We start from the raw sequence: 55450 nt of genomic DNA, 5'->3' as shown, positions 1-55450 counted from the left end.
GATTTTGGTAGACAGCCGCAAATATGTATCAATTTTGTTCCCTGGAATGAATTACTTTCATTTGCAGATTTCGGCTAATTAGCCCATGTTAGCTTCCTGAACTAGCTCAAAATGTCTTGTCCTGTTGACACCTGACCACTGTTACAGGAACCACATATTTTTTATGCACTTGATGCCTACATGCATGATGTATACGGACTTAGGTCCAGTGTGTGTGATTCACACATTAATCAGTGAACTAATTCTGCCTTTGAATCTGGTGAACGGCCCCTACTTGTGATATTCACAACCTTGTTGAGGTTTTCAGAATGATAGCCTGTTGCCTAGCAGCACTGTTGTCTAACCTTATTATTGATGTCACCACTTGAAATTCTTGAGGTGGATTTGAAGTTAACATTGTCATTTTATTGTATAGCGTTCTCTCTGTAACTTCTTTTACTATCCCTTCACATTTCATACATGGAGTAACCTGGTCGTTAGCTTGCTAAACTGTTAGCCTCTGATGTTGCCAAACATTACGTACACATTACGTCCCATGTCATAACCACAAGCTCACTAGTACCATTTGAAGGAAGCATAAAAGTCATGCAGGCTACCTAAGTTAAAAACATGTAAAAACCTTAACCCTAACGAGGAGGTAAGGACAAAACAGCGTGACTGGCATTTGCAGCAATTGATAACAGGTTTCGCTGGAGTACAAACGCCCCCCAAATCTAGTAGTGCAGGAAGGAGATGCATTCATTAGCCTGTGAACACAGCAGTCGTACTTGTAACCAAATTTAATGATAAACTGAATCTTGATATGTTTACAGTTAACATGATAGCAACAGTTTCATTCCTTTTCCTTTATACTTTTATTCTCGCACCATCTAAACTCTTCATAAACATCACACATACATACCACTATGTTTAGTTATGACTGGGCTTTTATAGTCCAATACAGGCACACAGTAATTCCTACATTTGTTAACAAAACCATGCAATCTCCAACTTTACGTTTCCACCAGCTAACGGTATTGATAGTTATTAATATTCAGCACCAGTCCATAAAAACCGGCTGCGCTGGCTGCTGTGACTAAGTCGCCTCGCAGGAGAACGACTTATTCACCCCGGACGACCCCCGATTATAAATTAACAAGATACCAATGAGTCATCTCATGCGTGCTCATGTGTGGAAGCAGAAGAAAGCCGCGAGACATTTTTCTCCCCGACATATCTGAACAAGCAAACATTTGACCCTCTTTAAAACGCCGCCTATGGATGGAAGTGGCGAGCTCAGTAACTCGGTAAAATAACACATAACACTGACATCTTGTAGTGTTTTTTAATAATTTATAACAGCTGTAGACACTGATTAGTGACTTCTTCATCACACCCTCAAATCCATAACACGACATTCATGTTCAGAAAGAATACTGCAGGTTTTATATTGACATGCCTTTGATTAGCAAAGGTACAACGGTTTGGTCGCAGTAATGTGCGGTTTATGGTGTACGGCGTAGATCTTAACCAGACCCTGACGCCATAGCTTGATTTGCAACTCCCCAGAAATGTAACTTTGACATTTCAAGAAGAAAGAGTTTCAAGGAAGTAAAAAATCCTTGTATCAAATAAATACATCTTATATTTTGTTCAGAGACAAGAACTTTGTGCTTATTTTAAGAATTTTTGTCAAGCAAAAAAAAAAGCTTAGCCCATTGGCAGAAGTTTTTTTCTTAATAAAAATGATTTGATTGAATGTAAGAATATTTTGCGTCTTTCTAGTAATGCTGTTTTTGCAGTGGTTGCTTCTCCTTCTCTGCAATTTTCAAATTGATTGTTTTGGATCAACAATGATGGAACTCATCGATGAAAGGTTAACTGAGGAGGTGCGGAGTTAGACCCATTTGTATGACTCCTCTGAAATTCTCAGTCGCCATTGTTGAAAGTGAAACAGGAAGTGGAAACAAAATTAACCCCACTGGGTGTTTTACCGAGCGAACCAGACTGACCAGCACACAAGTAGGAATGGCTGTAGGTTATGCCATCTATGTCCTTCAGAGACATAAACGTCTCGGTTTGAAGTAGCTTCTCTGCCTGAGAATCTGGGCAGATAGCAGTCACCAATTCAACTATAAACTATGCTATCGAGGAGTGGTCGAAGCTAATTTGCCATTTGTCCGAAAGTTGAGCAGGAACTAAACCTTTTAACAATAATCATTAATAATGATTCAAGGCACTCCAGCCAAGCAGTGGCTCAAAAAGAAGAAATGAAGGGTTATTGATTGACCCAGTCAAAGCCCGGATTTAAATCTCATTGAAATGTCGTGGGGCTGGATTTGAAATGGGCCGTACAGTCAAGAGGAGAATGAAGCATCTTCCAGCCGAAGGAATTATGTGGAAGCCCTAACCCCTGTCAAGCTAATGTCAGAAACCGGTGGACAATTAGGCCAAACGCTTTCAAATAAGTTATTTATGCCAGTGGAGGCAGTGGAGTACTTCCTTTTCCACTCAAGAATTATTTTTCTATCTATTAAAAAAAAAGCCTTGTGGTTTCATTTGCATAGATTACCTCAGTCTGTATGTACAGTTTCAAAGATGATCAAATATTTTCATTCAGGCCCTTGACGAGGGATAACCAGAGCAGAAAACACATTCTTCTTTTGTGTGTCCTTACAGAGCATCACACTGTACCTGCAGGAACCCCCTCTCTCTTCACCCACATTATGTCCACTCACGCCCTTTCTCGACAGTCCTCGTCAGCCGAGTTCCTCAGACCCGGGTGACACTCAGAGATAAGGATGTTTGACTCTCGAGCTGTCATACCTGGCGCTCCGACCACTTTGGCATCGCGTGTCCTCCGCCCCCACACCAAGACAGAGAGAGAGAAGAAAGGGCAGGTTTATTTGAGAATGTTTCCATTCAACACGTATTTCATCTGAAATTCAAAAAAGTTAGGCGTCGTGCCGTTGCCAGTGGAGAAATGCCAAAAGCGTGGATAGCGCTTCTTCTCGACGCCGAGTTGGATAAACATAATGCACACATGAGCCGTGCCGTGGCATCAGCCCAAATCGCTCAGATATACATGCAGTTAAAATTAGAACATGGTCAAAGCATCCCTGCGAATATAAAGGTACAAGAGCCCACACATATACAAAAGTCCATATCATTTAAAAAAAAAAAAATCTTCATCTAAAGTGTGAGATTTCTTCTTTATGTGTGCGGTCTATGCTATATTTATGCTATTTCATATGGGAGCTGATCCACTGAGTTTTAATATTTCATGAAATGTTAATCTACAACTGTGTTCTGCACAAAATGCGATGCCTCACAGTGTGCGAATCCCCTCAGACGGTCATTTAAAATGACCTCCCAGTAAATGTACTGTGTTGTCAAATTATATATTTGTGACAGTGTTGGATTGTGCTTTAATTTAGATACTGAGATATATATATTTATATATATATATTTAGATATTGAGTAAATGCTTCAAGTTAACTCGGACCAATAGGTTAATGACACGGCGACATATTGCCCGACTCATGATTTCCCTGCTGGGTTCGTTTTTCTGTCACATCAACCACATCAGGATCAAATAATCAGAGGTGACACTTTAGTGACTCGGTGTTACATCCACTCAGAATGCATCATCTTGTCAAACACCCACAGGTCTTGCTTTTCTAAAACGTAAACAAAAAACTGTTTGTGAAATTCACGGATTTATTGGTGGCAGTAAACGCCTGGAGGCAGGTTCCGGTGATAGTGGACTCCATAAAAAACTGGTGGTGTGAACAAATATTTGTTTAAGTTTGTAGAAAAAACGGAGAACTGAATTTTAATTACTTCTATTGGTGATGTGGAAAACAGGTTTGGGAGGCCGCCCCCTTCCTGTCAAGCTCCGCCTGCTGTGATTAATTGTCTCAGATGGGCGGGTCGAGAGGAAAATCTAGAAAGCGTTTCATTGGGTGGACTACTAGTACACGCCCTCAAGTGCAGGATAGGTCACCAACATTTTTTCATGTTTTCCAAGAACAACATTGAATAAAATGTCTTGTCATTGTTATTGTTCCACCAGATACTGCTCTATAGCTGGTGTAGAGTACATTTCATATATACATATATAAAAAAAACATCATTTCTGAGTAAGAAGTAAGAGACTCTTAGGTATTATTTTGGTTGTCGCGCTTGTTTGTCATATTTAACAAAATGTAGTATTTGGGTTAGAAATAGAGAAAGGCTGACAATAAAAGAAAGTGTTTTTTGAAGAGATTCTTTAAAGTTAAGAATCCTATTTAAGTTCTACCTTAGTAAAACATTTGTAGGCTTTGACAACTCATAACTCATGTCCTTTAAGAAATCCAACTCCATCTGAGTGTCATCATCATCTGGCTGCACAATAGCATCCCCTAATCTGTGGTAATGTATCAAATTCATTTCAATAATTCAGTATTCACACTGAGCAGAACGCAGGGCTGAACTGCACTGTGTCTCTCACGTCATGTCTCCATCAAACGCGTAACATGAAAAATGTTCCTCCGCTCTTGACATCACACCTTCGGCTGTTGCTCGTCTGCAGGATATTAGAGGGCCGCGAGAGTCCAGCCACCATGAAACGACTCGCCTTCGCAAACTTGCCAAAGTGAAAAGAGAAGATTCGCCTGGCCAACGCGGGAGCGGCTCAGAGGCTCCGGTGTGGAGTGAAAATGGGGGTTACTGCGGAGGTAGGCACGGGAGGGGGTGTCGTTACCATGGGCGACGGGCCGAGGTGACCCAGATGGCACAAAAGCAGCTGTGCCTATTGGGCCACTGTGATGTGACAGCTACACTTAGTCCGTCTGATATGATCAAGAAACAGCCACTGATGCTACATTACCCACAAGTATCTTGTCAAATTATGCTCACACCCCTGATTGAACATGAAGGCAGTGTCTGTTGCAGCCTCATCCATTCGTATCTGCCTGTGTGATTAACAATAAACGTTTCACTCAGCATTGGTAAAAAAAATCATATTTTGGAGCCTTATGATTCTGTAACATAAAAACCGTGTTGAAAAAGTGCATGAAGCATCAGTGTTTGCAGAAAATCAATCACAGCTTTTCCGGATACTCCTGATGTGTTTGTTTGAAGTCAGGGACTATTGGCAGTCAATAAGGTAAAGTTAAACAGTGGGAACGGCCTAACAATGTCCAAAGAAAAACATGACTGCTGTTTGTTTTATAAAGGCCGGCAAGTTTCATACCTCTAACAGTAGACTACCATGCTAGCATGTATGTAGAGTTCAGCTAATCACCAGAATGAAATTGGCTAAATTCTCCTCATTTAATGTATAAGGAAGAGACTGATCTTGTCTAACTCTTAGTCAGAAAGCAAATAAGACAATAATCTCCAAAGTGCCCAGACAGACTGTACCCTCAGATAGTTTCCGGCTTCTTTAAGTCAGACCAGTTCACGCTAAAATAGACATAGAGGAATGTTCTTCCCTAAAACACTGAGTGCTCTGAGAGTATTATCGTCATCATCTTGTCCCTGTGACAAACCCAGAAATGAAATGACATTTAATCATGTGACGTTCGGTGTCTTTAGTAACACGTGAATCAGAAGGACTTCCTGTTTTGATATCTGATCGTCCCTAAATAGATTCTCTGAGTCTTCAACGTGACATCAAATTGTCCCAAATCCACGTTTAACTGACGGCGAACCGGCACATGCTTTGAGATGGCCTTCCTCAATCTAATCACGCTTTGACAGGAATGTTTGGTAGCCTCTTCTTTGCTTTTAAAGATTCCCCCTGCCTCCCCAGAGAGAGCGAGAGTGGGCGATGCCGGCTGAAAATAGAACACGTTCAGAAAGGATGAATCAACGCTGCACCTTATGCTTAATTAAAGATTAACGAGAAATTGCTTGCCTGTGTGGAGGTTTCTCAAAGCCTCACTTTACTTCTCTGATTAGGGTTACGTAACACTTGTTAATACTGCATGGGCCATGCTAAAATAGTATCAGTCCTGTCATGACAAATACTAAGCTCGTGCGTTGCCAACACATTGATTAATTTTCTGCTCCCAGTTAAATCGCACTGATCTGTGCAAAAAGTATATGAATTAATGATGAACCCCCCACGGAAAGGTCGAGGTGGTGGACCTCAGTTTGTCATTTCTGTTTGAAGCTTTGACAAATGGTTTTTCTGACTGATGTAGATTGGTAATAATGTGCTGCTGACCCCAAGAGCTCACATAAAACAGATTTGCATATTTCCATATAAGCAACAGAGCACTCTAATGAGGTTGCTTCCAATTATCTGATGGTATACAGCAGGGCAAAGACAGTAGTAGAGCAAATTTTGGATCATAGCAGCTTTTGAAACGGTTACAGTTTTGTGCAAAGGTGCAGCAGGATAGTCCATTTAGCTGAGAGTTCATTGCAGCAGCTCTAAATGCCACTCAGTAGTTTCCATGGCCCCTACTTGCTCGCTTGTTAACATCATACATGCATGCATGAGACGACGAATGGTGTCCAGAGGTATTTCCTCCCAGGTCTGGACCAGGCCATTGCTGAGCTGCTGGACAGTCTGAGGTGCAGACTGCATAACGTCCGGAGTTGTTCTCAATTCCAAAACTGCCTGCATACTGCCTGGATACCTAATACCTAAGGGGAGTTAGGGTGCTGTTGTCTAGACTGTAGAGGTCTGGCTAAAACCATTCCTGTTTGGGGGTCATCTCATTGTTTCACCTGTTAATTGACCTGATCATTATCCTACAAGTTTAATTGACCTGATGCTGTACTCTTCTGATTGGTTTGGGGATGTTGGAAACCTCCAAAGGTCTGGAGCAGGGTTGGGACAGTGGGTTGGGAACAATCCATCCAGCCAGTTTAGGATTCTTCTATTTAACAGATGCTCTTCTTTGTTGGTTTATGTAGTATATTATGGTATCTCAATAAATATATCTGCTCATCAGTATGCTGAATCTACTCCCAAGGGGTAAACAGAAAGTTTCTCTTTGTACTCAAAGTGGTATTAATAACTAGCACAAAAAATGTTTGTTAACACACTGAGTTTATCAAGCAAAGACCTATTAATCTGTTAGTTTAGCATCATCTTTCAACAATTCAGATTTTCCTATTCAACACATTTTTGTTTAAGGTTTCATCATCTATAGCGCCCACCAGGTTTTTTTTTTTTTTTACCCTGGATCGTCTTTGGACAGGTTTTGTATTTATTCTCTGGTCCTTCCATGTGTCCCGCCTGTTTGGTTTCTTGTTTCACTGGCAGCTCTTTACCTAAACTTTACCCATTCTGTCAAAGTACTTATTCTATGATCCAAGGTACTGGCAAATAAAACAATAAAACCTTTTGGAAGCGTATCCAAAAAAGTGTGCCAGCTTCTCTTAACTTGGTCTGTAGGTAAAAGTCATACACATTAAACTATAGTGAAAAATGTATACAATCATCCATTCACTCACACACACACAGCCCAGTACAAATACAGTCTTGTACTTGTAGCAACTGAGCCGTGAACCTCACTTAGCAGCACAGTGATGATGGTTTTTGGAGAAGGGGAGCGTGTTTCCATCCGGTTCTGTACCCAACGCTGCAATTTAAGCTACAACTATGCATACTTTAAAGTTCAAGTGTAAAGTGGTTGTCCTGACACAGAACAGTGTGTGTAGTGGCTTTTATTTTATTTTTTTCGCTCAGCACTTTGTGACTCATGCCTTTTCCACTATATTATAAGTGGCTCACCTGTGTCATGTCCCATAGACAGGACAAAAAAGGTGGAGACCACACGTGGCATAACTTTTTAACACAACTTTATTTAGCAACTCAGAAAAAAGGAATCGGTAATGAGTGTGTGTGTGTGTGTCATGGATGTGTGTATGCAAGTGTTGTTATTGAATGTATGTGTGAGAAACCCTAGAATCAAACAAACATAAGCCCCTAAACAAAGAAAACCAGGCCACAAACAATTCCCGTATGATGTACTCTAAGCAGGACGGACTGCAGACAGAACTGCAGAGCATTTCTTCTTAGGCTCAATGGCCACACCCACACCCAGCCAGGTGCCAGCCATCCAGCCTGATGATCCTTGTCAGCAAGCAGCACCAGGACTTGGAGGAATTTCCTCTATCCGTCACACCTGCCTCTGCACACATATGAACTTCATTGACATGTCACTCATAATCCTCAGGGTTTAATATGAGGCCCACCCTTTGCAGCTATAACAGCTTCAACTCTTCTGAGAAAGATTTCCACAAGGTTTAGAAGCGTGTTTATTGGAATTTCTGACCATTCTTCCAGAAGTGCATTTGTGAGGTCAGACACTGATGTTGGACGAGAAGGCCGGGCTCACAGTCTTTATCTAATTCATACCCAGGGGGTTGAAATCAGAACTTTATGCATTTATGGATGGTCATGTTGGAACAGGAAGGGGTTCATCACCAAACGGTTCCCATAAAGTTGGGAGCATGGAATTGTCCGAAAGCATCCAGAGTTCCTTTCACTGGAACTAAGGGTCCAAGCCCAGCTCCTCAAAAAAAACCCCACACCATAGATGCCCACTTCATCAAACTTCAAAGTTGGCCCAGTGCAGTCAGACAAGTACCGTTCTCCTGGCAACCGCCAGATCCTGATTGGTCCATCAGAACGCCAGATGGAAATGCGTGATTCATCACTCCGGAGAACGTTTCCTCTTCCCTAGAGTCCAGTGGCAGTGCGCTTTGCACCACTGCATCCGACACTTTGCATTGCTCTGGGTGATGTTGGTGATGTGATGTGATGATGCAGATGCTCTGCCAAAGAAACCCTTTCCACAAAGCTCTCTATGCTCTGTTCTTGAGCTAATCTGAAGGCCTCATGAAGTTTGGAGGTCTGAAGCGATTGCACTTTGTGGCTGAGTTACTGTCATTCCCAGTCTCTTACACTTTGTTATAATACTACTAACAGTTGACTGTGGAAATTTCACAACTAGACTTGTTGTACAGGTGGCATCTTATTACAGTACCACACTGGGCTTCACTGAGCTCCTGAGAGTGACCCATTCATTCACATATATTTGTAGACACAGTCTGCATACCTAAGAGCTTGATTTTATACAACTGTGGCCATGGAAGTGATTACAACACCTGTATTCAGTTTAGTTATTTGGATGGGTGTGTGAATACTTGGCAGTATAGTGTATTTTGGTATGAGTCACCACCTTTGAAAGCATTCAAGCCTGGAAAATGTGTTGAAGGATGGTTGAAGCAGATGTTTCTAGATACTGCCGGTTTAGGGGGCGTCGTGTCCTGGAGGCCGGTGGGCTGCAGTAAAGGTTAGACGAGGATGAGTTAAGAGCGGAGGTGAGTGTGAGATGCGCAGATAGGAGAAACTGCAACGATTGGATCAGTGTGTGCAGGGGAAGAGAGGAAAATAGGCAGAGAAAGAAGTCAATGCTTGGGCTGCACTTACTATGGAAAAAGGCTGGAGACAGCTAGTGACATTATGGATCAGAGGCCAGGCAGAAAATGTGAAATCACCAGCAGCATCACGCTTCAGTAGCTGCACAACTGTAAAAATCCGTACTTGATACTTGAAAATCTGTAATACTGCCTCAGACATAATCAGGAATCCTATTGTACAAACCCAGTTTTGTTTTGATATTTGATTACGAAGAGACCCATAAATCATGGGACAACAATCCTGGGACCAGTATGCTAATCCCCAAAGCTCTTCTTACATTTGTACTTGTCAGACTTTTCATTCCTACAACGATAAAGGGGGGAGATTTGCAGTCAAAATTCATAGTAATTTTTGAAACAATGCATCCTTGATTGCGGCCTGTCATTTTTTTTCCCAGCAACCTCTGATTTTGCTCTTTGAACTAGCTACTGGCAGATTTCCTCGGCTCTAGCAAGCTAAGTAATTATGCTAACACAATTGGTCGGTTAATTTCTTGTTAGTATTTCCGTGTGGCATATTTAAAAACAAGGTTCTGGTACAACAGACAAAAATAAGTCTATAAAGAGCGCGAGAGAGGAGAACCAGCTGTAACCGACTGAATGTTGCCTAGTTAATAAGTACTTACATAAAAGATGTTATGAAATAACAACGGAGGGATTCTGTTTTAGTGAGGCACTGATAATGAATAATTCTGTCAGTGACTCATGAATCTTGATCCAAACACTGAGTAGTACAAAACGGTATTCACGTTTTTGTGCTCCTTTACTGACACATCACACTGAGTTGTTACTCAGTTGTGCCAGTTAATCTGGAAGAAAGTGGGCAGCACGATCAATAGAGAGAACCATGAATTAATCAATAGATGATTCATAGTATCTCCCATTCAGTCCCCTAGTTAGTGATCTCTACAAACTTACTAGCTTGTCAGTGTGCAGAACCTGCTTACAAGATTTTGTATTTGGTAACTTTCTGGTTTCCTAGAGCTATGTGACAAAAAATAGGGTTATTTGGTTAAAAAGCAAAATATACAGAAGTGGAAGGAAACCTCCATAGAGGTTTGAACTGGGTGATGTAAGATAGCTTTAAAACCAATGCACAATTTATGAATCAGTTTTATTTCACTTTAGAACCTGGGTGGAGAGTTTAGCTTGGGGTCGTGGTAACTTTCCCAATTCTGAACAGTGAGTTGTGCACACATGCTAACATTAGCCTACAGACCAGTGATGAAACATCTCGACACAAAGCGACAAAGTGGCCGATGTGAACTTCTTTTAATGTAAAACTCACCATTAGTGTGGAATTTATAGAGTTAGCCAGACATGCTAATGTTTGCGGCTTATCCACGAGTGTGAGCAAGTTTCAAAGACCTGATGAAATCGCTCCATAAACAAATGCAGTACTCTATGGTCTGGAATTCACGACCAAACCATGGCCACTTTCTGAGTTCCCACATTTGTCAGTTTGGAGAAATGCAGCTTTCATCGAACGGCAGCAACAGTAGCGGCGGCAATGAATAACAATGAACAGTTGTCCTTTTAGTAAAATGCACACCATGAAATCCATCTGTGTCACAATGTAATGGTGTAATGGTACGGTTTAATTGTAGAGCGTTATTATACTGTGGGTTTTTGTTATGGACGACAGTCAGGGAGTCATTACTTGATGGACAGAGTGATGGACCATTTAAAAAGCTCTATTATACACTACATGGACACACTGTGTGAAATCTACTCTTACTAAAGGTGGTGTGCGCCAAAAGTAAAGGTTTAGATCACTTCAACGTTTCTCAGACCAAGCATGTCTGAATTGATGGAAAGATTATCTACTTTATTCTATATTAAATTGGGCCTAGTGCTTTTTATAAGTATACATTATTATTATCATTTTGCATTCAATTTGAAGTAATTCAAATAATACACCCCAAAAATGCCAGAGTTTATGGAAATTGTTTACATGATTAAAAGGAAAGTAAAACGTATAGGGAGGAAAATGGCAGTATGCCCGAACTAAATTAAGTTACACTAACTCAGTTATTATTTACATCACAAGCTGCATCTGAAGAACAAATTAAGAGTAAGAATACGTCTCCATGGCAGAACAATCTCCATGGAAACTGATGATGTTTTCCCCTGAGACAGGGTTTGAAAACTGGAGAAATGATTCATCTTATTTGAACTATTTCTGCCACAAGCAATTTATAATCTCGCTGGCTTCTTGACTTTGAAAGGGGAAATCTTGTGGCACTACTTTGTGTCAAATAACTCTCAGAAAGCTTAAATTGAAGTCCATTGTTTTAATTTAGTAATAGACTGCTGCGCTGTAAAAGTCACAGCTCTTATGTGCGCTGCCACATTAATCTCAGAGACCAGTTCCCACGTCTGGACATTATCATTTCCAAAGGGCTGGACTGTTTATTACGCCCTCCCAGTGAAAGGCTTGTTAAGCAGTGTTTTCTTCATCAGTGTGCCTGCACGTTTTATGAGGCTCTTTTCATAGTTTGCAACAGAAGCTGTAACGCTCCGTCACGTGCCTGCTACGGTCTGCTATGTCTGACCACTGGAGCCCCGGCTGGCTTCAAAGCGCTCCTGTCACCTAATGATAATGAATGCAGTGTGTCTGCTCAGTGTGCTTGGAGGCTCACTGTCAAGCCGTTCCACTCAGACTCAGGTTACCGTGTGCCCCTGCACCGCTCTCTCTGAAAGAGCAACCGCCGCCAAACGAAGGCCGCTCTCCTGGTGCATTCGCCCACTGGCTGCTAAGTCTGAGGTCGTCAACCTTCAGCCATAACAATGGGTTTGTGACCCTGTGGTCCAAAAAAAAAAAACTTTAAATCCAAGGTAAACACTTTATTCGAATACTCCTGCTCAGTTTTTCCCTACAATCTTTTGTAGAGTCGTCCAAGAATATAGTGTAATATATGTCGGCGCTTCATAAAGGAGGCATAAAAGCATTGATGAGGAAATCAATACGTGGGCAGGGCATTTCCTACTGGGTTATTAATAAAACACTAAAGGAGTCCTTTCAAGCGTGGCTTTTTGTGGGCTGTCCTCACTGGGTCAAAGCAATCTATTTATGCTTCTTCCTAACCCCTGCTATCTCCCTGTCCACTCCTTTAGGTCTCCAGATAAAAGAGTGGCTCATTGTGAACAAAGCGAGGGGGTTTGACAGCGCTTTTGGCACCCGCAGCAGACCAGACCATTCTGTTTGCTTGGGTTCGATAAAACGGGTGCAATCTGTGGACAGGGAAAACCACGTTATGATCAAGCACCAGATTTCACGGCGAGCTAAAGACCGATTACCCAAATCTAATGATTTAAGACTCTGGATGCAGCTGAAATATCCATGTTGTCGCAGAGAAACCACGGAAACCCGCATCATTCTTAAGTGCTTCTTTTAATGTGTGTTTTAGTAAGTAATGGGGAGTGGGGGGGACTTCATAATCTTTCCTTAATGACAAAAACAGCCCCCATGTAAATGATATTTACATCCACAATGAGAGCATGTGCTGCCAGAGATGGTGCGATAACTTCTCAGACGGAGGCGTTGCTATGGGAACATGACTCATCACAAGTCTTCCTGCTTTACCTGTGGCAGCTGCACGGTACTCATGAAAGCTATTTCATGCTCCTTTTGTTTGCCAACCAGCAGTGCAGAGCCTCAATTTTCAATAACATATCATATCAGATGCCTGGGAAATCACAGTGGAGCACAGGTGCTAAAAAAGACTTCTGTTACAAGAAGATTTTCTTTCTTTCTTTTTTTCTTTTTTTTTTCACAAGGTATATTTACGAAGACATTTTGAGGATTTTAGGACACGACTTTGATCCCGAACAGAGTGAGACTGTGACAGGCGTATAATCACTCACTTGATTAATCACATTAAGGCCTTAACTCGGAAAGAGGTGGCGGAGAAGGAAATTAGACACAAACGGCTCCTGAAGAAAACGCATGTGATTGCTGTATCATGTTGCTGTATGTTGGTGTGAATGCAGCGGCGGAGTTATAAAAAGACTTGGAGCAAATTGGCACTCGGAAACAACATTAATTTATGCGTCGTGACATATTTATGATTTTATTCTGTGTGTTTTAACCGAGTGCATTTTAAAGTTTGAATGCAGCTTGAACCACACACGAGTATTAAGCTGTGGTCCGACTAAACGCGACCATCATGCCATCACACATAGTTTATTTACAATTGAGCAATTTCACGGCAGACGTTTAGGCTTGTCACAGTCAGGAAAGCTCTGGCGTATTAACAATGGCCCATTTCAATTAGACGTCCCAGTGAGCCATGACAGTAAACCAGGATGGACAAAAGCAAAGATGTCGTCTATCTGGAACCAGCTGCGATTAAAAGACATGTTTTCCTGACTGGGACAAGTCAACATGTCTTGGTCAGTGTGAAACAGAAAGTATTTTGAAAGTGTCGGATATCTTCTGTACAGTAGCTGGAATAGGGCATAAAATAAGGACAATAAGGGCAGAAAATGTCTGTGCAAAACTTAAAAATAAAAAAACTATCAGCGATAATTAGTATTAAGTAATGTAAACAGTCGTCTGCAAAGGACTGCACATTTTTGGTACATTACGGTAGCATTTTCACTAAATTAGCAGAGAAAAAAATTGCAAGTGTATATTAATATTCTAAAAATCCAGCCACACAATAATTAATATGAATGAAAATAAGAGAGATGACTTATCTTCTCACAAAAAAAAAAACAACACATTTAGATTTTTATTTCTGTCTCTTCTCAGGCGCAAAATGTAAAACGCGCATAAAGCGCCATCAGCTGTCGTACCAGAAACGAAGCACATGCATGGCAGATGTTTGAGTTCACTTTTGTTTCTGTGTGGTGCTTCAGGTATGTTGTCATACACCGAGAAGTGTGGAGGAGGCCCATCTGTCACAGCACTACTAACCCTGTAAACAAAATCCTCCGCTGTCATTCACGCCCACGTCTTTTCATCCTCACTGGCTACTTATCCCAGCAGGCAGCTCTGGCAAAGGTAAACTATATACACAAAAATGAAAGGCAAACTGTAAGCTTCTGTGGTGTGCAGGAAATGTCTGTTCCAGGAAACCGTATTTTATTACGATGCCCGGAAGGACGTTGCTCCAGGTGGGCTGAAAGATCAATTGTTTGCTGGAGAATTTTTATTTATTTTTTTTTTGTTAACCTTAGGATCAGATATTGATTGCTACATGATGGATCATTGCAGTATGAGTTTGAGCATAGCACTCTCTAAAAGCAATGACTTCTGACCTTGTTTCGAGCCCTATTTGTATCTTCATCCTTACACTGGCTCAGTGTGAGCTGACCTCTTGCCAGCATAAACACAAGTAATCAGCCGGGTAGTTACACCGAGTCTGTCTCATTATAGCATGCATTTTCTTTCTGCGACTGCAAAACGATGCAGTTTTTTTTTTTTTTTTTTTTTAGCTACAAGTACGAAGGGATTTAAAAAAAAACACTCAAACTATTAATATGCAAATAACTGTGAGACAAGCAGTGGAAATGTGACCTTCTTCTAAGGCAGTTATGAAAGTAACGGGTGTCAGAATTTCTAACAAAGGTTTAGAAGGTGATGAAGAATGTGAGCCTGAATTAAAGAGCGATGAATACAAGCAACTGACTCACTCGTTTGTTTAGGAAATATCCACTACAAACAGGAGTCCGACCCCTAACCCTAACTCTAACCATAACCCTAACCCTAACTCTAACCATAACCATAACCCTAACCCTAACCCCAAACAATCAGATCTGGTTATTTGAAATAAAAGAGCGAGATGAAGCAGCTGTTCTATGGCTATATCCAGCGTAAAAAAAAATATAAGGGGATCAGAGGTCAAGTAACCACACTGTATTGATCTCGTGTTCGCTGCAAACCTGCAGACTGACTAAGCTATTTATACGGAAACCTGGAGGCAACGGAGTAGAGAGACAAACTAACCGAAGCATGTGCTAAATTCGTACCACACTACATCTTTACAAGTGGCTCTTTAGACGGATATTCTGCTTTCTTTTCAGCTACAGGTCAGATTAATTTAACTTTATAATTTGATAATTAACTGAGGGCTGAACCTTGCTTGAGACACAACATCCTTTTACCGATTTGTGAAAGTCAGTCGACTTAACATTGCAGCTACAAGCAGGAAATGTGCTTTCGTTGTCAGGATATTCATATATATTTACTGTATTTATAGATAATTTTGCAGCTTCACGTACAAAATATCAATCAGAATTATGTTGTTATTTAAGCCATGTGCAGAAAGCCAGTTCAATCTGTGAATATTTCAGTGGTCGCATACCTCTTCGTAAAGATCTCTGCACTGCTTGAGACTCTTTATTCCACGAACCTGTCCAAAGGCATCACGTTAGCCACCGCTGTATCTTCTGCTGTGATTCTGAGACAAGACATGCCCGCTGCAGAGTTACCTAACGCTTGTCCTGAGATCCTCCCCTCGCTCCTCCTGTCCTCAGGCGATACTCTGTGCTCCTGGGACACTGTAAAAGCAGTGGATTTAAAAAGGAGCAGCACAGGTACGAGATTCAAGTGACATACTCTGTACCTGCCCGGCCACGGGGGGATTCGCAACTGTGCTGAGATCTCACTTATTTTCTGAGCATCTAAGGCATTTCTCTTGCTGCCTGAAGGTGATCAAGATGTTGGTTTGTATGAAGGTCAGACTCTCTTACATAAGATCGCGGACCACAGTGGAAAAATTGAAAGCTTTCAGAGAAGTCTTTGTCGTGCGGCTGAGGTCGTGAGGCTCTCGCAAAGGTTCAATTTGGCTGTCATTGTGCTCACTTCCAGTCTTGCTTTCACTGAAAAAGCATTCATTACGTTGCTCTGTTTGTGCACCAAGAGCTCCTTGTGATATAATTTTGAGAATAATACACATGTTCCTGACATAAAAATTGAATTTGCTTGTTACATTCTCTGCAACTGGATACGCTTAATGTTCCTTAAATACTTTCACTGTTAATCAATTATCTGTAAAGTGTTACAAATCATTTGTAAATATTAGAGAAAATGAAAAAAAAAAAAAAAACACTATTTAACATTATTAGCATTTAACTATATGACTATACAGCTTTACGGCTAATTCGGTGCCTGTATAGAGCTGTAAAGGTTGTCTTGTATGTTACAGATACTTGATCAGTTTGGGATCTAGTGAATTTGGAGGCCTGTTTTTATATGTGTGTCTGTGTCATTGCTATGAGGTGGGGGCACCTGGTTTGGTCTAGGTGGGTGCTACAAATCCAAGTACAAATCCAAATACAAGTAACATCCACATATATGCCAGGGCCAAATGTTTCCCAGCAGAACACTGTGTTTACATTGCCGTATTTCTGCCGTATATTGCCGTATTTGTTCATTCTGCGGTTTTCCAGAATGTTTCAAATCTACCTCTGAGCTACTATCGATTAGTAGCTCAAAGTACTTTAATGCATGCAACACAAAAGTAACAGAAAGGCTAAGGATCGAAGGACAGCAGATTTGTCTTCATCTATAAATTTAATCGGATTTCCCCAAAACAGCCGATATCAAAAGATACTGTTCAGTCCATTGTTTGTTTGCTTTCTGGTTTCTGGTAGTTGGTCTTTGACATGTTGTTCCCAAAGGCAGGTGATCAACACGTGATCTATTATATGGCCCAGTGGAGCAGGTTGTTCATAAACCAGGGGGTTCACAGTCCAATCACTGCCTAGAAAGGTGCCACATAAAGATAAGATAAACTTTATTGTCTGTCACGACAGACATTCGTCTTTCGTCATTCGTCATAAAAAACTTATAGACAAACATATAGAAATAAATACATGCAATCAAAATGCCTTCCTCAAAAAGGAGAGGGGGCTGTAAATAGCAGCACAGCAGTCTATTTCTGTTTATTTAGGGAGGTTTTGGAGAGGGGATAAAAGAGCTTTTAAAGATTTTTTTTCCGGGCCTACGGAACCTTGTAGCGTTTTCCTGATGGCAGCGTGGTCCCAGACCGGCCGTACAGTTCTGAGAGGGGATTGTGGCGCTCCAGAGATTGATAAACCAGACTTAAAACCTTGGTGCTGACTTTGAAGGACCGAGGCTTCCTCAGCAGGTGGAGGCTCTGTTGAGGTTTTCTTGAAAATTTACTAAGAGTTTGCGACTAATCTAACACAGATCAATTTATGTAGTATACTGCACATGATGTTCAGGTTAGACGTGACTCTGTCCATGTCCATCTTTTCTCACCTCATCCACTTTCTTTCCGCTCTTAAATCGGGTTTAGTTTATCGTTGCTGATAATTAGCAGACATCTTCCATTGTTTGAAGGAATTTGTTAAACTGCTACAGCGCATCGAGGCATTTTGCAGGATAAATACAACTGCTGCGGGTTATTACTGAACACGCACAAAAGCATTCTCTAAAAGCTCATCTCATTTGTGGCCCTAACGCTGTGCTCTCTGCTTCCCTCTGATAGATAGTTAGGTAATTCACCGGCGCTGAGAGTTATATTGGAGGTGACACCCCATCAAGCCTATAAATAGCTTTGCACTTTTCCCCCAGGAGCCCCACCGTAGCTTTCTCCTGGGCATTTGATCACTTGTTTGTAGGCAACTGACATCACCCGCTGCTGCTTTGTCTCTCTCTGACTTTTCAGACTCCTGCGCACAAACACATCCACAGCAAAACACACACACGCACATACACACACACACATATGCTCAGCTGTAGTAGCTTCATTAGAGCTGGAATACAGCACACGGGAAGACTTTCATCAGCCGCTGTGGTGGTGATGCTTTTAGAAGGGAGTCACTTCACAGATGGGGGTTCCCCAGACTACATTTAATGATGACTCACCTAATCGCGTTAAATACTCTAATACAGTATGATCACTGTAAATGAGTCGAAGGGCCACGTCCAACGTGAATCCTCTGATACTCTTATCACTCTTAAATAAATAAACAAACCGCCGCACTTAATTGGGGGGGGGGGGGGATTCCGGCACAGGCCCAGCACGAGCCTCATAACAAGTGCGAGTATGGAGCGAATGAAAATGAAAAAAGATACACAAAACTCCTGCGGGCTGTGTCTGACCCCAGTGAGTCACTGTCTACACAAGCTTCTCCAGAACTGGGCATGACTCAGTAACAAGCACTAGCGTTGCTGAAGAGCACTTTTGTTGCTGGCTACAACAACACGTCGCTCCAACTTGGTTTGGTTTTCATTGGAATGCTTTCGTTCCACGAATTAAAACGAGCAGCGACGGCCCTAAGGGTCTCACATCTGCTTTTTTCTTTTCAGCTTTTGGCAGATTCACCAAAAGGCCGAGATGTACATTTTTTTAAACACATTATCAGAAAACAAACCAACCTTTAATTTGTGAATTCAGCCTAAATTTAGTTTTCCAAAAAGGAAACTCTTCCTGTTTGTGAAGGGTTTAAACTCAGTAGCTACATGCTTTATTATTCTTAATAAATCATAACAGCTTCAATGATGCATGAAATGACCCATTCTGTGGTTACCACGTTGGAAGAAAGCAGTGTTTTTAGGATGTTTATCTTTTCGGTAGCACTTATCTATAAAAGGTTTACAAGATTTAGCTAATTTACTTTATTAACATTCCATTAAGTAATGATTTAAACCACAGGTCTTCAGCGGCGGTCCGCGACCCCTAGGGGTCCGTGGACACACTGCAGGGGGGTCACAAAATCTTTGGTTGATTAGACATTTTTTATATACTACTTTTTTTTATTATTATTTTCTGCCACAGATTTAAATTTCTTTAAATACACATTATTTGAACATATTTGGTAAAGGGATAAGCAATAGCTTAATATTGAATGCAACATGATAATAATAATGTATATTATAAATAGCACTAGGCCGAGTTTAATATAGAACACCTATAGAAGGTAGGGGGACTCTACTTAATCTCTCATCAGTTTGGGGGTCCTTGTTCCCTGATTTAAACTCTAAAATATGTCAGTGGGACAGCCTTCTTTGGCAACGGAGCCAAAGAAGCTATTGCTCCTTCCTCCTGTCTCAGATGAATTAAAATCCACTGCACTTCTAAACAACTGAGTGTTTACACTTTCACAACAGATGGATGATTAGACAGTGTGAAACTCATGACCCTTTATTTATAACTTCCCATGATCACCAGTTAGGAGGTGAGGAACTACTCACATTTATTAAAGGGATAGAAAGCACCCAGCCAAAAGAACATATATAGCCAAATAGCCATAGTTATGTGTTCTGGCTGATATGTATTGTGATATGTATAGTGAGCTGCATGGCTTTGTTGTGCCTGGTTGACTGCCATGAAACATATCACCAAGTACTGAATATCTGCATAAAATTTGTCAAACTGCTAGGATAAAGCCAGACACCTTTGTGTTTCTCTAATTCAGCACAATACAGATATATGAACTCCTATGTTTGTTTGTTTATTTCTCTTTTTTCTGTTTTTTCTCGTTTTTCTCGGAGTTCCAGGAAGCGATGGCATATATTCAAGTATGATAATATTTAAAACAAAAACTCTATGGAGTTTTAGTTGTCAGCGGAAGCCACATTAACTGTGCAATAGAATAAAAATCGTCTAGAATATCTCATTACCCCAAAAGCATAGTAATTTCAGTAGCCATCTCCCTTAAATTGCTGCCCTGTTGTATATTTTTGCATACCAAAACGCAAATTATGGTAGTACACACTGAATCTACGCGGGGCTATAAATAATTCATTTCAGGAAAAGGATCTATTTGCCTCGTGCTTCTCCGGGCGCGCGTGTGCACCTGGTGCCATTTGGTCACGGCAGATGCGCCTCCCAATTATCCGGGAGCACATCCCCGCGTTTCTCTGCACCCTTTGGCTCCGGATCCGCGTTGTTTTCGAGCAACGCGTGATCAATGCGGTCGACGCGAGAAACTCGCATGTGAATAACTTAATGCGGGGTTGATTGATTTGTGGGATTTGCGCTCAAGTTTGTAAATCAAACAAGGCATATCAACAGACAGCAGAGCTCAGAAAAGCATGTCAATATGTAGGGAATAAGGTGTAAGTCTCGATGCTTAAATGATCCCGGCCGTTTCTTCACGTCTTATGTAAATTCATTTCTACAGACATGCTGCTGTCCACCCAGGTCCTCATCAGTCACCTACCAGACCCGGATCTGCCTGATGAGAGGGCTGCCTGCGCGCTGTTTTCATGCTGAAAGACATGCCAGACGCACCTTCCCTTTCCAAGCTTTGCGCGCTCACCCCGTGGCTGCTTAATGGGAAATAATCGGCGGGCTTGAAAGGGAGAGATGGTGGCCACACGGTTCAGCACGCTGGATAGCGCTAGAGGAACTTGGAGAGGACGGCGGCGCCAGGACGCACGGGGATTTTAACCGAAATTCATTTGTGGATCTGCCGGGGGGCGATGAGCGACGGATGACCATGGTTGATTTTAAGTGTTTATTACCAACTAACGCAGGTCACCCGAGAGCGGACTGTCTGGAGTGAGACATGGACTTTGCTGAAATCATTTTCGCTTTGTTCATCGTCGTGGTCGCGGTCATCTCGTTGTTGTCAAACTTGTTGGTGCTGCTATGTTTCGTCCACAGCACCGAGATACGGCGGCAGGTGCCCGGCGTGTTCACCATGAACTTGTCCTTCTGCAACATACTCATCACCGTCCTGAACATGCCGGCCACTTTGGTGGGGATTATCAGGAAGCAGCAGCCTTTCGGGGATTGCATTTGCCACACGGTGAGCTTTCTGGAGACTTTCCTGACCGCGAACACCATGCTGAGCATGGCGGCCCTCAGCATAGACCGGTGGATAGCGGTGGTCTTCCCGCTTAGTTACTCCACCAAAATGCGCTACAAGGACGCGCTGATCATGGTGGGCTACTCCTGGCTGCACTCCTTCACCTTCTCCCTGACGGCGCTGCTCTTCTCCTGGGTCGACTACAGCGACGTTTACGCGTCCTGCACCTTGCAGCCGAGCGAGGAGGGCGGCGACAGGATTAAGTTTACGATCTTCACTATCGTTTTCCACGCCACGAGCTTCGTGCTCTCCCTGCTCATATTGTGTTTCACGTACTTAAAGGTGTTGAAAGTGGCCAGGTTTCACTGCAAGAGGATCGACATTATCACCATGCAGACTCTTTTCCTGCTGGTCGACATTCACCCAAGGTACCCCCCTCCATCTCATGCACTCCCCGTTTGCGATTTCCCACAGCAGTTTCATGTGCGCAATGCATAGTTTTGTCAGTGTTTGGCAACAGACTAAATGTCCTTTTGGTGTTTTCAGCGTGAAACAAAGGTGTTTAGCCGAGCAAAAGAGGAGAAAGCAGAGAGCCACGAAGAAGATCAGCATCTTCATCGGCTCGTTTATTGTCTGCTTTGCTCCTTATGTCATCACAAGGTAAGTTCCGCTGACTCAAACATAATTCAGTTTACTGCACAAACCCACGTGAAACAGCTTAAAAAATAAATGCCCCCACTTACCTATAATAATGAGGCTTCAGCTTTATGTCGTGAATGATTAGGTTAAAATGCATTTAGCCTAAATGTAATGAGCAAATAACATCATCTCTGCATCCAGGCTCATTAGCTTTGTTGTCCTCTACTGTAGAGACCAGTGCAAAACAAATCTCACAGATCTGTCACAGCAGCAGATCAGATAAGTGCACAATCCCATTAGAGAGTGTCCCCAGCTCACACCACGCTGCTCAGAATTTTAATTATCATTTCTCTGAATCATAGGATGCATCATTAGGCCCCTATGCAAGTGTATGTAAACATGTTCCCACGCCGCTTCCAATTAAACACACACACAGACACAAAACAGTGCAGGACAATAGACGCGGACAAACTAAAAGTGGCTCCCTGGAAAAGAGGAAATGCTTCAGTGGCCCACAAATGTGCTGTGAGCCAGATGTGGTGCCGATGATCCATCAGTTTGACATCTGTGGCGTGAGCACACACGGGAGGGAAGAGCGAGAGCACATTACCAGGGACACGAGTGGTTGGAGTAACCTCTCGATGATCCCTACCCACTCCAGATACCCCGAGTGTCACCACAACACCTAATTCTGATCATTCCTGCACAAATAATATCTGATGTAGCACTTGAGCACATCCTCAGTGACGTACAGCGGAGACATCCTTGGTCTCTGTGGTAACTACCTTCTTGTTTTTGTTACAAAAAGCAGAGAATAAGAGACTGCGTGGAAATATTTAGGGTGTGGAGAGAGGATGTGACCTACAGATTGAGTTTAAAAAAGAAAAAGAAATGTTTATAAAAATAGTATACTACAAAAATACTACAGCTGTGCCACAAACCTCTGGAAACTTTGAAAAAACAAAAGCAAAAAACAGCTTAAACAAAAAAAAAAATTAAATTAACAAAACACAGTGCGTGTGTTAATTTGTATTTCCACAGAAAAGAACATCTATTTACTTTCTTTTCTGTGTTTCGATTTGATGTTAATGTTGCCTTGAAAATTTCTTGTCAGTAATCAAAAAGATAATACAGCTATTAAAGCTAAATGCTAAATAAGCTAGAAAACGTAAATGTAGAATGTGCATGATTTGGTATTTTTGGCATTTTAAATCTTCCATACATTTCATTTAGTCCATACAATTTAATGTTGGTAAAGAACTGAATCATAAAAAATCAAGGGTGGACAACATGCTACAGATTTGAGAAAACACATTTCACAACATTTTTTGTTGGATGTATTTTTGGCGTTCAAACTGTTCCATACTGTTAATTTATCATCATAAAAAGAATAAGTTGCAAAGCAGTCATAAACATAAAAACCTCCTTAGAAGACTCAAACACTTTTTTTTTTTCGTTTTTGAGAAATGCTAAAGAGTCTAGGTTCGGTTCTCATCATAACTTCTGTAAAAAAAAAACTAAATCTCCCAAATTTTCCCAGAGTGTACTTTGTTTAGTCATGTTTCTGTTGACGCTTCTTCAGGTTGGCCGAACTTCTCCCCTTTGTGGACATCAACCGCCACTGGGGAATCATCAGTAAGTGCCTGACATACAGCAAGGCTGCTTCCGACCCCTTTGCCTACTCCCTCCTACGTCAACAGTACAAGAAAGTCCTGGTTACTGTCGTCAACAGGCTGCTCCGCCGCGACCTGTACCCTTCGTCTGGCCACAACAGCTCTTTAGACACGGAGAACGACTACTGTCTCCAGAGGATCAGCTAATGGCAAATGCACGGACATGACAGACGCACACTACAGTACCGGCCAAAAATAAAGGTTGCCTCATGGAAGTGGGTGGGTGAAGGAGAGAGGAGAGAGGACAGGATATTGTTAGGAAGGGGAAAGGAGCAGAAAGAGGGGACAGATTGTGGGTGGAGGGCAAAGAAAGAGGAACAATAAGGAAGACAGTGGGTGGAGAGGAATAAAAAGATGGTAATGAGGGGGAGGATGAACGGGCAAAAAGACGAAGAAGAGATGGGTGACGGATAGGCAACGACAGGAACAATGTGGACATGCTGGCCTCAGACGGTATTGGTAAACAGGGGAGGTGTGATTCATCAGCAAACCACACAGATGCACACACACACACACACACGCATCAATCAATTTCATGGAATAAGTCATGGGCTCTGTCTCCGACTGAAAGACCACACTCACACCCTCCTCGCTGCGAGAGACATGTAAGAAGTGGCCTTTTGTACCGTTCCACACACTTTCTAATTATTTTTGGCAAACCCACATGTTCAGGATCCGGCCGCGACGCAGAGACACAGGCCGACGGTCGATTGGCCACGGAGTCTGAAACTGGGGGCGTCGAGCCTTCTTTCGGGAAAATTACCTTCACAATAGACTGCACATTATTGCCATGTTCCGTATTGACCGTGTTAGACTACTTTGCAGTGTCATGTCAGTCACTGAATATTGATGCACTTTGTCTAATTCTCTCAAAGCTACTATAGTCGCAGGAAAGGCCAAAGGCAATTAACATTTACACCAGAATATTGAGGGAGAGGTCTTTGATTGTCTGTACTTTTGTTACTGTCAACAAGCTCAATGAAAAGACAAGAAGGTACGATGTTTTACAGGCTCTCTAAATATAGGATGTGTTTGGTCAGAAGGTGTTTGTCTTAACCGTAGGCTGCATAAATATGGACGACGTCTTATGTCTACTTTGCATCGGCCAAACCGATGCTATTTTCTTGGGGATACGGTCGGCACCGTCTTGCGAATTTGGAGCCAGAGTCTGATCGGTGCGGTCCGAGAGTGGAGCCGCGCGGAGTCGCAGTATCGACGACCTGGCCACACTTCCTCCAGACTCACTTGTGTTTTCGTTTATTCAGTACTATGCTCTGCTCTACCTCCACCAGTTACAAAGACATTTTGGTTATACACTGAGCTTGTTTTAGTTTTTTTTTTTTTTTTTTTTTTTACAACTCACTGTCAGTTAAAGAACGGTTGGCAAGACTGTTAGCTGTTTATATAGCATCAAATGACTACTAGAAACAAAATGTATCCAAAATATTGACACTTGAACATTCATCAACATTAACTACCTAAAATGACAGTAACCATCCTTAACGATTAATGTTTAAGTGTTTTAGTTCGACCCATGTCCCATCCACTAACATGGAGGAGGTGGAGCTTATGACCTACACTGCAGCCTCCAGCCACCAGGGGGAGCTCTACTTGCTTCACTTTAGAGGAGCAGTCTGCCATCCATATTTATATACAGTCTATAGTCTTAACCACATAAATTGAAGACACAAGTGTATATAGTTCTATTTTCTTTTCTTACGAAGGCTATTAGGAGCTGTGTTCAATTCACATTTGGTGCTCAGGTGAGTATTTAAGACAGTAATATAAGGGATATTTGTTTTCTGCTCAAATATATTCCACGCAGCAGTGTCACCCGGTGGGTTTTTATGATTATTTTTAATAGAATTTCAGGTGTAAATGTTCCTTTATCGAGTTCCACCGTCACTGCCGAGCATTTTAGTAGTGACGTATTTCATTTAATTAAATTCCAGCCCTCCTGCAGATTAAACTATTGTATTCCAGGGAGCAGGGATAATGGGAAATTGAGTTCATTCAAAGACTGAGATCACGACACCAGAAGTTTGTTTTGACAGTGTTGTTCCTACAGCACTGACACATCAAGGATGTGAGTGTGGTAACATTTGGATGTCACGATTCAGAAATACCTCTGCGTAAAATTGCATCGTCCTACAGCCAATCAGAACAACTTCTGTTCTGTGCTTCTGGACAAATGCCTTAATTGCAGTCTGACTTGTGTGACTCCATCATCTCATAAAGCCGGCCCAAACAGATTGACCAGCCCTGCGTATCGTGGCACAATAAATTCATAATAAATACGTTTTCCCAAGGAAAGAATACTTAAAATAAACCTTAATCCATCTCAAAATATACATAAAATGCACATATCCCGATTGCCACTGTTGGTCTTTTCATTGGTTTTGTTGACAATAAGAAAATATCGCACATCACCGGGCTCACTCTTCAGAGTGTGAGTTTGTAACTGAATGTATACTAGATACTTCTAAGTGAAATGCATTTGTGCAAGTGTGACCGGAGAAGATGTTTCTATGGATATTTACACAATGCTGTTCTATATTTTGCACTGTACAGGAACTACTACCACTTTTTTTTTTTTTTTTGTCTAGATCAACGGGCAGCAACGTGATGTAGCATAGGAGCGGTTCTAAAAGTGCTTTAAAAACACACCGTTTTGTGTTTGTGCCAGATTTGAATATGTGACTTTTTCAGCCGTTCTCTACTTTAACCAGAATAGCTGCTTTGTTATTGAAAATCGGTTTACTATTGGATGTATTTTACTCACATGTATTTTTCCTCCTGTGAGCCACTTGCTGTTCTTTGGCAGTGTGATTAGCTATTAGTGGTATATGTGCAATAAAAGCTGTCAATTATATGGCCATTAAGAAGATTCATCTTTCCGAAGAAATGTCGTTGGGTGCAGACCATGCCCTTCATCACTGTCATATTTCATTTCAGGATTTAATTTGCGAGTTTGTGAAATTCAATTTAAGTGATTTCGAGACATGAAAAAGACAAATAGCAGGACTTTTGCTAGAGTGATTTGATGATGGATTGTGGAAATATTTTTAGCGAGCAAGTTTTAAAAAGAAACATAAGTCGCCACCGGCTTCACACCTGTTACTGAAGCAGAGTGTTGCACCCATCTGTGGACCTAATTGTGTCATAGATGATACGCGGCATAAAAACAGTGGAGTCACATGAACAGTCTTTGTAGCAGCAGCATTATCACTAGGGACGGGCATCCATAGGATTTTATTGATACCGATGCGATTATCGTTTCTGCTTATCGATACGATTCTTTATCGATTCCCTTATCAATTCCTCCCGTTAATTTTTGATCTAGAAAAAGTAGGTGTTTGTGGTTTTGTGTTAACAACAGCAATTTTATTGAGTTTCTAAACGAGATAGGAGCATGTGTAAGAAATATAGGAAACTGCCAACTGGATCCTCATTAGCTCTGCTCTGCTAAGAGTTAGCGGCAGCTGCACTCATTGACCGGAGATTGTCGAACACATGGCACTCTCTGCATTTAATGCTGTGCGTCGTCGACAAACACTTCATCGTGTTGGTGGTGTTGCTGCCCTTGCTTGAAATTATGATGCTGCGTAAGTTGCACTTTGCACTGTTACAGTCCCTTCTGGAAAAGTGAGGCCCCACTTGAGACCGCTCCAGCCTCTCTACCGTCCCGTCTTCCTTGTGCTCACGTGATGTCAATGTGCTTCAATGTAAAGATTGTTCTTCCTTCGTTTTATGGCGGCTGGCAAAAAGCTTTTAGGTGCATTACTGCCACCATCTGGACTGGGATGTAAAGAAAATTATCGATAAGCATGAAGGCTAAAGATACTGATGAATAGAACCAGTTGGAACCGGTTCTTTAAAAGAACCGGTTATCGATGCCCATCTCTACTTATCACCAAGTGTAATTCAAAACACCGGTCAAAGATGATCTTTTTGTTGATTGGTTTGTTCTAACTTGGTAATAGCCTTTTTAATTTAACGCACAGAAACAGGCCGACAGTAATGACTCAGAGCATTAAGGGAAGGAATCTCAGTTTTTTGTGCGGCTCACTCAACCACCAGAACGCGACTAGTTAGAACCAGCTCGGGGTTGCACTGGAGCCGGGGCTTGGCTATTTTAACACATCTTAATTAACCCTAATCATCGGAGCCCGATAAAGGAGAAACTGGTAATTAAAACTGCTCGAATGGAAAATGTATGCATAGAAAAATATGTGTCACGGCTGCTCGAGTTTAAAAGGGCCAAATTGAACGAGTGGGCTGGAAGAGGATCAGCTCGCTCTGCGGGAGAATATGTTGTCTGTACGACTATTAATACTTGACTCTTCTGACTGTTACATGTAGCCTCTACATGAATTAATCAATATATATAATCAAGCTTGAGGAGAACTTAAGTTTGAAGGATATCTCCTAGTCCGCCTGTAAGGTTTTAGTGGTAAATAGTCACACTTTAGTTCAGTTTGAGACAGTGACACATTTAAAATGTGCATCTTGATAGCACAAAATGAAAGAGTTTTGGAGCATAAACTTTGCACGGTGGGGATTTTCCATCAACAGTAGGATTAGGATTCTTCATCCTCTGTTCACCACAAATAGAGCAAAAATAAAACATTACCCAGGGTGAACAGCTGAATGGAAGGCTTTTAAAATGTGACTTCTTCCTCCTTCTAGTTTTCTAATTTTCTGCCCAGATCTGTTGCTTGATCCACATAAACCTTTGAGTTTCTGTACGTGTGCTCGAGCCTCTCTCCTCAGCTCTGCACGTGTCCGTCAGTCACCAACCACTACAGAACTATTTCCAGCTTCTGCTCAACATTTGGTCACAAATCAACACCTTTTCCTTCAGCGTTGTTTCCCACAGAGAGATCTGATCAACTCTTTGCAAGTGCATGCACGCTTATGAGGTCATCTCGTAAGCCTCCTCTTTTATTCAGTTTCTGGGGAACAGATCATTTGCATAACACATGACCACGTTACGGATCTAATCAATATTCCAGATTTAGCTGAAGGATACAGTAGTAGTATTTTTACTTCAGCTCTCCACACTGCCTTGACCCCGTCTGCCTGCCCGCCTGCCACCCTGCCTGATGAATAATCAGGCTCCCCATTATGCAAATTCAGGTCTGCTCAGCTTGAAGAAGAGAGAACCTATAATTAATTGAGTAAGTAAAACACTTGGTGCTCACTTAGAAAATGTAGGTAGCCATAACAACATTTTCCGTGTGTGATAATCATGTGTGATAATGAGTTTGGTGTGTGATCGAACAAACCGGCACATCAACTCAGGGAGCGAAGCTGCTAAGACAAGACAATGAATCCAGGCTTCTCATGACTATCTTGTGACTTTCTTGTTGCAGAATTACTCTTCCATTAAGTAGAATCTTGAGGCACGGGTCACCGGCTTGATTACCAGTCGGGGTGGCTGCGGCTTAAACCTCCTCGGCTCCATTCGAGATCCTACCCTTCGTTTAAATTTAGATTAGGGTTAATTATCAAAAACGTCCCCTTGACCCTTCGGAAACCTGCTACAGTCGTGGTTTTTAGCTTTCAAATTCCACGCACACAACAAGGCAATATACAAAGAAAGTTAATTTGTATGAAACAAAAAGGGAAAGTACTAGCACTATCTCTGAACAACCAATTATAACACCGGTATTACTCACCATTGGTTTCATGGTAATTATTAGCTCGCATTACTTTGAATGGGAAACAGACAACACAGTAAGGTGTTCAAGGAAAATAATTATGTTGCATATATTAGTTTGTTGTTTAGGATCAAACTAAAACACATTTTAAGTTTGTCGTCCCCAAAGACAACACTGACATCCAGTATTTGTCAGATTTTTCCTTATAGATGTAGTTTACTCAGAATAAGTAGTTATAGTAGTACTATGTAATAATTATAGAGGAGTGTTTGTTTACACTCAATGGATGCAAAGCAGTACTTAGTGATTGCTCTGTTTTTGGTCTCCACCAGCTCCTGATATATCCACATATCCGGTCTTCTAGCTGATAAATCCCCTTCTAAGTTCACTAGCTGATCTTTTTTTCTGTTGTTCGGCACTTAACATGTACTGTGCAGTGCCAGTTACTGTATTTTATCTGTTCTTGAGATGAGGACAAGGTGTGATGTTAAGGGTGTGGTCAAAAATGGGATTTTTTTTTTTTTTTTTGACTCAGAATTGAACTTTAGGGTTAAAATAGTTTTGCAGTCCGATTGAGTTAAACATTTATTTCAGTACGAATGTGAAGTTAAGAAAAAAAAATAATAATAAAATAAAAAACTTTTCAGACAAACCCAATCATGGTCGACTCAAACACGACACGCGTCCCAAAATGTGTGAAACGCTCATGAAAACATCGTTCTCGTTTCCGTTCCTCTTCCCTCACTTCACCTCACAGACATTTCCCCTGTAACTTGAGAGTCGACCGTAATGTTCCTAATAAAGTCGCTCGCCGGGAAACTTCTGCGGACTTGGAGGGTTTTTACGCACACACCCTCTGGCTGCGTGTGTGAGGTGCCACATCGAAGCGGAATATAAGAGCCTGAAAATGGGAAGCGTGCTGCTGCTGATCCTGCTGCAGTCGTTGGTCCTCGCGTCCTCTGCTCCGCCGCGATGTGATCCAGGATTTCGAGGTATAGTTAGTCACATATATACATATATTGCTTGTACTTTATTCTTATGTGGACCTGCTGCATGAGTTGATCATCTTGTTTCACTGCATCACGTGCACGCCGTGGACCTTTCTAGATCCACAAGCTCATTTTGATGCATGATAAATTATGATATGTGCCTGCATGCCACTTTTACAAAGTCCCAGCTTCAAGAAGGTTGTGGACATGATTATATAATGGTTTAAGTTTTGCCAAACTGTACTAATGCTGTAAATAGCAGCACGTGTTGTCACCTTTAATGGCAAGTCCTGTGGAAATACTAATCCTTGAGTTGATGATACTTTGTAGGCTGACAGAGAAATAGAAGCAAGACCAGAAGTTGATCAGAGCAGTTTGAAGGCCAAGCTGGGACATTTACAATAACCACTCTGCCATCTAGTGTCTTCCCCAACTAATAACATGCTGATGTGTTGCAGGACTGTGCAGGGTAGCTGAGGAAGAAAAACGTAAGTGTCCTTGACATGTTTGTCACCCAGATTGCCTCATGTTTCCACAGCTGATTGCGCGTCTCAACTGTTCGATTTGTTAATGGTGGTTTTCTTTTTTTTGTGCCTCAAAAACCAATCAACCTTTAGTTCCTGTGCGATCAGGTGAAAAATCAGGCCTCAAAGCTCCAAGCCCCCCCTTTCCCTACCCCCTTCACCCCCGTCTCCACCTCCCTCCAACAGGTCAAGCGCCTGCCCATCCCCGATGATTTGATCTGAGTCACTGTTTTTCACAACAAACCGGATGAGGTCATAAATCACGCTGGGCGTAGACTTAATGGAATCGGGCCCAAAAGCCACAAAGTCATTGAGTATTTTTAGATGATCGATGGCGGCATGAAATATTCAGATTCTAATTTCCAGAGATAATAGAAATATTTAGGGCCAGATGATTGAGGACGGCGCCGCGAAGCTCGTGATAAAGTGCTGTGACAGATGGAGATACTCATCTTGATTCTTCAAAATAGGACTGATGCATTTCTCATCAGTTTAAGAAAATCATTTCTGTTCTATTTTTCTTTTTCTAGCCTCAGCTAAATGCACAGATATGATGCTCTCCTACTGCGACGACATGCCCTACACTAAAACCATGTTCCCAAACATCGTGGGTCACAAGACCCGCGAGGATGCCGAGGCCGGGGCGGAGTACCTCCTCATAAGCGTGGCCGAATCTCTGCTCGCCTCCGAGTGCAACCCCGAGGTGCGCATGCTGGGCTGCTCCGTCCTGGCCCCGAGCTGCGAGAAGGGGAAGGTGCTGAGGCCCTGCCGCAGCGCATGCGAAGCGACGCACAAAAAATGCAGCCACGCTTTCGACAAGCTGGAGATGGCATGGCCCTACTTCCTGGACTGCGACCGCTTCTTTGTCAGTGACGAAGAGGGATGCTATGACCCCATGGAGGGCCTCAGAGGTGAGAAACACGTCCATCGTGACGCTAATATTGATACTGTGGCCCAAACGCATCGATTATGACCTGGTTCATTTTTTCAGTCCTCTTTGTTTCCTTTGAGCAGTTGTTTTCCCGAGCGTGTTTTCTGTAAGCATCTGGTTCACACTCAAGTGGCTCACCACTAAATACACTCCAACTGGAATGCCTTATTTACTCGTAAAATCACGCACCAAAACTTGACCCTGTGGCAGATTACACAAGGTTTTATTAGGAAGCTGGCTCTGTGAAAGACAAACTTTGTCTGACTTTGTCTGAGATAGAAAAAGATATATCGTTACCATAAAAGATGTTTTTTGCTGCGCATTGCTGTCATGTGCGGGCCAGATGAGAGGAGTTTTGCATGGGCAGATGGATTTAATCTGAGCATTAAGTTAGCGTGGAGTTCCAAAAAAAAATAATTGAATAAAAAAAAATGCATGATCGTGAAATGTTTTAACACGTGTAACACTTTTTTTTTTAAATTTATTGTTGAGCAAAAACCAATAATCCAGTGTTGAATTTGGCAGTGCGTCCGTACGCTCATTCATTTCAAACTGTGTTTCTCTTTCGAGTTTTCACACGCTAATCTTGTGTTGTTCAGGGCTGTGACATCGAGTCCCCGCAGCCATAAACATTTACACAACTTGTTATGGTGTGCAGCAGAGGCACGGCGGCGAACAGTGGCGCAGTGGCGCACCTCATTTTTTAAAAAAACGGATGCTATTTGGAAAAAAAAAAAGGCTCAGCATGACTGTATCATCAGAGTTTGTGCAGCCAGAAGCAATGCTGCGTGGAGCATCAGTTCTCATACTGTGGGAATCATCCATTCAGACCGTCACTGGCAGGTTTGACAGACGAGGCCTTCTACGTCAATTAAATCTGACATTATTGGAGTTGAATGTGATTCATGCAGTTGATGAGAGTCAAAGTAAGCAGGAATACAAACATCAAAGCCGACATGGACAGGTTTAAAAGAGTAGTGTCAGATGAAATAAGAACATTCTTTCTCATTTTGACATGTGTTATAACTTGTGCTCCTTTTTGGTTTCTGCTGCACATACCAGACTACACAGGGAGTCTATATATAGTCTGTCAGACCACCAAGACTAGAGGCAGCATTTTTCTTTGATTGGTTGTAACTATGACCAGTCGCTGCTAGACACAAAATCAGATTGATAAAAGATGTTTTTGTTGTTCTTGTTGTTGTTTACAGAACAGCAGGCACAAGAGACATTTGATGACATGGCAATTCCTCCTCCGGAGGATCCGGCCGCCACGATGAAGTTCACCTATCACTCCAACGCTCAGTTGATCAGTATCTTGAAGAAGACTGAGGAGCGATGCTCAGACATAGCCAAAACCTACAGCATTGGGCGCAGCATGGAGGGCAGGGAGCTGCTTGTGATCGAGTTCTCCAACAACCCGGGACGACACGAACTGCGTGAGTGAACCTCATGAGCCCCGATGTATAGAGCGCAACCTCGTCTCGTACTAATACAAAACTAAATGTGATCCTCTGTAGTTGAGCCAGAGATAAAGTATGTTGGCAACATGCATGGAAACGAAGTCCTGGGCCGCCAGCTGCTCATCTACTTGGCTCAGTACTTGTGCTCAGAGTATCTGCAGGGCAATCCCCAAATCCAGGTCCTTATCAACACCACCCGCATCCATATTCTGCCCTCCATGAACCCAGATGGATACGAGGTGGCTGCCTCTGGCGTCAATGACGCTACCTACGCGGATGATGAGGAGGTAAGCCCTCACGTAGCTTACATAGATTTATTGCTTGTGTGAGTCTTTGTTTCGTGATACTTCATTCCACGTTTGTCAAATAGAGTGTGACTCATGCTACACTCTTTTTAAATACCTTGTTACATGATTGTAATGGTTAATAATACTGGATGTATTACACACAGACTTGTTTTGGCAAATCCCCGACCATTTTACATTTTAGGGCTCTGGCCTGTTAATGGGTTGATTTCCTATGTGATTCATGTTTGTGTTATTTATTGTCAAATCTAAACAGACGGTTATCCAGTATTGTTTCATGTATAAACAGTGTATACGACACTGTTGTCTCCCTTGTTTGTACATTTGATGATTGACATATAGACTGATCTATTGTAGTTAAATATAGCAGCAGCGAGCCAGAGTGTGAAGGACTTTATTAATCTTGTGCTGCTTTCTACTGAGCTTGTTATGTATTTTAACAGTTTTCATCTTATAATCTCTTGCAATTACCATATAGATAATACAACATGTCTAAGACATTTAAGCAACATTAAAGCTTAAATGTATCATATCGTAGTGCAATGTATCATGTCTTGTGGTATTGTGTTGTATCATATAGTACTGTATCATACTGTACCAATATCATATTGCATTGTGTTGTTGTGATGTATAGGACTGTATCACATCATGTTTTCGTGCTGTATCATCTCATCTCGTATCGTATCATATCGTATCGTATCGTATCGTATCGTATCGTATCATACTGTATCGCATCGTATGGGTTGCGTTGGGTTGTGCCGTGTTGTGTCAAGTTGTCTCGTCTTATCGTATAGTACTGTATTTTATTGTGTAGTATCAAATCGTCTTGTATCATATCATATTATGTTTTCGTGCTGTATCGTCTCATCATATCTCATTATATCGTATCAAATCATATCACATGGCATTGTGACGTATCGTGTTGTGTTATGTTGTGTCATTTTGGCTTATCATATAGTACTGTATTGTATTGTGTAGTATCATATTGTCTTGTATCATATCGCATCATGTTGTTCTGTATAGTATCGTATCACATCATACTGTCGTGCTGTATCATATCAAATCACATAGTAGCGCATCTTATCATGTTGGGTCATGTCATGTTGTATCATATAGTTTTGTGTTGTCATCATTATTGTCTAATTTTCTCAAATGTTATTTATTTATTTATTTTACATCCTCAGGATCACAGATATGATTCCAAGGACATCGGTCGCAACAACGCCCAGAACATAGACCTAAATAGAAACTTCCCTGATCTGACGTCCATCGTTTACAGTCGGCGCAGGCAAAAGGGCTACCGCACCGACCACATCCCAATCCCAGACTATTACTGGTTTGGTAAGGTACAGTATGAATCCTTGTCCATTCACGCTGGTGAATGATATTCTATGGGATAACTGCCGTGGGATCTCTGTGCCATTTTGAAATAAATGTAATTAGTTAAGATAACAATGCCGCAATTCAGGTCGCACCAGAGACGTACGCTGTCATGAAGTGGATCCGCTCCATCCCGTTTGTGCTCTCTGCTAACTTCCACGGTGGTGACCTGGTTGTGTCTTACCCTTATGATCTGTCCAAACATCCGCTGGAGCGCAACATGTTCTCCCCAACTCCAGACGATAAGGTAAGCCCTCGAAAATTCTTACAGATGTGGGTCTTATACCACAAACCCACCAGACCAACACAACTGGATTTTATAGCCACTGGTGCTGTTATAGATGCAGTCTGGTTGAGCTTTACTTAGTTTTGTGCAATACTTATGAACCAGATGTACATCAGAGAATGAAAATATTTGTCAAACCTTCTTTACAATTTCACATCCAAGACAATTTGATTAAGTTTTAAAGGCACATTATTCTGCTAAACAAAATAGTTCATATGGTGACAGCTGTGTTTCCCAGTCACTGAGGCAAGATAGGACAGGCAAAGGTTATACCAGAAAACAGATGGGGATATTTTTACTCAACATCAGTCATAAAACCTGGTGTGCATGCGCACGAATGTGTAATAAACGAGTGAAGAGGAAAATGATGGTTTTATTTTGCAGGTCTTCAAACTTCTTGCAAAAACATACGCAAACGCCCACGAAAGAATGGCCAATGAGAATGCACGGTGCGGCTCGTCTCGTGCCGACAGCCAGAAAGGGATCGTTAATGGAGCACAGTGGTCCAGCATTGCAGGCAGTGAGTTCAATAAAGTAAACAGCCTTCTGTGACGGAGTGGAAGGTTTTTCTGACACTGAGTGTGATATGCTATGAAGCCACTAGAGGGCTCTGTAAGACCAGTTTTGAACCCAATTGTTGACCGCGAGGAAAAGGTTCTTAAAGGTTTCTGGGTCAAACTGTTTGTCTGTGGTCAGGTATGCAGGACTTCAACTATCTTCACAGCAACTGCTATGAGGTGACCGTGGAGCTGGGCTGTGATAAGTTCCCCCCCGAAGAGGATCTGTTTTTAGGCTGGCATGAAAACTCTGAAGCTTTGATCACGTTCATGGAGGCAGTAAGTACATGTTCAGCGGCTCTCTTTGCTTTGATCGACCTTCCATTTGGGTACAAAGACGTTCACAGGACCACAAATGAGTTGAATGAAGACTTGGGGTTGTGAATGAAGCTGTTTGTGAATGGCTTCTCTTGGGGTGCTGTCCCTCAGGCCCATCGTGGTATCAAAGGCATCGTCAAAGACGAGGAGGGGAACGGAATAAAAGGCGCCCGGATATCAGTCAGAGGAATACGTCATGATATTACCACAGGTATTAAGATGTCATGTTACATTTATGTACTAACATTTGTTTCTTTGTCCAGTTTTTACATGTCTGCAAGCATCAGGAGAAATTGAAATATATATATATGTTCATTTCTGACACTTAGGATAAAAACAGGCTCATTTATGTCAAAGTCCATGTCAAGTACAATTCGCCTCTTCCAATAAACAGTTTCCTGCTCAGAAATGTGTAAGGTGTAAATTGAAACACTCCGCCTCTCTCTTCCTGTCCAGCTGAAGACGGAGACTACTGGCGCCTCCTGACTCCTGGCACCCACATCGTCAGTGCCTCCGCCCCGGGCTACACCAGAGCCACAAAGAAAGTCATACTTCCCAGTCGCATGAACGCCGCAGGCCGGGTGGACTTTGTATTGCAGAAAGACCCTCAAGAATCCAGCACGCAGGAAGAAGATGGCGCCATCCCGTCCATGGGCACCTACGACCGATTCGACCCTTACAACCAGTACGAGCGCTACACCCTGATGGCCGACTTGAGCCAGAACCGCGAGGAGAGAGAAGAGAAACCCTGGTGGTGGAACTACTTTGTCTTGCCAGGTTTACCCGCGCCCACCTGGCTGCTCAAACACTATTAGAGCTTTCACAAGAAAAGCGAACCATTTGTTTCTCTTTATACAGCATACAAACGATCCAGTATCGCATAATGAATGTGCACGCCTTGGCTCTTTTACCGACATGAGCCATGTTTGGTCCTAATGCCAAACTTTAAATATAACCTAAGCACCTTACGAGCTTTAACAAAAGCATAACTTCAACTTGAATAAAAGTCTGTTAAAGCCTTATATTTGTCATTTTATAGCCGTGTTAGAACAAAAATACAGATGTCAGGAATCCTTTCCCCTGAAAACCTTTTGGAATTCTTTTGTTTTCAGCCAGAAGATTAAATCAATTGGCCACTAGGGGTCAGACTGAATCTGACTGAAGTCACCACAAACTGAAGTCTGGCTATTCTTCCACACAGTATTCAGTTTATAACATTACTGGAAGTAGTTAACTTCTTCCCTTAGCCAAACTGATGCTCTCAGGAAAAAGTTACTGCCATAATACCTCCTTATGGCGGATAAATGACAACAAAGTGTGCATTTGATGTGTAACAACCAGATATATGTCAAAATATATCTAATGAATAAAATAATATCTAATTATCTTTAGCTATGGCATTCCGTTTTGTTTGTTTGTTTGTTCACTTTTGGACAAATGATCTTTTCTAGTGAAACATCTACTCCCAACCCTCAACACACGTGCACCATGGCACAGCACAGGACAGGCTGTGAGTCAGTCCACCAAAGAGTCATCGTCCCTCTCTGGAAGATGTTGAAACATTTTCCCACAGAAAGAAAGAAAGAAAGAAAGAAAGAAGTAACAGAAAACAAGATGAAATGATTAAATTTTGCCTGTTAACCATCCTGTGGATCCATTTATCTCGTGACCTCTTGGAGGGATCCTGAACCCAAAAGAGCCTAAAGCTAATAGCTTATCTACGACTGATTGACTGCGTTTAATCACTGGACCTCTGATAGTGTCGCTTGTTTAATAGAAGAGGGTAGGTTGGCATGTTGTACCTTATAAAGGTTTTTATGACAGCTGTGCATGTTAAAAGCACACTTTTAAATCCATGAAAAAGAAGGAAGTTCGCTGGATTCATTCTTGGATATTCTTTCAGAGGCGGGGTGCACACCGAGTCACTGCATCAACACGAGCTAACTGAGAGAGGAGAAAGCTGAATACAGTCTATGTTAAGGAGATGAGAAAGAGGATCTAAGTGTATTGAACTGCGCGCTGGAAAAGAAAGCTAAAAGAAAGGCCAATTTGTCACAATAAACAATAGGTTCGAAGAGAAGAGGCACCAAACGGACGCTACATTAGATCCCCACAATGGAGAGAAGTACAAAATAGACTCGAGTGTGCCAGAGTATTTCCAGCCCTGGGGTCCAGTGAAGTCCCAAATCCTATAAACAAAACAGCTCTTAAGGATTTTTATGTAGGGTCATGAAAGAAGCATGGGAAAATCAAATTACCCCTAGACAAAGGTCAAGGAATAGTATTACAGAATCACGGAGGAGAGTCTGCTTGGTGAATGACTTGACCCATGACTAGTCAGTGAAAAAGAAATCAGCCTTCTCAGGGGATTTACAAAACACAAACACATGATTTGGCACTAAGGCAGAGGAGAGACATCCATTTACAGTAGATTAGGAAAATACTACAATGTCTCTGTATCACACAACTCTCTGTAGACTTTTCAGGAGATGGGCAGATGATTAATTTGAATCATTATTTGTTAAACTTAAGGTCAGAGCTCATAGGCCGTGAGGTGGAATTGCTGAATGTACATCAATGTAGAGCACAGTCGTGGGTTAAGGTGAGTAAAAGGTGACATAAAGAGGATAAGTGGTCCTATATAAACTGTAACTGGGACAGTTACATTTATACAGGCTGCCATTTCAGCCTAAACTGTAGCCTAAAAAAAACAATTGATCGTACAGTAAACTGTTGGGTTCTTGGTTTTATCACAAGTAAACCAACATGACAGTGAATAAACACAATGCAGCTTCAATCTCACCACGCATTTGATGCTTCTGAAGATCTCAGCCAAGCCTAATGGTTGTTCAGTTGTCTCAGGTAGTTTAGTTCAAGGGTCTTCAACATTTTAAAGGCCAAGAACCCCCAAACTGAACACTCGGCCTAGTGCTATTTATAAATAAACATTATTAGCATTTTGCATCCAATATTAAGCTATTCAAATAACACACATATTCATTATTTTTATTTCAAACTTATTTAAAACTACTTCCAGGAGTAGTTTTAAATAACTATACTTTTAACTTGAGTAGATTATTATTTCATTGATTTTATTTTTTGTTGATTATTTTTAATTTAAGCTATTTTGTAATTAATTAATTCATCTTAATTTATTTTATTGATTGGATAAACTCTAATTTGCCAAGAGATGATTATTTTGTATTTTTGTCTGTCTGATTGAATGCTTGTGTTAACAAATAAATCAGATGTTACTCAAGAGTTACTCAGTACTTGAGTAGTTTTTTCACCAAGTACTTTTTACTCTTACACAAGTAATTATTTGGATGACTACTTTTTGCTTTTACTTGAGTACAATTTTTGGCTACCCTACCCACCTATATATATATGGGATTTCTCATTGGGACTGAATAGGCTCTGTGTAATATGCGGCCTTGTGATTGGCTCAGCAGCGATAGGGGCGGGGCCTACTGTGTATTGGAGGCTTTGATTGACAGGAGTTTTTGTCCCTTTTCTTATCCCTTTAATAAAAAATATGTTGTATTCATGTTAATGTGTATAAAAAAAAAATAAATTTTTTATATATATATATATATGCTGCTCAGGTGATAACAGGTGGTTATATACTTGTGTGAGATCATAGTCTCTGTCTCATAACTCCAGGAACAACACACGACAAGGTGAAAATCTCCAGGAAAGAGTGAGGAGTTCTCACATCCTTGGGTCGATAAGAACAACATTTCCACTGAGCTAAAGTGCTGTACATACATACACGGTCGAGTATGCTACAGTTTGTACAGGAAATTTCTGTGTTCTGATTTACTCTTCAGTTTAATTGTAGGGCTACAACATGCGCACTGACACAAGGCTTACAATTACACAATAAGTCGCATTTAAAGCAATTTTTGGACAGACTTAGTTTTTATAGGAAAACTTTGAATACTTGAGTCCCCAAGAAGTAAATCTGCCAATTATCACTTAAACGAGACCCAGTGCTCCACAAATGCACCATATTTAGGAATGTTTCTGCCAGTTTTACCACAGTCTTGTAGAAAACGCAGATCAGAATGATGCTAAAGAAAAAATACAGTGTTAAACAGTCTGTTTTGATTATTCCTTTTTTTTTTCTGATCATACAACCATCCCATGCGAGACTGTTTGCTTCTCCAGGACCACTTCCTTGGGCTGACCGTGCCAGGCGGATGTGCCCGGTCACCAATTACTCTGTGAGGCTGAGAAAGTAGCAAAGAGCTGCCCTGAGCTGCCATGTTGCGTTAGCATCATGCTGCTGGCGAGTAGGTGAGTAACGCCTCATTTCAGTTCAGTGAACCTGCTGGCTTTCCTCAAAGGAGCTTTAATACATGTACGTCCCTCCTCAAGATCAGTTTGTAACTATGACTGTTTACGAGTTGTGGACGTGGGACCACCGCGTGTCGGCAAAGCAGCAAGAATTATTTTTAATCACCACTGATCTTTAACTAAACAATAAAGAGATGCTTTAAAAAGGTTAAACTTCCGTTGTCAAAGATCAACGGGTTTATATTTACAGAGGGTTAGAAAAAAACAAATGAATATGATTTCATGGAACATGACATCCACCGGTGATGTATTGTGACTTTTGGTATCTTATGCCGCTTCCACATGGTGTCAGTGTAACACGAAGAGCCCACATGAATTACACCCTCTTATGATATTCAGAACCTCCTAAGTGGAAAGTTACCTTCTTGAGCTCATGTTTATGATACGAGATGTCAACAAGAAAAGTCTTGGTGTCCGATTGGTAGCCATAAGTTGTGAGTTCGCTGCTGCTTTACAGCTTAGCATGAGTTAATGACCAGATGACTTCGTGTAGGAAATGCAAAGGTATTATGAAAGGATGATTCTATTGAGAATATTATTTTCCTCAGATATAAAATAAATTCAATACAATAAATCAATACAAATAAATTCCAATGTATTATATCGTCCACCTCTGCCACTTCTGAAAAAATGCCACAACTCGTGAACTCGAACCTTCACAAAAATTCCCGGAGAGGCATAAAGAAAAATTAGTTAATATCAGAATATTGCTCAGATCTAAAGGAGGAGAATCTCAAGAGGAGACTGAAAAAATGTACTTCCATGTCCTCTGCCCCGTCTAAAAACATCACATAATAACTTGTCAACATGGGAAGCCAATTTTGATTTCTTTTGTGCACATCTTCCCATGTCCAAACTTACCAGTCCCATTTCTACTGTCATTCCTGAGAAATAGGAGTGTTAAAAACTGGTCAGGAGCCACCCAGCTGGTTTCCAAGATATTGGATGTGACATGATAAATAGGACCGGAAAGAAGAAAACCTATATTAGGGAACACGCTCATTTCTTCTGTTTTTCAGAAACAAAGATTCACCACTAAGCTGTTAGAGTGTCGTGGTGTTTTCCTCCTCTATGCGTAAGCTCACGATCAACAACTGAACCTTCAACAAGTGTAGATTTGGGAACTTAACCCTCTCCAAAGTCAGTCAGTCAATCAGTTTCATCTACTTTCATTCACAATTATCAAACCTCCCGGTGTAAATCATCATCACTCAGTGCTGCTGTCTCTCTCTGGATGTAACTGTACTCTCTTTTCATAATCCCAACAGGGGAGAGTCACTGGGCCCTGCCAAACTCCCATAATTGCAAAAACAGCATTTCATTTCCTAATAATGGCTCAATGTCAAGTCCAATTCAGTCTGCTAGTTAAGCGGCAGCAATTACTGAATCGTACATGTGCAGACAACTGCTCCAGTGGGTGATAATAAGCCACTTTCTTTGTTACAGACCCTGAACAAACTCGAGGGGGAACACGTGAAGCAAAGATAATGCGGCCAGTCGAGCGTGAGCGTAAACAAAACCCCACCAATCATTCCTGTAGAAAAGCTCTCAGCTATGACAAAAGCAGGTCCAACTGGGTTAAGGTGATTCCACTCCAATAGTGTTGGGATCCCTAACCACAACACGAGATAACAATAAAAAATACAGCTGTTCGTTTGTGAAAGTCACTTCCTTTCGAATATAAGAGGCTGCATCTGGCTTCACTGGCTGCTGGTGTTTATGAACTTGGGAGGTACGTTGAGGATTTGTGTTTTTTTTTTTTTTTTTTTTTTGGTTTGTTGGGGTTTCTCCATCAGTGTGACAGTGAGAGGTCAACGCCCAACAAAGCGGTATAGGCTTTAATTTGACCTGCGGGCACAGATGAATAATCATGTTTGTTGACATATTCCTCTTGTGTTCATTTGCTTTGATTTATTTTCTGCAACGCTCTGATGCTCTCTTGTACTGAGGGAGGCTGCATGATGTGGGGACATCTGTCTGTTCAGTTCTGGTTGAGTCCTGCGGCTTTGGCATGAGAGCTGTAGATAATATTTTAGATTTTTTTCAGACTTTATTATTTATTTTAATAATAATAAATAATAATAATGGTAAATAAACAGCAAGCAAAGATTTGTAAATGTTAACATTAGCATGCTAACATGCTTGCAACTACTGGGACTTGAATTTAGCAGGTATTAAGGCTGTTGGCAGCTAACAGTAGCATGCTAACATGCTTATGGTGACTCAGATTTATATTAAACAAGTGTTATTTACCAAAGTTCTTCATCTTGGTTGTTAACATGCTAACAACTGCTATTGCAGACTAATCAACATTATGCTACTTTCAAACAGGATGTTGTGTAAAATTTCCACTCATATGGACTTTTCTTGTGTACATGGTAAACACGATGCAGCTTGAAGTCAGCACCACTTTTTTTTTTTATCTGGTCTCAAACCATAGTATTGTATTGGGTAAATAGACCCCTTCATGTCCTACGTCACTGTGATTTCACGGCGTTAGCTGGAGGCAAAACAGAGGGAAGCTTGAGACGAACAGTGTGACTTTTCACCATGAAAATGTTGTCTTGCTGTATTTTTGACTAGTAAAACTGAAAAATCAAAACACTAACTTGAAGTTTTATCACCAGCCACTGCCACCAATCCTTTCTTTTAGGATTTAGGACACAATCGGGCACACTTCATATCAGGTCAGATTAATATGTAATGCTTCATCAGTTTCAGCCTGTACAACGTTATGGGTTTGACTAAATCGTGACTGAAATTACATTAAATAAAGATTAACATTAGTTAATCTTTATTTAGGGGATTCTTGTTACATGTTAATGCTAATGCTAACCGTGAGCTAACGCAGTTAGTTTTATGTTCAGGGGTGTCTAAGCTGAAGTTTTATTTACTGCTTTATAGTAAATAAAATGTTTCCACTTACTTCTGGTAAAATCTTGTTGGAGAGGCTTCATTTAATAAAGACAGACCAGACTTTGTCCCCTCTGTGTCCTCCTTAAGTCCATCCAGTGAGTGAGAGTGTAGGGGTCGGTGAATGTTGTCCCATCAGTCCCTCGTCCATTCTTGCCAAAACAGTCTCTTGAAATATGCTAACTGCTGTTTACAGGCTATAGTGTTGGAGATGTTTTTGCCACCAGTTAAGCCCCGCCCCTCAAAACACCTCACATTGTTTACAAACCTATTAAAAATGAAGAAGATAATCAGGGTCATTAGGGTTCATTACCTGAAGACCATGAATGTCTGAACTAAATAATCATGCTGCTAGCATGGCTACAACGATATAGTTTTGGAGTCCCTCTCTGTTAGTACAGAGACTGCAAGTTAGAAGATATTTTTTTCTGTGAATGCAAAAAAAGTGGATTCTAGTTTGCTCCCATTTTTAGAGTACTAAATCTAGGCAATACGCTCGTATTACCAATGACTTAACTTTTCATTGTGAATTTTCCACATTACAATTTGCTAGCTAAACTGTTACCTTGACCGGCTTCTGCACTCCAGCTGAGGCCTACTAGCAGCACAGTTTATAACCAACGTTACCACCAAGCTTTGTCTGGGAACATCGTCCGATTGTCATCATCATGAGCGCACCAGTTCCATTTGAAAACATCGCATTTATACACAGTTAACCGGTAAAGGCTTGTAGCATGTAGCCAAAATCAATTTATCAAGGGGCTGCGGAGCCTGTGGTGCAAATCATCATCATCTAGACTTTTGCGTGTTTATAATGAAGACTGTATATGTTGTTTAAAACATATTCAGACACATTTTATTAAGGAAAAGTCTCAACAGAAAACATATGTCTTCACAACCGTGCAAGGACCAGTCGCATCAGACCCCGTCTACTGGCGTGTATCTACAGTTCCTAAACATATCTTTCACGTCAGACAAGATGATTTATTAGTTGTGGTCAGTCTGGTCCCAGACTGTGATTCATTGCAAGCTCTGTATTCACCATTCTGTCAAATCTCCTTCTCAAAGACTGAATACAAACAGACCAAGTTCACACAATAGAAATGCAATCCGACAGCGAATGAAACACGAGAGTAACAGCTTCTGGACAAAATGAGGATAAACAAAAACGAGATAATTTGTCATGACACAGATTTTTTTCCCATCTGAAGTTACAAAGACGTGACTGTAGAAGGGAATAATTGCAATGTACATTCTCATTTGAGGTCGGGTTTACAAAAAAAAAAAAACATCCAAGTATGAGATTCTATAATATTTAAAGAAAAACTAGCATACTCATTAAATGTATTTGTCTTTTGCTGCCCACTGTAGAATAACTCATCACTATGTTTTTAAAAGTCCTCCTGCAGACCTCCAAACACTCTTCTCTTTCCCGTCACATTCAAAACATCTTTTATATTTAACCTCCTGAGGCCTGAGCTTTTGTTTGCTCTGGATTTTTAATTTCTCTATTTATCTTTATTTGAGATTAGAAGGGCCTAAGAACTATAAAAACCTAAGCATTTTCTTTAAACAGGAAGTAGTTTTGGAAAAAATTATGTCCTCATGTGTGGACACGGGGATTATTTCACTCAATATTATAATAAAGTCACCGATATGTAATTGTAAAATATAAAACTGATAATTTTTATGTCTGAACATTGCCATGCAAAAGCAGAACAGTGAATAATATTTCTTCAGTCAAGTTCTTGCTAATTAGTGAAGTTATAGCTTGTTACCATTGACAGAATTTCTGTGTCATATTAAACTCAATAAGCATAAATAAACAAGTTTCAACTGTAAAAGTTGATCAGATTTTGTATCACATCCACTTCTGTTACGCGATCGCCTGTAGAATGAATCTGCTGAAACGTCCGCTATAATATTTTTACACCAACTAGTATCTAGTTTAGAGGATAAAAGCTGAAATGAAGCAGAATAAGCTGCCACAAACCTAAAACTTACTGTCGCCATATGAGGACGTAGGGTCTCAGGAGGTTAAAGTATTAAGTAGTATTAATGAAACAAAAAAGTAATTATCTGATTGGCTGAAGTTAATGTTTACGCCCACCTGTCCAGGAAGTGGCACTGTTCCAGGAAGTCAAATAGTTCATTCAAACTGAGTGTCCTGTTTTGCCACATGTGTCGTGATATCACAGGTAAGATGCTTTGTTCTTTCATCTGTTGGAGAATGTGGCTTAATATTTTGATAATATGTTGAATTCAAGTTGTATTTTAACCTGCAAACAAACGCATTTTTCTGTATGGGTGGCAGTGTGTTTCATTTGTTTGTTGAGCTGTTCATTGACTAGCTACAGGTAACTTAAGTCTAATTTGGCTTCAACTTCAGGCCTCTTTCAAATGTAGAGCTTCAAACATTGTGTTGGCCTGATCTGAGTAGAAATGGCATGATTCCCAGACTGGTAGATCTCTCCACTTTGAGTCTGTGTGTTTAGGTAATGACGGGTTTTACAAGGTATTTAAATAAACAGGCTTCTTTACATGGACTTAAATACATTGTGTCAGTTTAGGAATATTTTAGCACATTATCTGGTGTTGTGTTACACTGTTTCATATTCGCAATTTTTGGGCTTGAAGCCTTGAGGGTCGAAACATTGTGGATTTGTGGGCGACATCGCAGTGACTGTTATAATATTCAGTTAATGCTGAAACATGAGAATAAGGACGGTGGTAATTCAATGGTATGAACATTCTGGAGGATGTAGTTTGTGGTGCAGTTAAACTCCATTGAACTGAGCTGTTATTTAACCTGGTGCAGCGGCTAAAATGAGGTTGTTAAAATAGTACAAACATGTGTAGGAATAACATGGTACAATTCAGTAGTGCAACAAACCACAGTTGAGTCAATCAATGAGTGAATCAATAGTAAATACGGTTAATAAAGCATTGTTGTATTAGAATGCACTGGTTTTCACTAATGAAATGACAAGTGGGTGCATCTCTGTTGCTTTTGCTCGCCCTCATTTAATGAAAACCCTTATATTTATATACCACATATATTTAATTCAAAATGTGAAGCAGATATTTGACAAATATTTAGCGTCATTCCATGTTTGTGGCACAAGTACCGTACACTGCACTTCATAAAGTGAAGTGTTGATTTCTTGCAGTGTGGGGTTTGCCGTGACGTGTTTATATAAATTCTGTGACTCGGCTAAAATGGCCGCCCCAATTCCACTGCCCCCAACTTTTGCAATATCAGTTGCTGCCACTTTGGCCAGTCTTACAGCCTGAATTAATGATGGTTGTGAAGATATAACAGGTGTGTGTGTTTGCTGACCTTTGACCATTTTAATAATGTTTTTAGGTGTTCAGATAGTATGTAAAGTTCAGTTGGTTTAAAAATTCAGTATGCACCTTTTGTTATTGTCAACTTACTACAAAATCAAATCCACAGATGAAAATTGCCCCCAATAAATAGTAAAATTCATTAAAACTATAGTGACTTCAAATCCCACATTCACAGGCAACACTTGTGGAAGTGGGACCTGTGGGTAAACTAATAATAAATCAGCTTCATCCCTTAAACCTCAGACACACCAGATATCGCTATTTAGAATTTTTTTTTAGCTGTTATCAACGCTTGACCGGCACATAGGGATCTGGAGTGAATACTGAGGAAAAACTCCTATTAACAATAATCATCTTTGTCTGTTTTACGGAAAACATAAAAACTTCGTGGCAACAAAATAACTAGACTAATGTTAACAATCTGGAGCTTAAGCTCTCCCTTCACAGTGGGGAATTCTCCCATGTGATCTATTCTCAGCAAAGCACAGTCTAGACGCTGCCAAGTTTAAAGCCAGAATAAAACATAAAGCACAACTGAAATAAGTGTTCTTGATCTTAATGCACATTATCACTGTGTCCCAGGGATAAAACACTTAAAAGTCAGTCATGGAGAAGAGAACGCCCGAGGGCTCTTTGGGCTGGGTACATGTCTGTGATGCAGCCAGCTACTTTAGCTGTCATGCAGCAGTATCTCAGAGCCTTCGCTGGGTGCACTGATGCCTGGCTTAAGCCATTTAGCAGCGCCCTGGTTAACTGAAACCGACAAAACTTCTGATTCCAGCCTGATCTTAGAATAACACCCCTGGCAATTGTGAAGCTGTCTTTGCCCATTTCATCCGGCGCGGTCCCACAACTGCATTTGTAGCTGACACAAATGCAGAAGAAGATGCCTTATGATGTTACAACTGTTGCCCCGAGAATTAAGCTAAATGGAATACATTAAAAGAGAGAAACCAGATCTGTCTGACAGTTGTAAAAGAAAAAAAAGGGGGGGTGTTTGCTATTGCTTGAAGTGAGTGCCAGACTAAGGGGCGCAGAAGTGCCTTAACATAAATAAAATACGATTGCATTTGGCCACTTAAAGCCAATGGCTGCTCCAAGGGGTAAAGTGTTGGATGAATCCAGTCTAATATTTGCCAGGAGTTGCTCTTTGCACAAAGTAGTTGGCCAGAATCACGTGGAGCAGCAGCACAGGGCGAGGAGATGATTGCAGCTGAGCAGAAATGTTAACACTGGGCACGTTAGAAGTCAAATATGCTCCTGACACCGCACAAAATTTCACTGAGCATTACAATGTTGGCGGAGTGTGAGGCAACGTGTTATCTTAAGCCGAGTATTTTTGTAGTGCCGCTGCGTCTGGATGCGAGAGTTGTAATCTTGCAGCTGCCGAAAATGTAGTAGATTAAGAACCCGAGCTGGTGTCACTGCGCATATTTTGGACACACGGGCACAGTGTGTTCTTCTAACCGGAGCAAAAAATAGAAAGCACGCAAAGTGGTAGCTGTAGCCAGATTCAGTATTACACGCTACAGTGATAATATGTTTTTGCTAGTATAAAAGAAATAATCGGTGACCACAAAACTTACTTTAACTCACGTTTACTTTCAGGCAATTTAAGATCACGTTGTGATGTCTTTAAGGAGGCTGAGGCTGATCCGTTCCCATCGACATCTGTTGAATCAGAACCTGACACACCCAACAACAAATACCACCGAGATTGTGATTCACATAAATATTTAAATTTCTGCAGTGATTTGTTCTACAGTGTCCATGTTTACATGGACACCAGTGCTCTGATCAAATGTAATATATCCCCATCGAAAATCTAAAAACGCCTCATGTGACTCACTGCAATCAGCAGCGACTGGTCTGATCAGAGGGCGGTGGTGTAAACCTTTGATTATCCATTCAGTGGGAAACTATTACCTCCCAGTAACCACGTGCACACATTTCTCTCTGGGTACAACAAGTATAATCTTTTTGGACGTGTTTTTCACCACATGAGTTTCGGGGATGGGCAGAAATGTGGCGGTAGCAAAACGACCAGTTGTTTAGTTTTAAAAGATTAGCAAAGCCAGAATCATTGTGGGCAGCAATGTTGAAAACGAGGGTTTGTGGAGGAAGATAATTTGGCAGAGCCACATTGCTCACGTCAAATAGGGTCTGATGTTTTGATGCACGTCAAATTTTAGCATCAGTGTAAACTCTTAGTTTGGGATCTCTAATCGTAATGACTTCAATCAGGCTGAAGAAAGTTGTCCGTGCAAACACGCTGAGCGAGTGTTGTTTGTGGCATCCAGCAGATATCAGACAGCGGCACAGCGACCAGACAATTTGCAAAACAAATGTAGTTTATAAAGGCCAGTGTTTCCGTCACAGCATGCTCAGGCTAACAAGTTAATTAGGCATAGTCCTGTGCACATGAACTTTAAGCTTGTATTACTAGTCAAAGGAGATCTGCTGTTAGGTGCACTGAGCTAATTATGTGATGATAAATCTCCTATGGCATGAGGTAATTTCTCAGTGCTCTTTAAAGATAGCAGAGGATATGGCAGATAACTGCTTGAAGCCTTTGCGAGTCAGCGGCGGCTAAGCTAAATGTGGCAGCAAGTGTCAGGCCAAATCAATACACGCTTCCCAGGATTCCTTTGGTGCCATAATCCAAGCTGTGGTGGGCACTGACCGTGGGGAGGCCTGGCCTCTTGTTTTCTTGCCCTGTTTTTTCAAAAGCAGCTGCACTTATGGACATGACAGTACTGAGCGCAAGCTAATTACCTTTTTAAAAAAAGAGCTTATAGCTGAGGCATGCAGAAACCTCTCTTTCCAGCACTGAGCAGGTAGATGGCTCACGGGAACTGAAATATGCTGAATTTATACAAAGGCCGTTTAGAAAATTTGTTGACGACCTCAGGCTCAAAAGCTGTGCAATTAGCTGTGAAACCGAACAACTAATGTGCGGCGAACAGATGATCTTTGTGTCAAATATTCCCTTTGGATATGTGGTTTTGGTCAAATGTTTCACCTCAGCAATTCACTATTTGCAGATATTTCTTTGAGAGGAGGCCCTGATGTCTTCCAGCTGATTTCACAGAGCCCATTAAGACATAATCGTGTATTATTTGCCTTAAAATAACAAGAGTTAATCCTGGCATCGTGCTAATCAGCCATGAAATCGAGGAATCTCTGACTAACTGGATTGCCCCGCGTCAACCCACTGCAGGATTGTGCAACAATAACGTATGATACTATAGTTTGTCCAAAGGAAAATACAAAATGAATGTCAGCATTCAGTTTGAAAGCGTGCGTACTATAATTCTAGTGAGTTCTGGATTGCTTTTCTCTGTTTTAACAGGAGACCCCAAATAAAGCAACATCTTCTTCCTTTACACGCCAGGAGAGATCATTTTATCCAGCATGAGGAGTTGGAGATGTGTGGAGGATTTCCAGAACATCACATCCTCCCTAGTATGCTGTGCTCACTTACTTAAGCCATCAGCCGCTCATTAAAAATGTAAAATTAACGTTTTTAAAGTGGAACATGATTCTGTTCTGTGCTCAGGAGGCAGCGGAGCGTGATGCTTGCATTTGAAATGCATTTGGTCATCCCCCTGGCAACAGGGAAGGAAAAGGTGCACTGAGTGAAATGAGAGCAGATTGCTTTTATTCTTTATTTAGAGAGTTATTCTAGACACTGAGTCACAGTGCCCCACCATTGTGAAAATCCTTCCTGCTCAGTTCAGGCGTACTGAAAGAAAATGTGGAAACCTTGAAAAGCAATCATGGATTTTTATTTGTTTCCAACACGCTATTGGATACTTAAATAAGACATTAAATTTATACCATTGACATTATATTCCTCCTGAGACAATTGGCTCCATTAATAGATTACGTTTTGGCTTTATTCTCTTTACCTAATCACCACTAGTTGTGTGTGTGTATGAAGTTCAATGCATTTGTTAACAGGCAGTATCCTTTATGAAATGTGCTCCTGTCCGCACTAATGTTTGGCCTTGGGCTTTGGCCATACACTTAAATGTACTTGTATTAATGTGCTCCGGGTGTGTTGAGTGTAATGTGTTCCATATTGTCAATTTCCTGCACAAACAGTGTATCCATTTCCTTCAGGTTCTACTTTACATTGCCCTCCATGTGGAGCCTGACTCATATGCTAATATTAGTGGCCAATATTGGCTCATCACAGATTAATATTGATACACATGATGAAGTAACAGGATATTTCAGTACCATAAATGTTTTCTGACAATACCTGGAAACACTAATACAGTTTGTCCAATAGAGAACATTGGCAAATGTACCTTTTAGCCATATTTAGCATCTAGGTATGGTAGTGCTATCTCCTACAAACATTCATGATCTCCCAGAGGATGAAACATGCTGACGTTTGAGTGAAACATCCATTACACTGTCTACGACTAAAAACTGTTGATATTTCTGTAAATGCTAATTTGCAAATTTAGCGTAACACCCACCGTAACACACTAAAGCGGTTAAACATGGTAAGCATTTGTAATAATTGGCAAGTTAGCATGAACACATTGGAGTTAGCATTTAGCTCAAGTTATCAATGAGCAAAACTGAAAACTACTAATATCCTCTCATGCTAAAGATGATGAACATAAACATTCCCAGAAAGCTAGCTTATGTTACCATTTTAACCTCTGAGTGAAACATCCAATGTTTTCCGTTCACTTTATCAATGCTAATTTGAAAATGTTAGCATGCTAGCGATAAGCTAAGATATCAAACAGGTTAGCATTTATAAACATTGACATGTCGGCATGAAAAATATCACATTCTTAATCTTAGCATGCTAACAGCCTAAGTTAAGATGTTGAACCTGGTAAACATGTTAGCATAACATACTAGCTTACATCCTCACGTTCCACTATGCATATATGTATAACAAAAAAAAAAGGAATTGCTTTTTGTATCAAAATTCTTCAAAATCCAGTAACAGAAAACGTTACCAAATAAAGTATTATTTGTGACCTAAATACAATACATTCAAGTACATGCGTAGCAGCTTTCGAACTTGAATAAAGACTGAGAATCTGTTGTGTTTAGAAACCTTCGTAGCTGTACTGATTAGCCAAATCTTTACATTTTCCTAAACAGCTTCCTAAAGCTCCTACTGTGGAGCTTTTGCCACGGAGCAACTTTCTCACTGTGAATTTAAAGGCACAAATCATTTCCCCTTCTTGTCATCATCAATCATAATTAGGCAACAATTTCTTCACCTTGGATCAATTTGTGCCATTGAGATCAAACAGTGGTGTTAATAGGCACCCAGATTTCTCCAAAGTTAATCTATATCATGTGGTGCGAGCGCCGGCCTTTCAAGCCTCTAGTCAGCTCGCGTTGTATATTGTTTGCCACTGAAAGAGTTTTCCCCCTGCAGCTAAAATGTAAATATACTCTTGTTTCCCATCTGTATAGTTCGTTGCCATCTTGGTCGTGGGAAATCACAGCTAGTGAAAGTGCACAAATAAAGCGAATCATTGCACCCGTAGGTTAACCCCACATATATTTCTATATTTGAATAAATATTTAATATGCGGTATTTAGATTTGCATGATAAAAACATCTGTCTTTTAAATGAGGTCTCTTTCCTAATCCCTATTGACAAGTGAACAAGGTCTAATCATCATTGTTTCAGTCACAACACAAACTGGGTCTTCAAAGGTTTCACCCTGGTGTAATTACACCAAATTGCTCTCACCAGTGGAGTCACTCAGGGGCTCTGTTTTCAGCCCACTCCGCCTGTAAACAGGATGTTTGAAGATGTTATGAAAGGATGTTGTGGGATGGGTGGTTGGCATTGTTGGAAGGGGATACCGAACCATATCATGCCGTTCATGCCGCTTTGACAGGAGGGGGTGTTTTGGTGGGAATGGTTTCAGACAAAGAGCTTACAGTTTAGATTCAGGCTCATGCACATGCACCGTCTTGTGTTTCAATCAGCAGCCATGTAATGACTTGAAGCTTTAACCGTTGGTCTAATCAACCATCAAATACGAACTTCAGACATAATGGTTAGGATAATATTTTATTTCAGTGTCCTTTTATACCACTTTAAATGCGATGGCCTTGATTTATATAAAAACAGATTGGCAGATGCTTCTAACTCCATTTAAAAGTAAATACATAAATTGGTCACTATAGTGTCCTCGCCCAATATCAGTGTGTTTTATATCATATTTCTTTCTTCTAAAAGGACCTAAAAAGTAATCTTGAACAAAACAATCTCAACACCATCGTCCAACATGGACAAAATCCTAAAATGCTTGTAAAATACTTTTATTTTTAACCTTGACTTGGATACTAAAAGGGAAGTTTTCTTAAGGGAAAGTTAAAGTTAGTAAAACAATCATGGCTTTCTTTCTTCTGTAATAGTCTAAAACAAAACATTTGCACAATGAATTGTACTCCTCCTCACACAATTTTACCACAAATTTTATTGAACCACATCATAAAGTCACAGCTCTTAAAAGACATTAGCATGTCCGCACCCAGGAGGCGTAACACGATAGTCTTGGGAAATACTGTAAGAAGCCGACTGCTCCAGATGAAAGGGCGCAAGCCCATCTTCGGAGGAGGGAGTGGTGGTTTCTTAGCTTCATGTTCTGTACTTTAAGCACCCTGTCACTTTAAACCAGTGTGATCTGAAATTTTGCTGGGCGACTGCTGAGAATGCTAATGTCTTGAGAGTTGTGTCCTGTGGCTCCTTTGGCTCAAATCAAATCCAGAGAGACACGAAGAAGATTCAGGCAGCGGGGCCTGCTCGTTCATGAAGTTAGTTAACATGGGCCTCACACTCCAATCGCAATCAAAACAGATGAAGTTTTTAATGCTGAGGCCTACAAACCACAGCCCCAATGGTTGATCAGTAGATATTTCGTCATTGCTGAAGAAGGGTGTGGACCTTTTGAAGTCCAAAGAAGACCTTGAAGCTGGACATTTTCACGTTGTGTTCATGAAGTCAGATCTGAAATGCTGTTGTTATGCTAATTGTTACCTCTGAATAGATGAATGATTATTATTACTATAGCTTGATTTAACCAGAAACATGTCTAAGAGGAACTAAATATAATTGAAGGTCTTCCAGGCCAAGATGAGCAGAAACCAATCAGACACATAAAACAAGTTACATAATAATGGAGAGCAAGTTAGCAAATCAGAAAAACAGGACATGTCATTGATGAAATGGGAGCTCTATCTATCAGTCAAAACTTCAGTAGACAGGGATTAGGTCAGTGAATGGAAAAGGTAGACCATCTGCAACCGAATCAGCTGTGGTGAGGGCTCAGCTCTCCATGGTTAACAGTATCCAGCGTGAGTAAGCATGAATATACAGCATTCAATTTTCCACATTTGTGAATAAGAACAACTCAAAACATGAGCAGACTTTCATCAAGTCCTGAAAGTAGTGAAAGAGAACCCATTGAAAACTGAAATATTATACTTGCATTATTCAAGAAAATTAATCATTTGCCCACATCTGTGAATTACAAGTATGTGGACCCTTGTTTTGAGTATCTGGTGTGCAGCAATAACAGCAACTACACATTTTTGGTAACCATCGTTGGCAGTGACTTTAAATGAAGACCAAACCTCAGTACAGAACCGCTTTGGTTCTGAGATGTTTGTGAGTTTCCTCGCATGGACCATTTGCTTCTTGCCCTTCTATTACATTTAATTTGGTTTAAGGTCAGGACTTTTACTTGATCATTCTAAAAACTAGTTTAGTTTTGCTGTAACTTCTTTCTTTTTGTATAAAATCTCTATTTCTCTAATGCACCAACAAGTCTGGCTTTGGCCTCAAAAGACAGGCAACACTTTATCATAAAGAAGAAACCATGTTTTAATCAGTTTGTTCCACCAATTTGACGCATAAAAAATAGATATTTATCACTTATAATTCCTGAGTATTTGTATTGAGATGCATGCAACGGTGTTAAAATGGTGACGACGGCTGTTTGACAAATATTTGACTTCATAGTTGCATGATCAGAGTGACTTGTTTCACTTCTGCAATAAAAATATGTGGTTGAACATAAAGATGTTTGTATAGAGGAGAAATCTTCCATGAACCAATAATTGTCTTAAACGTTACCAGTTTACAATGAAGATTCTTTATTAATTTAACATGTGGTAAAATATTCATTAGCAGCCTGAGCCAGGTTTTGAGCCACGTTTTTTCCCGGTGCTGTTTGGTGATGTGAACGACATCAACTCCATGGCAAGTTTTTTTTTCCACATATACAGCAGATTATCAAAAAAACAAACAAGAAAAACAAGAGAAAACCTTCACAACAGAGATGATTATTGTTCTGTTTCCGTTGGCTCTTGGCGAAAAAAAAAAAAAATCTGTCAGAAGAGCTTTAGTGTTTTACAGCTCAAAGGAACACTTTACGCACTTGACTGTCACTGTTTATTAGCATCACCGTAGTTTCCTGTTCTGCCCCAAAATTATGACACATGCAAGCAGTGTCTACGAGTCTGGGCAGCAGCGAGCAGTCAAGAAGAATGTTTTCAGCGCGCAGGTGGCTAAAAGCACCAAACAAAACCAAGCTGACCCCTTTGTCACCGTTTAATTCGTCTATTTAGCGTTGATTTGTCGCTAATTTTTGGGAAAGATTGAGTTGCCACGCTCATTTGCGGCTTATAAAGAACTTATTTCGCCGGACTTAATTCTGGTGTCCTTATTCTCTTCCCAATAATTAATAACTGGTTTTTAATTTCCAAATGCGTGGGCGTTTAATGAGGCCGAAGACATTTTATTCTCTTGATATAATGCTGTCTACAAAATTGTTCGCTGCTGTGTGTGATCATGCAACCCTATCTGGCATGGACACTCTCTGGCAGCAACGAGGCAAAACCTGCAGCCCAGAACTGCTCCACTTAAAGGAGGCTGACGTGAACGGAGCAGACAGG

At 41.0% G+C, this 55450-nt stretch overlaps 2 protein-coding genes across 2 annotated transcripts; both read left to right on the top strand.

Annotated features, from left to right (window-relative positions):
• The first annotated feature begins 20234 nt into the window (after positions 1-20234).
• LOC125017825 (G-protein coupled receptor 26-like) lies at positions 20235-26323 on the top strand. Its single transcript, XM_047601339.1, has 3 exons — positions 20235-21572; positions 21691-21804; positions 23366-26323. Exons 1-3 carry the CDS (start codon positions 20902-20904, stop codon positions 23601-23603), a joined length of 1023 nt encoding a protein of 340 aa, XP_047457295.1. The 5' UTR covers positions 20235-20901; the 3' UTR covers positions 23604-26323.
• Positions 26324-29954: 3631 nt separating this feature from the next.
• LOC125020925 (carboxypeptidase Z-like) lies at positions 29955-37269 on the top strand. Its single transcript, XM_047606623.1, has 11 exons — positions 29955-30111; positions 30567-30596; positions 31163-31543; positions 32775-33002; positions 33084-33313; positions 34516-34677; positions 34800-34958; positions 35382-35517; positions 35694-35833; positions 35984-36083; positions 36329-37269. The coding sequence occupies exons 1-11, from the start codon at positions 30027-30029 to the stop codon at positions 36685-36687; spliced, it is 2010 nt and encodes a 669-aa protein (XP_047462579.1). The 5' UTR covers positions 29955-30026; the 3' UTR covers positions 36688-37269.
• The last annotated feature ends 18181 nt before the right edge of the window (positions 37270-55450 follow it).

Source organism: Mugil cephalus, chromosome 1 (genome assembly GCF_022458985.1).
Source record: "Mugil cephalus isolate CIBA_MC_2020 chromosome 1, CIBA_Mcephalus_1.1, whole genome shotgun sequence".
Lineage (NCBI taxonomy): Eukaryota > Metazoa > Chordata > Actinopteri > Mugiliformes > Mugilidae > Mugil > Mugil cephalus.
This window is presented reverse-complemented; position numbering and strand designations above follow the sequence as displayed.

Excerpts from the sequence above, each read along its gene's own strand:
- LOC125017825 (XM_047601339.1), top strand. The coding sequence starts at position 20,902 with ATGGACTTTGCTGAAATCATTTTCGCTTTGTTCATCGTCGTGGTCGCG. Across the intron at positions 21,573-21,690 it reads CTGGTCGACATTCACCCAAG|CGTGAAACAAAGGTGTTTAG; the intron begins GTACCCCCCTCC and ends TGGTGTTTTCAG. Across the intron at positions 21,805-23,365 it reads GCTCCTTATGTCATCACAAG|GTTGGCCGAACTTCTCCCCT; the intron begins GTAAGTTCCGCT and ends ACGCTTCTTCAG.
- LOC125020925 (XM_047606623.1), top strand. The coding sequence starts at position 30,027 with ATGGGAAGCGTGCTGCTGCTGATCCTGCTGCAGTCGTTGGTCCTCGCG. Across the intron at positions 31,544-32,774 it reads CCCCATGGAGGGCCTCAGAG|AACAGCAGGCACAAGAGACA; the intron begins GTGAGAAACACG and ends TGTTGTTTACAG. Across the intron at positions 34,678-34,799 it reads ACTATTACTGGTTTGGTAAG|GTCGCACCAGAGACGTACGC; the intron begins GTACAGTATGAA and ends GCCGCAATTCAG.